This window comes from Rhincodon typus, chromosome 37, assembly GCF_021869965.1.
Source record: "Rhincodon typus isolate 14 chromosome 37, sRhiTyp1.1, whole genome shotgun sequence".
Taxonomy (NCBI): Eukaryota; Metazoa; Chordata; class Chondrichthyes; order Orectolobiformes; family Rhincodontidae; genus Rhincodon; species Rhincodon typus.
Window position 1 is genome coordinate 8432476 of NC_063368.1, and position 54503 is coordinate 8486978.

At 44.8% G+C, this 54503-nt stretch overlaps 2 protein-coding genes across 2 annotated transcripts in view; one reads left to right on the top strand and one right to left on the bottom strand.

Moving 5' to 3' along the window:
• The window catches only part of LOC109919557 (cytochrome P450 2F2-like), a 24338-nt gene extending 17961 nt beyond the window's left edge, over positions 1 to 6377 (top strand). The window contains exons 5-7 of the mRNA XM_048617348.1: positions 330 to 517; positions 4655 to 4796; positions 5782 to 6377. Of these exons, the coding sequence (XP_048473305.1) occupies positions 330 to 517; positions 4655 to 4796; positions 5782 to 5981 (530 nt within the window). The 3' untranslated portion in view covers positions 5982 to 6377. The remainder of the gene's footprint in view (positions 1 to 329; positions 518 to 4654; positions 4797 to 5781) is intronic.
• Positions 6378 to 16148: 9771 nt separating this feature from the next.
• On the bottom strand, positions 16149 to 53582 carry LOC109919556 (cytokine receptor common subunit beta-like). The gene is made up of 11 exons (XM_020519580.2): positions 53180 to 53582; positions 52880 to 53037; positions 47768 to 47963; positions 44895 to 45033; positions 39263 to 39420; positions 36275 to 36411; positions 34057 to 34240; positions 31432 to 31516; positions 27462 to 27531; positions 24851 to 24963; positions 16149 to 24308 (listed from the first exon to the last, which is right to left on the bottom strand). The coding sequence occupies exons 1-11, from the start codon at positions 53427 to 53429 to the stop codon at positions 23000 to 23002; spliced, it is 2799 nt and encodes a 932-aa protein (XP_020375169.2). The 5' UTR covers positions 53430 to 53582; the 3' UTR covers positions 16149 to 22999.
• Between the last annotated feature and the right edge of the window lie 921 nt (positions 53583 to 54503).

The window sequence follows — 54503 nt, forward strand, 5'->3', positions numbered from 1 at the left end:
TCCTTTAGTTGTAGATAGTAAATAATTGGGATCTGAGGGCTGATCCTAGCACTCTGCTGGTTGTTTCCAACCTGAGAAAGATCCATTGATCCTGACTCTCTGTCTTCTGTGTGTTCACCAATTCTCAATCCATGTTAATATATTGCCTCCAACATCAGGAGTATAATCTTCTCTTCCCAAAGAATACCAACATTCCCAAGGATCCATTCTGAACAAAACCATTAGCCTGCATCTGGAGAATTCCATTTTTGTTAGCAGAACTTGTTACTGTTAAAGCAGGTTGTGGATCGGGCTGTTGTTCGTTTTGACCCTTCTCTCTTGTTTAACAGCGAAGTGCCAAGAGGAGATCGACAAAGTGATTGGTGGCTCTCGTATGCCGAACATGGAGGACGCGGTCAACATGCCATATGTCAATGCCGTTGTTCATGAGACTCAAAGATACGGAAATGTGGTACCTATTGCAGCAGCCCATGCAACAACAGAGGACACAAGTGTCAAGGGTTACACAATTGAAAAGGTGACTTCTTTACTCTGTCAGTGTCTATTTCAGCCACTTGTAATTTGTCTTTTGGCCCTTTTCGGACGAGGGATAGAGTAAGGCTTGGAGTGAACTGCTATTAATGGGCTCCCTGCTTTCATCCAGGCAGGCTGCCCAAACTACAAACCTCTTGGACAGTTGCAAAAGCTGAATCTTCTCCATTTGTACCTTCTTGATCCTCCTAGCTTGACCATGGACCAAATCATACAGCTCTACCCTAAAGAGTGTGGTCACCTCCTGCAACAGAGTGTCTGGGTAACTTTCCCCTTCCCTGATGCATTGCACTATCTGCAGCTCAATGACCTGGAGGTGCAGGTCATCAAACCACAGACACTGTCTGCACCTGTGTTTGCCTTGGAGCACACTGGTGCCCTTGTGCTACAATATGCTTTAGCTGCAGCACGTCGCACAACCATTTATTACACTTTGATACAGTAACTTAATTTTTAAAAAAATCAATAATGTCCCTAGTCCTGCCTGAGAATAAATTCTTTTCATTCAATCAATCTTCTATTTGTCACAATTGAGATTCCCCGGTCAAGTAGGGTGGCATGGTGGCTCAGTGGGCAGCCATGATACCACCAGGGACCCGGGTTCGATCCCACCCACAGGCAACTGTCTGTCTGGAGTTTGCGCACTCTTCTCCCTGTCTGCATGGGTTTCCTCCCACAGTCCCAAGACTGGGTTAGCCATGGGAAATGCAGGGATGGGTCTGGTTGGGATGCTGTTCGGAGAGTCGGTGTGGACACAATGGGCTGAGTTGTCTATTTCCACACTGTAGAGATTCTATAAGATTATTTATCAGCCAATCACCTACCTGGTTTGATGTCATGTCTCACCTTGATATTTGTTCTCTGAAACATGGGTTTTGATTGGCTTCTGGTAGCAGTAGTGGGGACCACACTGCCTCTAGTCAATTCTTACTGACTGAAGGCTCTCTTTTTGCATCATTTATAGCCCCGCTGCAAGTTTTGCTCTTTCCTGCTGTGCCAAGCCTTCCTCTTTTGCCATGCTCTACAAAATTAAGCCTCGTAGTTTAATTTACATTTCCTGCAGAGGGTAGATCATTCCGTATGAATATATGCAGGTTCCATCAAACAACATGGCGAAACTGACGGATAATCTTAAATTGCTTGTTGTTGGAATTATTACCTAACTCTGAATTATTCAGCTAATGCTACCTAACTGTGTAACCATATCTAATGTTAGACATTACTTGATGAGTTTTGTAGGCATAGCCTATTAGCGTCCAGTCAACACTGTTCAATCCTGAGTGTGCTTGGAGCTATATCAGCAATCAGCTGGATTCGCAATGTGGCTAGTTCAAAATTGCTGGCAGCTACATAAATTCACACACAGGGCTCTGTTCTCTGTAGGCAAAAGGTCAGACATTGTCACTCTTGAATTAAACAAAAGCATTGAGCGAACCAATAGCTCCCTGCAGCATTGCCCATCACAATGACTTGACCAATCGGGATCAACTTGCAAACCAATCAGGAACAAAAACAAAGTTGCTGGAAAAGTCGAGCAGGTCTGCCAGCATCTGCGAAGGAAAAATGAGTTAACGTTTCGCGTCTAGTGACCCTTCTTCAGAACTTTTCGGGTCAGCTCTGAGGAAGGGTCACCGGACCCGAAACGTTAACTCTGTTTTTCCCTTCACAGATGCTGCCAGACCAGCTGAGCTTTTCCAGCAACTTTGTTTTTGTTCATGATTTACAGCATCCGCAGTTCTTTCGGTTTTTACTTTGCAAACCAATCAGCACTGTTTTCTCCTATGGAATAAATTGTTGCTCCCTTTGAAATTTGGCATTCTTGCATCTGTCCTGATGAGTTCCAGATGAGAAGCTTTGAAAACGTGTGGGTTTTTTTTCCCCAGCAATATTCAATTTGGAGTGCCAAGTGTCTTTGTTCAATGGCTAGATAAATGGAGTGTGGCACAGAATTAAGTCAACAGCCTGGGTTCAATTTCTGTATCAGCTGTGATAAACCACAGAGGCCCTGCTCCTCACCTTTCCCTTACGCTAAGCCTATAGAACAATTACATTCAAGCTATACACAACGTATTGTCTTTCTTGAACTTCACTTTTATAGACGGTAGCTCCATACCATACTACTGCCAATTGCTGAAGGTACATTGATGCCATTCCTATTGAACCGCTGACTGCCCTTCCTCTATTGGTACTTAGATATACTGACCTTTCTCAAATGACTGGGCGTCCACTGACATCAACATTGACCCTCTGGTGGTCAAAGAGAGGATCCTGGGAGATTTCATGAATAGGATGTGGGCATCGCTGGCTAAGCAGTATTTATTGCCCATCACTAATTTCTCAGAAAGCAGTTAAGAAACATCACCAGTGCCTGTGGGTTTGGAGTCACATGTAGACCATGTAAGGACGCCAGATTTCCCTCCCTAAATGACAGTAGCGAACCAGATGTGTTTCTTTTAATGACAAATAGTAATGGTTACATGGTCTCTGTTAGTCTAGAGGTAGCAAGAACTGCAAGTGCTGGAGTAAGACATAACACAGTATGGAGCTGGAAGAACACAGCAGGAGAGTCCTGACCTGAAACACCAACTTTCATGTTTCTCTGATGCTGCCTGGCCTGCTGTGTTCCTCCACACTGTGTTATCTCCGCTAGTCTAGCTTTTTATAGGACGGGAGATGGGGGTGTGGGGTGGGGTGGGGGGGAGGCAGCTGGGTGGGATGCTCTTCAGTGCATCAGTGCAGACCTGATTGGCTGAATGGCCTCTTTCTGCACTGTAGGTAATCCATTGAATACAGATTTCACCACCTGCCTTGGTGAGATTTGAATCTATGTCCTCAGAACATTAGCCTGAAGTTCGAGGTGACGAGACCAGTCCATACCACTGAAACCGTAAGCAACATTAAAGCAGAATTTTAAACAAACCAGTCAATATATTCAGGAGTTCTGTCAGAGCTACAGACCCATTAAAACGGTGATCTGATGGTGTATCTGATAGTGTGATCACATATACTGTAATTATGTACACTGGTACTGTTGGGCACATGTACTGTACTCATGAACACGGTTGCTGTTTTCTAACCGAGCCCTGAGGGAGGTACAGAGTGCCAGCACTGCAGACCCCCAACTGCATTTACCTCTCCCCTGTCCACAGCACTCATGCTAAACCAGAGGGAGAGCGCTCTACACCCTGATGCAAAGTCAGAGGAGTACTCTTGGGGTTGATAAAAGAAATACTTAAGAGCCTAGAGGATTTTCCTGCTTTGGAAACTCTCATATGAACCAAGTTTACAGAGTCATCGAGTCATACAGCACAGAAACAGACCCTTCAGCCCAACTTGTCTGTGCCCACCAGGTTTCCTAAACTGAACTAGTCCTATTTGCCCGCGTTTGGCCCATATCCCTATAAGCCTTTCCTATCCCTTCACCTATCCAAATATCTTATAAATGTCATAACTGTACCTGCATCTACCACTTCCTCTGGCAGCTCATTCTATACATGCACCATCCTCTGTGCGAAAAGGTTGCCCCTTAGGTCCCTTTTAAACCTTTCCCCTCTCAGGCCTCAAACCGGTGTCTTTACAGTTCTACGATGTCCCCCTCCTCTTGGCTATTCACCTTGTCTACACCCCTCATGATTTTGTAAACCTTTATAAGCTCACCTATGCTCCGGGGAAATATTCCCAGCCTATCCAGCCTTCTTATGAGTCAAACCCTCAAGTGCTGGTCACATCCTTCTGAATTGTTTTTGCACCCTTTCCCATTTAATAACATCCTTCCTAAAGCAGTGTGACCAGAATTGTATACAGTATTCCAAATGTCACCTTACCAATGTCTTTTACAGCTGCAACATGATGTCCCAACTCCTGCACTCAGTGCTCTGTCCAATGAAGGCAAGTGTGCCAAATGCCTTCTTACCGCCCTGTCTACCTGTGGCTCTAGCAATTTCTGTCTTTGTTTCTGACCTCCTGCGCCCGCAGTTCTTTGTGTTATTTTAGCAAGCCGACTGCAATGGTAAATGTTGCTTCCCTTTATGTACAGTACCCATCCTTGGCATGAGGAAGTGATGATGAATGTAACTCATTCAATTATATAACTCACTGCAGATGTTTTCTTCTGCTTTTCTAGGGAACCTTCATCTTACTGAACATGGAGTCTGTTTTGTCTGATGAAAAGCATTGGAAGGACCCGAAACATTTCAATTCGGAGAATTTCCTGAACGAAAATAGGGAATTCTTTAAGCCAGATGCATTTATCCCATTTTCACTGGGTGAGCAGGTTCTTGATGTTGCTGGCAATCCTGTTGTTTTAGAGTTCACCTCTATTGAGAAGCACAGACACAATCTCGCTTGCACCATACTCTTTCTTGGGTTAGAGGTAGATTTTGCAGAATTCAGCCTCCTGCAGAGTTTCTCTCTGTCCTTGCTTTGTGGAAATCTCAGGGTTATCCAAAGCTCCCCTACACAGTTCCTAGTTCACACCAAGTCTCATTCACCCTCACCTTCACTGCTACCAGTGCCTCCTTTCCAAATTTCTCACCCATGTTTCCAAATCTCTCCATTGGCTTGGCCCCATCTCTCCATCTCTATAAAATCTTCCGAAGACACATCTTCTGAGAGCCCTGTGTTCTTCCAATCCTGATCTCTAATTAATTCCCGTTTCCTCGTTCTTGCCATTGGTGGCTGGGCATTCAGAATCTAATACTCTGGAATTCCTTCCTTAAACACCTCCATCTCTCTCTTCTCCTTTAAGACGCACCTGAAAACCTACATCTCCACCAATCCTATGGGCAGTTGTTTGAGTATCATCTGATGTAGCTCAGTGCCAAGTTTAGTCCATTTGTGTGCTAGTGAAATGCTTTGACCTGTTAACAACGTCACATAAATGCAGGTTTCTGTTGGTGTTGGAAGCTGACCATAAGAGCATTGAGATAGTCAATGGGGTAACAAAGGCACGAATGGTCTTTCAGCGCAGGAGAGCTGAGACAAGGCTGGACATAGGTGACGCTACAAAGGAAGGAGTAATTGGCTTAGCGATGTAGAGGATATGTGTACAAAGTTCAGCTCGAGAATGTACACTGTACTGAGTTTGTGACTCGGAGCAGAATAATGACAAATGTTATACTGCCTCGTATTTCATTATCTGCTGACAGCATGAATCACAATGTAGCTTGGACACTAAAATCACTAGAAATTGGTTCAAGCTAGACTTACTTTTCATCTTGACCCATTAATGTGCTATGTTGAATTTTCTAGGTCTGCGAGCATGCCCAGGAGAAAAACTGGCCAGAATGGAGCTATTTTTGTTTTTCACTGTTCTCCTTCAGAATTTTGAGTTCTACTGGCCTGACAAGACATCTACACCAAAACTGCAGGGTGAATACAGATTGACACTACCAGCACAACCATATAAAATGGGAATAAGATACAGAAAAGCAAGAGATGGTGAACTGTGATCTCAGGGGATGTCCACTTGATGGTGTCAGATTAAGGATCAACATTTTTTCTGTTCAAAATTCCTCTTGTGATTCTTGGGCTATTTTTTGATTTTTGAGGGCTCCTTTTTTCTGCTTTTTGGACATTAGGCCTTCATTGTCACGAACTCATTTATAGGGTACTGCAATCAGGGACTAACACCAGCCCCTGTATTTGTATTGAGGTATTGGCCATTTGGAATCACAGAAACAGAATTGGAAGATTTCATCAACATCCTCAAAAAAATCACCTCTCCATTAAATTTAGAGTCTAAACATGTACATAGCGGAGGCAATGGCCTAGTGGTTTTATTGCTGGACTGTTAGTGATGATGATGGATGCCTGGAGCACATTTGGAGTCCAATTCTAGCATTGAATTTGAGGGGTTACAGACCAATGTCAGAATCTTTGACAGCTGAACTGTGAATTGCCGGTTTATTCCAGTTGCTCCCTTTGTAGTTGCCTCCTAACCCAAGAATGAAAGGGTTCTTCTGGGTTTTTAATGGGGCTCTTGTGGTGCAGTGGTAGTGTCCCTCTCTCTGAGCCAGGGGACTTGCATAAGGGTGGTAGAGGCAGAAACGCTCATAACATTTAAAAGAAGTATTTAGATGTACACTTGCTTTGCTAAGTGCTGGAAAATGGGATTAGAATAATGAAGTGATTGTTTTCAATCAATATGGATATACGGTCGTATCTGTGCAGTCAATCTTTATGCCACTATGACTGTGAGTCAAAGCATTATTTACTTCAATACTCTATTAATCACTTTGAATCATGTAACTTAAAGTGTCATTGAGTCATACAGCACGGAAACAGATCCTTCGGTCCAACTTATCTGCGCCAACTAGACATCTCAATCTGATCTAGTCCCATTTGGTCCATATCCTTCCTATTCCAGATGCCTTTTAAATGGTGTAATTGTACCAGCCTCCACCACTTCGTCTTGCGGCTCATTCCATACACTCACCAGCCTCTGCGTGCAATATACTCAGTGAATGCAACTTTACCAAAATCTACAATTGTAGGAGTGCTATCATGTTTCTTTTCAGCATTGAATTTCATTATATCATGATTGTTATTCGGTAAATATTTTCTTACTGTAAGATAATTAAACAGCAATTTCTCATCAGTTATTACTGCAGCATATTGCTCCAGAAAATGATCAAAATTCACGCCCAATCTCCATGGGATGTAAAGTCTCCTATTAAAGCATTTCTGTTGGTGCCACAAACCATTCCAATTATTGAGTCAATGCATTCTTCCACTTCATTACTGCTCTCAAAAGGTCTGTAAACAACTTTCATTATAGTTTTAGGTCCTCTCTTATTGCACAGTTCTAGGGCCATTGAGTCATAGATCTGTAAAGCATAGAAACAGACCCTTTGGTCCATGCCAACCAGATATCCTAAATTAATAGAGTTATAGGGGTGTGCAGCACAGAAACAGACCTTTTGGTTCAACTTGTCAGCCTCTCCCGAAAGCTCAAATCCTCCAAACCTGGCAACATCCTTGTAAATCTTTTCTGACCCCCTTTCAAGTTTCACAACACCCTTCCTATAGCAGGGAGACCAGGATTGAACGCAGTATTCTGAACGTTCTACCCAGAGTATCCACTGATTGTTTTCTGTGACCTACATCCATCTTAAGGTTTTTGAGTAGATTTGTAGCTCGGGTTTTGGATGTTGTGGTTGGTTGACTCACCGAGCTGGTTCGTTGCTTTTCTGCAGATGTTTCATTACCATGCTGGGTAACATCATCAGTGCAGCCTCAGATGAAGCGCCGTTGTGTTTTCCCACCTGTTATTTAAACTCTGGTGTCCGTTGAACTGGGTTACCTCACTTCCGGTTTTCCTTCGCAATGTGGTGTACATGGGGTCTAGCTCTGCGTGTTTATTGATGGCTTTCTTCGTGGAGTACCAGGCTTCTAGGAATTCCCGTGCTTGTCTCTGCTTTGCCTGTCGCAGGATCTTGGTGTTGACCCAATCGAATTGATGGTTCTCCTTATCCATGTGGATGGAGATGAGTGAGTATTGTTCGTTTCTTTTTGTAGCCAATTGATGTTCATGAACTCTTGTGGTTAGTTTTTAGTGTTTGTCACGGTCTCTACAGGGAATCTTGTATATGACATTGATCCTCTCCATAGTGGGTAGTGGATCTTTGGTTTGGGTGAGCAGTTGGCGTAGGGCTGATGTGGGTTTGTGTGCTACTCTGATGCCCAGTGGTCGTAGGAGTCCTGTGGTCAGTTCAGATGTGTTCCTGATGTAAGGTAGCGTGATGAGTGTGTCGGGGTGTGTAGTATCTTCCTGGTGTCGTTCATGTAATAGACATCTTCTGACCCAGTTTTTTGGGCATCCGTTGTCTTTGAATACCTGGAAGAGATAGTCTTCTTCTTTTTGGCATAGCTCTGTGCTTTTGTAGCGTGTTGTTGCCTGTTTATATACTGTTCTCATGCAACTTCATTTGTGTGTGTTAGGGTGGTTGCTGTCGAAATTCAGTACTTGGTCAGTGTGTGTAGCTTTCCTGTTACTTTAATTCCGCATTTGTCTTGCGCTCTACCATGACGTCCAGGAATGGGAGCTGTTTGTTCTTCTTCTCTTCTCTGGTGAACCCTACAACAACTGCTAACCCGAACCAAAGACCCACTATGGACAGGATCAATGTCATATACTAGATTCCCTGCAGAGACTGTAACAAACACTACATTGGACAAACAGGAAGGAAACTAACCACAAGGGTTCACGAACATCAATTGGCTACAAAAAGACACGACCAATTCTCACGTGTCTCCATCCACATGGATAAGAAGAACCACCAATTTGATTGGGACAACACCAAGATCCTGGGACAAACAAAGCAGAGACAAGCACGGGAATTCCTAGAAGCCTGGTACTCCACGAAGAAAACCATCAACAAACACATAGAGCTCGACCCCATATACACTCCACTGTGAAGGAAAACCGGAAGTGAGGTAATCCGGCTCAACGGACTCCAGAGTTTAAATAACAGGCGGGAAAACACAACGGCGCTTCATCAGAGGCTGCACTGATGATGTTACCCAGCATGGTAATGAAACATCTGCGGAACAACGAACCAGCTCGGCGAGCCAACCTACCACAACTATACCCATCCTTCCTAATGTTATAATAGTATCTTTAATCAAGAAGATGATCCCCTTCTCCTCTTCCAATTGTACTATCATTTTTATGGAACATGGACTTTTCTTTCTTTCTTTCATATTTATTAATGTGAACTGGCTGTGGTGGCGTCCTGTGTGCTGAGCTTATCCCACTGTGAATATTCAGGGATCTCCGATTTACACATATCTGACTTACAAACACTCATATTTATGACCGCAGTCCCATACAGGGTTGTATGGATATTTCCTGCAGCTGTATGGAACTTTACTTCGGCCACATTTGGCATGTTGTGTACAGTTCTGGTCACCACACTACCAGAAAGATATGGAGGCTTTGGAGAGGGGACAGAAAACGTTTGCCAGGATGTTGCCTGGTTTGGAGGGTATTCGCGATGAGGACAAACTTGGTTTGTTTTCACTTGAACGTTGAAGGATGCAGAGCGACCTGAAAGAAGTTTACAAAATTATGAGAACCGTGCATAGAATGGATAGTCAGAGTCTTTTTCCGAAGGTAGAAATGTCAATCACTAGGGGACTTAGGTTTAAGGTGAAAGGGGACTTGAGGGGCAAGTTTTTTTACACGGAGGGTGGTAAGTGCCTGGAACGCACTGCCAGAGGAGATGGTGGAGGCGAGTACAGTAACAATGTTTGAGAGGCATCTTGGCAGTTACATGATTAGGCAGGGAATAGAGGGATACCTTGTAACGGCAAAAGGATTTTAGTTTAGAAGGACGTCATGTGCTGGCACAGGTTTGGTGGGCCGAAGGGCCTGTTCCTGTGCCATACTGTTCTTTTCTTTGTATGAATGGCTGCTTTACATTGTCCTGCATTGTGTTCTGACTTGCGCACAAATCAACTTGTGGTCAGACTCCAGAATACACCCCATTCACAAGCTGGGGACTATGTGTAATATGGGATGAGAAAGGGCTCACTAAGTGACAAATTGCATTGTGGGTTTGCAAAGGCAAGTGTGGGAAATCTGTAAAGTTGTTCCAGACTCAGAACTGCTGAGAACAGCAAGAGTCTCCAAATAGATTTTAAACTGTGCTGGAACTGTGAGAGAAAAGTGACCCTTCTTCCGTCCAGCAATGGAGATAGATAAAAGGCTGTTAGTGATGACAGCACAGATAACTGCCTGGGTTTATTCCAGGGTTAGCCTTGAGATTGGGGCTCAGAAAGGAGAGTAACTTTGAACAAACAAAATAGCAATGTCATTAAAAACCAATTAATTTGGCCAAAAACATACCTATTATCTTAGATGGTACACAGCAAGGAACGGTGAAAAGAAAGCTTTTGAAAAGGATTCGTTGCAATAGTGGGTAAAATGGTTTAGTCAGTTATTCCATTTGCAGATCTCTCGATGGATTGACCCCCTGAGACAGACCATAGGTAGTGAGGCTACTATGCAGCTGGTGTCATTAAGGGTCTACACAACAGTTTAGATGTTTATCAAGAGTGTACAATGTCTAGTGGAACAGAATCCAAGTTATGTGCTTTTTTTTGGTTGTTTGATTTATTGTTGTCACATATACCCAAGTACAGTGCAAAGTTCTGTTTTGCGAGCAGTACAGGCAGATCACAGGGTGCTTAGACAGAGCGAGGCATACAGGCTGCAACTGCACAGGAGGTGTACAAAGCAAGATCAACATTAGATTTGAAATTGGAGAGGTACATTCTGTGGGGACCTTTAGACCAGGAGGAGGGTCTTATACATGGGAACTCCTGGTTTCACTTCTAAGTTTTAAAAACAACCAAACCTTCCAGTAAATAAAAACCGAAAGAACTGCGGATGCTGTAAATCAGGAACAAAAACAGAAGTTGCTGGAAAAGCTCAGCAGGTCTGGCAGCATCTGTGAAGGAAGAAAAGAGTTAATGTTTTGGGTCCGATGATCCTTCCTCGTGTTTTAAAACCTTCCAGTAAATCACCAACCAATACACCTGCACTAATGTGCAATTCTATCCATTCAAGAGGATATAGCAAGGCAGAAAGTTTGTGCCTAATTGGCACAGGGGCGATGGTTTCAACCTGAAAGGCTCTCCAGTTTTACCTTGAGCATTTTGCTGAGGACTGCAAGCTGAATGAGGTCTCTTCCCTTATCCAGGTATTTACCTCATTAGGGAGGTGTCATCCCCCAGCTTGGTTACATCGCAGCACTGCCTATCTGTTCTCACACTCTTTTATAGCTCGGGGTTTCTGGTAGTAAAGAATCATAGAATCCCCACAGTGTGGAAGCAGGCCATTCAGCCCATTGAGTCCACACTGACCCTCCAAAGAGCATCCCACCCGGACCCATCCCCCTCTACCCCTGTAAAGCTGCATTTCCCATGGCTAATCCACCTAGTCTGCACATCCCTGGAGACTGTGGGCAATTTAGCGTGGCTAAAGAAATACACTACATTGGTGTTTCCCACCCTCCTTCCTCCTCTGACCCAAAAGAAAGGGGCTCTGTGAGGAAGATGACTGGGAAGGTAAAGGTGCACAAGGGAGCAGCCATGAAGAGAGTGGGCCAGTGTTAGATTGGAAGTGCTGAGGCCTTTGCTCGAGAGGTTTTGGTGTGAGGAGGCTGAACAGGGGTACAGGTAAGAGTAGGTAAGGGCTCTTTAACTCTCTTTCTGTCTAGACTGAAGCAGAGGGATAGCAGTTAGGGCAGTGGCATGCTCCTCTTGCCCAAAAAAAAGGGCAGCATGGTGGCTCAGTGGTTAGCACTGCTGCCTCACAGCACAGGGACCTGTGTTTGATTCCAGCCTCGGGCGACTGTCTGTGTGGAGTTTGCACATTCTCCCCCTGTCTGCGTGTGTTTCCTCCGAGTGCTCCGGTTTCCTCCCACAGTCCAAAGATGTGCAGGTTAGGTGGATTGGCCATGGGAAATTGTCCCACAGTGTTGAGAGATGTGTAGATTAGGTGGGTTATAGGGGGATGGGTCTGGGTGGGATGCTCTGAGGGTCGGTATGGACTTTTTGGGCTGAAGGACCTGTTTCCACACTGTAGGGATTCTATGATTCTAAATTGAGAATACCCTGTGTACCTGTGGTGTTGGGGTTGAATGTGTTGAGAGATATCCAGATGTCTTTGGAAAAGCATGCACAGTGACTGTTAGAAGTAAGAGATAATCTGCCCAGTAAATGGGTGTTTGACCTTGCTCCATGTTTTCGGCCTGTATGGAACCCCAGAGGATGCTGGGAATGCATAGCCTGGGAGTGTAGCTCATAGAATCAAAGAATCCCAACAGCATGGAATGAGGCCATTCGACCCATTTGTGTCTGTACTGACCTCCCTGAAGAGCATTCCACCCTATCTCTGTAACTTGCACAAGGAGAGGCAATGGCCTAGTGATATTTTCATTGGACTGTTAATCCAGAGACCCAGATATGTTCTGGGGACCTGGGTTCAAATCCCACCACAGGCAGATGGTGGAAATTGAATTCATTAAACTATCTGGAATTAAGAATCTAATGATGACCATGAATCCATTGTTGATTGTCAGGAAAAACCCATCTGGTTCACTAATGTCCTTTAGGGAAGGAAACTGCCATCCTTACCTGGTCTGGCCTACATGTGACTCCAGACCCACAGCAATGTGGTTGACTCTGAACTGCCCTCTGGGCAATTAGGGATGGGCAATAAATGCTGCTTAGCCAGCAATGTCCTCATCCTGTGAATGAATAAAGGGGAAAAAAGAAAATCTACCATGACTAAGCATGCACTTCCATGGACACTACAGGGCAATTTAGCACGGCTAGTCCACCTAACCTGCACATCTTTGGACTAGTTGAGATGGGAAATCTTACAACCTTTAAAATATACGTGGATCAACTTGAAAGATCATAACGTTCAAGGCTATGGGCCAGGTGCTGGAAAATGGGATTAGTGGAGATCGGTGATGGTTCTTTTTCGATGGCATGGACTCAATGGGCCAAAGGGCCTTTGCTGTCCTGTATGACTGTATGGCTCTGTCAGTAGCAGGGAATTGGGCTGCCCTGTTACCTGGCAACACTACCACTGCCGTTGAAGACTCATGCCAGCTGTACACAACGGGTCCATACCAGGTCTTGCCAAAATGTGATGGAGCAGAGCTCCCAGATTTATGTAAATCTGGGAATTGACCATCTCACTGAGGGAGAGGAGGGGAAGGTATCCATGCAGGGCACAAATCACCAAGTGTTTTCAAAAGGTTAGAAGACATTGAGGTTCCCAGGGACTGAAGGGCTGCATGTGGATCTGTAAAACTGGCACGGATAGGTACGACGATTAAAAGGGAACTGTGTGTTCTGGGCTAGACATCGAGAGAAGATGGAGAACATGCTTCAGGTATTCAAGGGAATCAGTTACTTGGATCAAACCTGCGAGTTGCCCTGGAGACCGCCAGATATAATGACCATGGAGTGAGTACTGTGTAGATGTATCAGAATGATTAAATTGAGGAGAAATTAAGCAAACTAGGGCTGAATTTCCTGGAAGTTGAGAGGTTTAGGGATGAACTGACTAAAGTTTGCAAGATATCAAGAGCAAATAGATCGAGAGAATTTATTTTTTCCTGACGATTGGAGAGTCTAGAATACATAGAATCATGGAAACAGGCCATTCTGTCCATCGAGTCCGTACTGACCCTCCAAAGAGCAGCCCACACACATGCCCTATCCCATCCCTGTAACCCTGCATTTCCCATGGCTGACCCACCTAATCTCCACATCCCTGGACACTATGGGGCAATTCAGCGTGGCCAATCCACCCTAACCTACACATCTTTAGACATGGCGTAGCGTACATATATTAACTACATTTGGAAATGAAGTCAGGAAATGCTTATACACAAAGAGTGGAAAAGTGTGGGAACTCTGTTCCACAAATGGTAAGTTCACATGAGTTCAGCGATTCACTGAAAGTCTGTGAGTTGTATAGATGTTAACACTAGGTGGCACTAGGAGCACACAGAAAGAGACAGCTGGTCCCTGCTCAGTGATGGATGGGCACACAGTGATAGCCGGGCCCTATCTGCACAGTTAGTGCCCCCATAAATGGGCACTGGAGAAAGCCCAGTGCAATCTCCAATGTGGGTCACCCCTTTTCAACAGACATGGCTAGGGGGCAAATAGCTGGGGAGGTGGAGGAGGGGCAGATGTAGAAAGGGGGTACAGGGGTAGGGCATGGGGAAGGATATCAAGGTGCATCCTCTGCCAGTGGCCTCCAACCCCCAGCTCTGGCTGCATGCTGCTGGAGAGGGCTGCTCGGTAAGGTGGAGCTAAACCCTCCAAGCCCTTCACCCTCCTGACTTGGGAATATCTTGCCATTCCTTCACTGCCGCTGGGTCAAAATCCTGGAATTCCCTTCCTAAGGGCATTATGGGTCAACCCACAGCATGTGGCCTGCAGCAGTTCAATAAGGCAGCTCACCCCCACCTTCTCAGGGGACAATTAGGGATGAGCAATAAATGCTGGGCCCAGCCAATGATGCCCATGTCCCACAAGTGTATAAAGGACGTGAGTGTGGTGAAGGAATGGAGATTGAGGAGACTGACCCTAGAGACAACGCCATGGAGGGAATGATCCACCTCATAAGCCTCTTCCCTTCAGCCCCAGACTCCTCCTCATCTCCCAATACTCCATCCCCTCACCCCAACTTCCTTCTCCTCCACACCCCAAACCGCCTCCTCCCCCTCACCCTGACCCCCTCCTCCTCCTCACCCCAACCCACTCACCCAAAATCCCTCCTTCCCTCACCCTTAACTCCTCACCCAACCCCTTCCTCCCCTTTACCTCATGCCCCCAATGCAAACACCTCCTCTCCCTCACCCCAAACCCTTTCACCCCAAACCCTTCCTCCCCTCAACCCAACCCCCACCTGCACCTCCCCAGACCCCTGCCCAGCCCCCTCCTCAGTCTTGTCCTCACGCCCCCAATCCCTCCTCTCCCTCCCTAATCCCCTCCTCACCCCCATCCCAACTCCCTCCTTCTCACCTCAAACCCCAACCTTCCCTCCCCAAGCCCTCCTGCCCCTTCCCCACCCTAACACCCTTCCTCATCCCAAACCACTCCTTTCCCCAAAGCCCTCCTCAACCCTCTCCTCCCCCTCCCCAACTTGCCCCTCCCCTTTCCTAACCCATTCCTCACACTCACCCCAACTTCCTGCTTTCCCTCACCCCAACCTCCACGTCATCTTCACCACCGCCCTCAACCGCCCATCTTCCCCACACCTCTTGCGTCCTCCTCTCTTCATGAACATGTGTTATTCGAAAATACTAGTGTTCCTCTTTTCTAGTTTTTCCGATAAATGGACACACTAATTTTAACACTCCGTTTGATGCAGGGTCAGTATTATGTGTTTTATTGAACTTGGTCCCCGGAGAGAGAGTGATCTCTCTTTATGATTTCTCACTTGTGTTCCTCATATTCTGTTCTGATAGATGGAATCTCCACCTGCCTGGATGAGTGTGGCTCTAACAACACTTAAAAGTTTGCTATAGAGTCGTACAGCACAGAAACAGACTCTTTGGCCCAACTCGTCCATGCTGACCAGGTTTCCCAAACTGAACTAGTCCCATTTGTGCACATTTGGTCCACATCCCTCTAAACCTTTCCTGTCCATGTACCTGTTCAAGTATCACTCAGGTCAAAGCAGCCCACTTGATAGGCATCCCATCCACTGAATATCGCCAGCAGCTTCTGGGAGCCTGAGGCAGATGAGGAATGAACAAAATTCTAGTGTAAGCTAGGAACAAGTACGAGCTACAGAGCAGGGGAAAGCAAGGTTTCACTAGTGCATTTCTCCATCCGACCTCAGTCCTGTGGGATCTTATCATGACTGAGCTGTTTACGCTCTGTGCTCAGTGGGTGCTGTCAGATTATTGAGACACCTAACCCTGTACGCGGCACCTTAATCATCCCCCTTTCTCCCCCACTGTAGCTACATTGCGGACTATCTCCACAATGTTGGCCTTTCGACTCCATGCTCAACGCCAGAATCAGAAAATGTTCGTCGATGAATATCTTAACTGACACAAAAGGACCATCATTCATTTAGAATGCAAACCACCAGCATTTATTGGGCAGCAATGATTAATAATTAAAATTACACGAGTTCAGGCATGGTACAGGATGTTCAATGTGTGACAGTCTGCCCTTTGTCAACCCCTGGGTCACCAGAGTCTTGATTCCTTCAAGCTGGTCTCCAGTCTTGTGATGTTTTAGCTTAACTAAGAGAACCCCAAAACGCAACAAATTCTGCAGTTTTAAGATGTCACCTCTAACTTTGCAGCCTACATAAACTGCTGTGACAATATTGAGCTGAATGTTTGCTTTACTTCCTCACTCCGTCTACAACTGCCTTCAGCCTTCGTGTGGATTCTGACACTGATCTCATTCCTGCACCTGGTTATGACACTTATCTGCAATAATGACGGTTACCCATTGACTGTTAATGCCCCAAACATCCGCTACCAATTCCTAACTTCCCTGGCAACAGCCTCCTTTTAGCCAGCGTCCTTTTGGCAAGCTCCCAGAGCGGCACGGTGCCTCAGTGGTTAGCACTGCTGCCTCACAGCACCAGGGACCTGGGTTCGATTCCACTCTCAGGCAACTGTCTGTGTGGAGGCATGTTCTGCCCGTGTCTGTGCGGGTTTCCTCCGCGTGCTCCGGTTTCCTCCCACGGTCCAAAGATGTGCAGGTTAGGGTGGGTTGGCTGTGCTAAGTTGCCCCATAGTGTCCAGGGATGTGTATGCTACATGGGTTAGCCATGGGAAATGCAGGGTTACAGGGAATAAGGTTGGGACGTGTAGGAACTGAAGCCATGCTGTTGGCATCGCTCTGCAGGTAACTGAGCTAACTGACACCCTATACAAGGCCAAGCCAGAGCTCAGCTGGAATATTGTCAACAGCTTTGGTCTTCTTTTGCGGGAAAGGGAAAACAACAGGGAGTGTGATGGTAAATAAAAAGGTGAACAGCAGGTTAGCATGTGTGCAGGAGGGTTTAAGTTCAAGGCAGACTATGAAAGAAGCAAAAAGGAAGGATAACTCAGGAGATATTATCAGAGATGTTGGAAATCACGAGGGTAAGAAAGCTAGCATAAAGGCACTTTACCTGAATGCTCGTAGCATTCGTAACAAGGTTGATGAGTTAACGGCACAAATCATCGTGAATGAATATGATTTGGTAGCCATTACGGAGACATGGTTACAGGATGGTCACGACTGGGAGTTAAATATCCAAGGGTACCAGACTATTCGGAAGGACAGACAGGAAGGTAAGGGAGGTGGTGTAGCTCTGATATTCAAGGACGCCATCAGGACGGTGCTGAGAGATGATATAGGTTCTGTGGAGAATGAGGTTGAATCCATTTGGGTGGAAATTAGAAATTCTAAGAGGAAAAAGTCACTGATAGGCGTAGTCTATAGGCCACCAAATAATAACATCACATTGGGGCAGGCAATAAACAAAGAAATAACTAATGCCTGTAAAAACGGTACGACAATTATCATGGGGGATTTTAACCTACACATAGATTGGTCGAACCAGCTCGGTCAGGGTAGCCTTGAGGAGGAGTTCGTTGAGTGTATCCGTGATAGTTTTCTTGAACAGTATGTAATGGAACCAACGTGGGAGCAAGCTATCCTAGATCTGGTCCTGTGTAATGAGACAGGAATAATTAATGACCTCTTAGTTAGGGATCCTCTTGGAAGGAGTGATCACAGTATGGTTGAATTTAGAATACAGATGGAGAGTGTGAAGATAAAATCCAATACCAGGGTCCTGTGCTTGAACAAGGGGAACTACAATAGAATGAGGGAGGACTTGGCTAAAGTAAACTGGAAACAAAGATTTTATGGTGGGACAGCTGACGAGCAGTGGAGGACTTTCAAAGCAATCTTTCAAAGTGCTCAGCAAAAGTACATTCCAATGAAAAGGAATTACTTTAAGAAAAGGGGTAATCTGCCATGGGTGTCTAAAGAAATAAGGGAGGCTATCAAATTGAAAGAGAAGGCATACAAAGTGGCCAAAAACAGCATGAAACTAGAAGATTGGGAAAACTTTAAAGGTCAACAGAAAGCCACAAAAAGCTATAAGGAAAAGTAAGATAGAACATGAGAAAAAACTAGCACAGAATATAAAGACAGATAGGAAAAGTTTCTATAAATATATAAAACGAAAAAGAGTGGCTAAGGTAAACGTTGGCCCTTTAGAGCATGAGAAGGGGAATTTAGTTATGGGATATGATGAAATGACCGAGGCATTGAACAGGTATTTTGTATCGGTCTTCACAGTGGAGGACACTAATAACATGCCAGTAATTGACAAAGAGACGAAGGTAGGTGAGGATCTGGAAATAATCATAATTACGGAAGAGGTAGTGTTGGGCAAGCTAATGGAGCTAAGTATTGATAAGTCTCCTGGCCCTGATGGAATGCATCCCAGGGTACTAAAAGAGATGGCGGGAGAAATAGCAGGTGCACTGGCGGTAATTTTCCAAAATTCGCTGGACTCTGGGGCAGTCCCAGCAGATTGGAAAACAGCAAATGTGATGCCACTGTTTAAAAAGGGAAGTAGACAAAAGATGGGGAATTATAGACCGGTTAGCTTAACCTCTGTAGTGGGGAAGATGCTTGAGTCTATTATCAAGGAAGAAATAGCAAGGCATCTTGATAGAAATTGTCCCGTTGGGCAGATGCAGCATGGGTTCATGAAGGGCAGGTCATGCTTGACAAATCTTTTGGAATTCTATGAAGACGTTACGAGCGAGGTGGACAATGGGGACCCAGTGGATGTGGTGTACCTAGATTTCCAAAAGGCCTTCGACAAGGTGCCGCACAAGAGGCTACTGCATAAGATAAAGATGCATGGCATTAAGGGTAAAGTATTAGCATGGATAGAGGATTGGTTGACTAACAGGAAGCAAAGAGTGGGGATAAATGAGTGCTATTCTAGCTGGCAGTCAGTAACTAGTGGTGTGTCTCAGGGATCGGTGTTGGGACCTCAATTATTTACAATTTATATAGATGATTTGGAGTTGGGGACCACGTGTAGGGTGTCAAAGTTTGCAGATGACACTAAGATGAGTGGCAAAGCAAAGTGTGCAGAGGACTGTGAAACTTTGTAGAGGAACATAGATACATTGAGTGAGTGGGCAAAGGTCTGGCAGATGGAATACAATGTAAATAAATGTGAAGTCATACATTTTGGTAGGAGTAATAGTAAAAAGGGTTATTACTTGAATGGTAAAAAGTTGCAGCATGCTGCTATGCAGAGGGACCTGGGTGTCCTTGTGCATGAATCACAGAAGGTAGGTCTGCAGGTACAACAAGTAATTAGGAAGGCAAATGGAATTTTGTCCTTCATTGCTGAAGGGATTGAAATTAAAAGCAGAGAGGTTATGTTGCAGCTGTACAAGGTGCTGGTGAGGCCACACCTGGAGTACTGTGTGCAGTTTTGGTCTCCTTACTTGAGAAAGGATGCATTGGCACTGGAGGGGGTGCAAAGGAGGTTCACTAGGTTGATTCCGGAGTTGAGGGGGTTGGCTTATGAGGAGAGACTGAGTAGATTGGATTATATTCATTGGAATTCAGAAGATTGAGGGGGGATCTTATAGAAACATATAAAATTATGAAGGGAATAGATAAGATAGAAGTAGAGAGGATGTTTCCACTGGCAGGTGAAGCTAGGACAAGGGGGCATAGCCTCAAGATTAGAGGGAGCAGATTTAGGACTGAACTGAGAAGGAATTTCTTCACCCAGAGGGTTGTTAATCTATGGAATTCCTTGCCCAGTGAAGTAGTTGATGCTACTTCAGTAAATGTTTTTAAAAAAAAGGTAGATTTTTTTTGAACAATAAAGGAATTACGGGATATGGTGAGAACGTAGATAAGTGGATCTGAGTCCACGAAAGGATCAGTCATGATCTTACTGAATGGCGGAGCAGGCTCGAAGGGCCAGACGGCCTACTCCTGCTCCTAGTTCTTATGTTCTTATGTTCTTATCTAAGGAAGGATATACTGGCACTGAAAGGCAGTCCAAAGAAGGTTCACTCGGCTGGTACCAGGTATAGAGACATTTTCTCCTATGAGACGTTGAGTAAGTTGGGCCTGTTCTCATTAGAGTTTAGACCAATGTGAGGAGGCCTGAACGAAACATGTAAAATTCTTGGGGAGAGTTGGGGGTTTGACAAGGTGGATACAGAAAGGTTTATTTCCGAATGTGGGAGCGTCTAGGAATAGAGGGCATAATCTCACAGTGCGCTGTCACTCATTTAAGTGGGAGATGAGGAGAAATTTCTTCTCTCAGAGGATAATGAATCTATGGAATTCTTTACCACAGAGGGCTGTCGAGGTTGGGTTGATAAGTATATTCAAGGCTGAGAGAGAACATTTTTAATCACTAAATGATTCCAGGATTGTGGGTAAAAGGCAGGAAAGCGGATTTGAAGATTCTCACATCAGCCATGATCTCATACAACAAGATAACTTTAACTTACACCCTTTATTTACAATTCTTGACCAAATACCTAATGGCTTCTATGCAAGTCTACGCAAGATGGCTTACATATCCACCCTATATTTTCAGCTGATGCCCACAGGCCACTACTGTAGTATCACAGTATTTTTCTTCCTTTTGCGGCTAATGCCAGACTGACTGAAACCCAAATAAAAGAATTATTTAGACATCAACCTCAGTTCATGCCTATGTTTTTTATTACCCCTTAAAGCTGCATAAAACTATTCAACACTTCAGAAATCTTTAAATTAGCATCTCATTTAACCGTACCCAATAATACATACAAATCAAGGTTCCACCACTAAAGATATGTACAGTGCAAACTTTATTAATTACACAAATGAGTCAAAGAGGCAAAGTCTGACCAAAGTCATGAGATTCACATCCGATTAATAAATCTGCAACTAAGTGCTAGCCTTAGTAACAGCAACAATCAATAAATTGTCATAAAGACCCAACTGTTTCACTGATGTCCTTCAGGGACAGAAATCTGCCACCTTTAGCTGGTCTGGCCTACACATGACTCCAGACCCACAGCAGTGACATTGATTCTTTGATTCCATTGATGTTAAAGGCAGCGATGGCTATTGGGAGAACGTAGGAATATGTCATTGGGATAGAAAATCAGCCATGATCCTATGGAATAGTGCAGCACGCTTGAAGGGCCGAATGGCCTACTGCTGCTCTTAGATTTTATGTTTCTATGACTCCTGACTGCCCGTAGTTCAGGGGAAATCAGGAAATGGGCAACGAATCTTGCCAGTGGTGCCCCCTTCCCACGAAAGAATAAACACTTCCAACTCCCTTGCTTCCTCCCCTTTCAACCCTGCAAAATCTTTCCCCTTTATGTATTTATCCAGCTCCCTTTGGGAAAGTTACTGTTGGCAACATCTTGTCAGAAACTGTGTTCCCGAACATAGCAATTGGGACGCTGTCCTGTCCGATTAAGTCTCCTGCCACAAGAAACGCTTCCTCCTTAATTATCAATAGTGTAGTGTCCACCAAAAACTGGGACCTCATCACTTCAAACTGTTTCAAAATCCTTTGTGGAACCATTGTGTTGCCCTGTATCTTTGTTTTACTAAAAACTCTCACTTCAGAACAGAAGTCCTGAAATTGACAATCTCTCTCTGACACTGGAGCCGAAAAAAAACATACACTATTTAGACATCCCATCTTTTAGCCTCTCGGATAGATGGAAAAGGTCACTTGGCATTATTTTCAGGAAGAGTTTTCTGGAGGCTTGGCCAATATTCGGCCCTCAGCATTAAAAGCAGATTGGTCTAGGTGCTATCACACTGCTGCCTGAAGGAGTTTAATTGTGCAGAGATTCCTGCTGGGAATACTTACAATGACCATAGGCAGCTCTCTCATGAGAGAGAGAGAGAGAGAGAGAGAGATGGCTGGTAGCGAGTTTAACCTGAGGGTCGCCATTCTGCTGGCACACGGCAATCTGGAGATGGCATAGCCTTCGTGGTGACCTCAGCCTCTGCAGGAATTGATTGGCATCATTCCACCGTTGCCCAGCCAACCGACCTTACGTTACAATGACGGCCACATGTCAAAAAGGACTCTGCTGATTGTGAAATGCTCTGGGGCACTCCGATGTCATGAAAGTTGCTATATAAATAATTTCTTTTAGATTTTTTTGTAGGAGATTGCATCCTGTATAGATCCACCCACTTCTTTATTTCGGCTGATTTGTCACTTCCTTACTGCCTCCGTCAATTCAGCTTGGAAGGAAAAACTTTGCCAACCATTTCCTTTCCTCCATGGCCTCTCTTCTCACCACTGTCGAGGAACGGTGGGCATTGAAAATCAAAGATATGCCCTTGATTGGCAAACACTCCTCTCAGACACATGAAGGCTCGAGAGGCAATAACAATTTAACAACATAATCAGAATAAGTGCTCATCCACTGCTGAGCATGGGCATCAATTCTTTGTCTTCCAGTTGATAGTCAATGCAATTTTTGGTTCCAACTAAGTTGTTGAGAGGTGAAATTCAGGCAAGGTTCACATAAGCATGTAAAATGTAAACGTTTGGTTTTTAATCGCCAACAGAGTGTCAGAAATTATCACACGTGAGCTGGTCCAACAGTTGCCAATAGCCCGGCTAACAATGGGGGAGGTTAGTGTGGTGGTCAGGGCATTTCCTGATCAGAGCTGTCAGAAGAAGGAAGATGAAGAAATGTAGGATGCCTGACCATGTTTGATTAGATGGATGCTTTGCCGAGGTCAAATAGAGTCAGCATCAGAGAATGGTAGAATGAACCAGCACAGGAAGAGGCCATTCAGCTTGTGCTGGCTCGGTGAGACAACTAGCTCTGGTGGCTGGCTATCAACTACCAGAAATTGCTCCAGCTCCTCTTTTGCTGAGTAAATGCTACGCAATTGTTTCCTTAAGATGGTTTTTGAGGAAGCATGGAGGTATATTCTGAGGTTGACCCACCTTGTTACTTGTAATATAGGGAGAATGAAATGAAGGCATCACATTGGAACCCTCATACCAAACAGAAGCTTCTTTAGCTGGTTCAGTATCTGTCGCTGGGTGGCATTTGATGGATTCTTTTGGATTGGCAGGACGGGATCCTGGAATGAAGCAATAATCTCCAATTTGCTTCAGGATTAGTGGTTTGCCTCCTTGTTGGTAGAGGATTACATTGGGAGCATCACTTTGCATGTTATTAAGCAACAGTGTGTCCTCTTTGGATGGAGGTTTCTGGGAGTCTACTTGATGCTTTGGAGGGTAATTAAAGTCTACGCCATTATTAATGGCCGCTGTCCAAGTAAAGTCTACACCCTGCTGCTGGTCACTCGAAAGGCTTGTGTTTCCATCTGCGCTCAATGAGGCCTGCTCAGGAGGAATGTGCGTGGGTCCTGTGAGATCGCTGGGCGGAATACACACATAGTTAACATTGTCGGGCGGTTGCTGAGGTGTGACCGATGGAGTTTTCCGGGAGCCGTCAGTGTGGCTTTGCCGTCCCTGCGTGTTTTCGTCGCCCACCGTCGGAATAAAGCGCCATGTCTCTAACTCCCCATCGGGATCTGTTGGCGGTCGGGTGGTCGGTGGGTATGCCATCCCGTCCACCCATGGATCAGCCTGGCTTGAACCGGATTGGCCCGCGTCATTTTCACGGATGTAGCCGGAGTGTGCTTCTCTCGGAAACTTCGGGCTGGAGCTTGACACTGGGGGGCACAGGACATAACTGGAAATGGAGGGCTGTTGTCCCAACGCTAGTTGGCTCAAGGTAGCCTCTGTGGCATTGCCAGTGCCGACGTGATAACCAGCTGGATTCGGGACATCCGGGCTGGGTTGTGGAGTGTTGAGAACGTAAGCAGACGTTGGCAAAGGTGGTGTCGTTCCACCATTTGCCTGGTCCAAATGTGGGCTTTCCCCTGGAAGTTTCACATATCCAGGAGGCCCTGTTATGCATTCGAAACGTTTCTCACACCCATGATTTAGTTCTGAACAGAACTCAGACCCAGAAGATATAGCTTGGTAATTGAACAAATACGGGCCGTTGTAATCAGATAGGTCACTCGGAAACATCGGGAAGTTGGAGAAACCTTCCTGAGAAGATGGGTTCGCTCCAAAAGCAGGGTACAACTGCTCGTGAGCATCTTGGCTTCGAGTCAGCAGAGGGGATGAGCTGGCTTTCTCCTTTTCCATCTGGAGAGATGCGGCTTCCTCCCTGTTATCGGAACAAATTAAAAGGTCACAAGGCAAGGTCCTCTGCTGTTAATCCCCATTCATTTCTGAAACTTAAATACAGTCAGACTGCATACAAAGTGCTTCACCTCACACTTTTCTGCATTGAACCTCATATGACACCTACTCGCCCACTCCACCAACTTGTCAGTGTCCTTTCGGTGATCCCACAATGCCCTCCTCCATATTTACAAATCTTCCCAGTTTACTGTTATCTACAGACATTCAAACTGACCCCTGTACACCAAGCTGAGTGTGATAGATTGAGAAGAATAGCAGTGGAGATTGTGACAGTGAGGTGTCTTGGCACACCAAGATTCATTCCCGTCATCCTGCATGGAGGAGAGATCTACAGCAAATATCTGTCTACTTACGCTGATACCCTCACTGGCTCAATCAGAATGGTGTCTTAGTGGGGAGAAGACAGTGTGAGTGGTGTATCTCAATCTGCCTCTTGTACTAAGTCCCAGTGAATAAATGAACACAAAACGATAGCAGGACCCTGGATGAAAGAAGAGGACTTACTTAGAAATGACCTGAGGAGATATCTCCTCTGTCTCATCAGGCACCACTTGGCAGATGTTGCCTTCTTCCAGAGTAACAGTCCCCACGGGGACCAAATATCCAAGAATCCCTGTCTAGAAGGAGAAAGAAGCAGATCCAAATCAACACAGGGTGACTGTGGTGCATGGGCTTTCTCACTGTCCCAATAATCCAACAATGCAGGCTAACACTCTGGGGGAACACGGATGTAAATCTCACTCTGGTAGCTGGTCAAGTTTCAAGTCTGGAAGTTGAAAACTGTTCTCAATGGCCGTGAAGCTATCATCAATTGTCATTAAATATCCATCCAGTTTACTAATTCCCTTTGGGGAAAGAAATCAGCCATCCTTACCCGGTCTGGCCAACATCTGACTGCACACCCACAGCAATGTGGTTGGCTCTGATCTGCCCTCTGACATAGCCTTGTAAGCCAATGAGTTCAGAGCAATTTGAATAGATAACAAACACAACCCATCAGAGAATTCAAAGAAATGGATCCCCCACTGACTGAGCTTCCAATGTGCCCCAGGGTGTCTGCCAACATGACATGGTGCAGATGATAAATCACAGTGTTCCCATGCTTCCTGAGCAAGGTAGATCCTTCGAAACCCAGTGGTGTTTCTTGATTTGATGAGCAAGTCAGCTGATAGCATTTAGAACAATATAATTGGTCTTCATGGTGCTACTGTTGGGGAGATGGTGTAGTGTCAACGTCACTCAGTGAGCAAACTAGCAACCCTAGGATAATGTTCTGGGGGCATGGGTTCAAATTCACACTGTAGCAGGTACTAACATCTGAATTCAAGGAAAACCTCCATCTGGTTCCCTGATATCCCTTAGGGCGGGAAATCTGCCATCCATACCCGGTCCAGTCTACATAACAAGGTGGCTGACTCTTAACTGCCCCATGGACAATGAGGGATGTACAATAAACGTTGGTCTGGCCTGGCTAGAGACACTGACATCCCATGAACGCATAAAAAAAAAAGTGTGGGATAGGGAATATTATCAATTGATTTTGATTCATTTGTTCATGGATTGTGGATATCACTGACAAGGCCAACTCGTATTGCCTCCCTTGAGAAGGTGCGGGAGACCTGCTTTCTTGAAGCCATCACATGGAGGTCCTGACACCCATTCTGCTGAGTAGTTACCAACCAACTCCATTGCCACGGACCTCAAGATCAATGGAAGGCAAACTTCATAAGGATGGCAAATTTCCTTCTGTAAAGGATACTTGTGAAACAAATGAATCTCCATGACAATCTGGTAGCTTCACTGTCACTATTAGGGGGTCCAGACTGTTTTAGATTTCTTAACCAAAAGAAATTCCCCATCTGCCACAGGGAGATTGAACTGTTGCCACTGATTCTAACTCCAGGCCTTTAAATTGAGAAGCTTCCATATAATCATTAGGATACGGGATCTAAGCATCGACTGCACAAAACTGGATGATGTACCAGATGAATGATCAGGATGTGCCAGCTTTTAAATGACTGAAACAGGTCAGGATCGACTGGGAGGTACAGACTGTGACTGTCCGTGAGCACAATTTGTGTCTTCACATCATAAATGGCTGAATGGTATTAACACCAGACTACGTCCAGACTGGGAACCCAGGTTTGAATCCCACCTAGGCAGATGATGGAATTAGAATTCAATAAAAAAAAATCTGGAATTAAGAATCTACTGATGACCACAAAACTATTGACGATTGTTGGAAAAGCCATCTGGCTCGCTAATGCCCTTTAAGGAGAGAAATTTGTCACCCTCACCTGGTCTGGCCTACATGGGACTCCAGATCAACATCAATATAGTCGAGAGATAGTAAGAACTGCCGATGCTGGAGTCAGAGATAACACAGTGTGGAGCTGGAGAAACACCGCAGGCCAGGCAGCATCAGAGGAGCAGGAAAGCTGATGTTTCAGGTGGGACCTTTCTTCAGAAATCTGAAGAAGGGTCCTGACTCGAAATGTTGACCCTTCTGCTCCTCTGATGCTGCCTGGCCTGCTGTGTTCCTCCAGCTCCACACTCTGTTATCAATATAGTTGACTCTTAATTGTCCCCTTAAAGGGCTTAGCAAGCCACTCAGTTCGAGGGCAGCTAGGGATGGTCAATAAATGCTGGCCACCCAGCAACACCCATGTCCCATGAGTCAATATTAAAGATAAACAGTAGAGGACGCACCATAACAATGAAACATTATCTGTCTGTCAGCATTTGCAGAGAGGGAAACAAGTAACATTTCCACTCCAACACTATTCTCCTTCAGACATGTCCAGAACATCTCCAGTTTGGAAGGAGACCACTAGACTTAGAGTCATTGAGACATAGAGATGTATAGACGGAGACAGACCCTTCAGTCCAACTCGTCCATGCCGACCAGATATCGCTAAATTGGTGACTTGAAACATTAACTCTGTCTCCAGCTGTAGCTGCATCTGCTGAGTTTCTCCAACACTTCCTGTGTTCTGAATGGCCCACATAGGAGCTGAAGTGGGCCATTCAGCCCCTTCAGCCTGCTTTCTCATTCTAGCTCATGGATAGATCTCCAGCATCCGCAGTATTTTGTTTTCGGGTGAAGCGCTGTTACCTGGTTCTGTTTCAGGAAAAGCTTGCTCTTTGCTGGGTCAGGGATACTGTCCAACCAGGACTTCTTTTTTCTTTAACATGTTGAACAAACAAACATACAATCATCATTACTGAATTAAAAAGAGTGGAGGTATGAGAGTTTTAGTCATACAGATAACTGCATTGAATAACGTTCAGGCCACGCGACACAATGTCTCTACATCAGTAGTTACACCTCACACAAGTCTCTCAATAGCCCACATTACCTCAAGCAGCCCATATTACCTCACTCCTACCCATCTATTTCTTTTTCCTTTCTCAGTTTTCCCATCTACGTGTAGATGTTCTTCACATTTACTGTTCCATGAGGTAATGTGTTGCACGTTAAGATGTAGGAACACAGGAACTTATAAGGAGAGGCTGTATAGGCTGGGACTTTTTTCATTGGAATATAGGAGGTTGAGAGTTTATAAAATCTTCCAGGGGGTATAGTTAAGTTGAATGGCAGGTGTCTTTTTCCTAGGGTGGGGGATTTCAATAATAGGGAGCATATCTTTATGCTGAGAGGATAAAGAATTAGAAAAAAACATGGTGGCAATTTTTATTTACACAGAGGGTGGTTCATGTGTGGAATGAACTTCCAGAGGAAGTGGTGGGTGTGGGTACAGTTACAATGTTTAAAAGACATTTGGATAAGTACATGAATAAGAAATGTTTGGAGGGATATGGGCCAAGCGCAGGCAGGTGGGACTAGTTTAGTTTGGGATTACGTTCGGCGCGGACTGGTTTGGCCAAAGGGTCTGTTTCTGAGCTGTACGACTCTATGACTCTGTAAGTGGAGTTGGCCATTCAGCCTTTCAGCCTGCTTTGCCATTCAAGAACATGACTGTTCATCCACCTCCCCATCAGTTTCCCACACTATTCTGTATCCCTGGATACTGTAGGTGAGTAGATGTTTATCAACGTCTACATCCCTGCGCACTCCAAGTAACCTTTTGTCTCCTAGGTCATAAAGAATCTCTGCCTTAAAAATATTTAAACATTTTGCATTGACTACCTTTTGAGGCGGGGAACGCCAAAGGCTCTTAACCCTCTGACAGAATCAATGCTGTTCACCTCTACTGTTCCTCTACTAAGGTTCCACCTTAGTCACATAGGAACATAACAGCTGGAGTGGGCCACTCAGCCCCTTCAGCCTGCTTTCCCATCCTAGATCATGGCTGATCCTTTACCAAGTTGTCATTTCACAGATCTCCATAACCTTGGACATTATTTGTAACTGAGGGTCAATTGATGTTTGTTTGAATATTCTTTTTTATTCATTTGTGAGACATGGGCATTGCTGGCTGGGCCAGTATTTATTGCCTGTCCCTGGTTGCCCCCTTGACAAGGTGACAGTGAGCTGTCTTCTTGAACCGCTGAAGTCCATGTGCTGTGGGTTGACCCACAACGTCCCTTAGGGAAGGAATTCCAGGATTTTGACCCAGTGAAACTGAAGGAACAGTGATATATTTCCAAGTCAGAATGGTGAGTAGCTTGGAGGGGAACTTGCAAGGGGTGGTGTTCCCATGTATCCGTTGCCCTAGTCGTTCGAGATGGAAGTGGTTGTGGGTTTGGAAGGTGCTGTTTGAGGATCTTTGGTGAATTTCTGCAGTGCATCTTGTAGACGGTACACACTGCTGCTACTGAGCGTCGGTGGTGGAGGGAGTGAGTGCTTGTGGATGTGGTGCTAATCAAGCGGGCTGCTTTGTCCTGGATGGTGTCAAGCTTCTTGAGTGTTGTTGGGGCTGCACTCATCCAGGCCAATGGGGAGTATTCCATCACACTCCTGACTTGTGCCTTGTTGAAAGTGGACAGGCTTTGGGGAGTCAGGAGGTAAGTTACTCACCGCAGTGTTCCTAACCTCTTCCTTGCTCTGTATTTATATGGCGTGTCCAGTGAGTTTCTGGCAATCCCCTGGGTGTTGATTGTCTGGGAATTCAGCGATGGTCACACAATTGAAGGGGAGGCGGTTAGACTGTCTCTTATTGGAGATGGTCATTGCCTGGCATTTGTGTGGCCATAAATGTTACTTGCTACTTATCAGTCCTCATAGTCAATAACTCAGCAAGAATTCCAAGTAGTCACCACCGTCTAAGAAGTTCCCCTTCATCTCAGATCAAAATGGCTCACCTTTTATTTCAAGGCTGTGACCCCTGGTTCAAGACCCACACTGGGAGGGCAAACATCCTTTCCTGCCGACAAAATTCTTGAAGGGATAGACAGGATGTAAGTTCCTATGAGATTGCCTTGTATTCATCTAAACTCCAGGGAGTACAGGACTATTGCCTACCCTCTCCCTCCTCAAAGGACAGCCTCACCAGCATGGGCATCAGTCTGGTGAGCATCCTCTCTCACCCTCTGGTGAAAGGGCTTTTCCCTGAATTCCTTATTGGAGCTGTGAGTGATCATCTCATGCTCAGATTTGAGTGACCACAGAAAGTGAGCAGCAGGGACTCAGAAAACGCTTCTACCACCAGACATGCTTGTTTCATCAGCTCAGGAGTTCCCTGGTTAAGAAGTTGGTTTCCTGACAGTTTGTAAATTGATTCTAACCGAGTGCTCACAAGTATGGAGCAGAAGATACACAAGCTGGAGTCTAAGTGAAGACTTTGGATGGTTTATTTATAAAAATAAGGATATGTTTAAAAAAAAATGTGATTTCCTGTTGTTGTGAAGCCTGGAAGTGGGGAGAGGGGTATAGTTTTCGAAGAAAGGTGAGCCATTTAGGATGGAGCTGAGGGAACTTACTCATAGATTCCATACAGTGTGGAAACCAGGCCCTTCGGCCCAACAAGTCCACACCGACCCACAAAGCATCCCATCCAGACCCATCCCCCTATAACCCACATCATCTGCACGTCCCTGAACACAATGGATAATTTAGCATGGCCAATCCACCCAACCTGCACATCTTTGGACTGTGGGAGGAAACCGGAGCAAACTTGACACAGACAGTTGCCGGAAGTTGGAATCAAATCTGGGTCCCTAGTGCTGTGAGGCAGCAGTGCTAACCACTGAGCCACCGTGCCACTTCACTTAGAGGGTGGTGACCATGTTGGAGGTTGAGTCATTGATTGAATTCAGGACAGACCTCTAACGATTCCCAGTTACTGGTGATATCAAGGCGTATGGAGGTGGTGTGTGAATATGGTAGTGAGGTAGATGATCTCGGATGGAAGGGGCTGAATGGCCTACTTCTGCTCCAATGCTCCTATGTCTCTGAGGTGGAACCCGCTACCTCAAGGAACAGTGGAAGTGAATAGCATTGATGCATTGAAGGGAAAATAAGGCTGAGAAGAGAGAGGGAAGGAGGGAATAAAGAGATCAGAATGAGAAGGGGGCAGAGGAAAGTGGAGGGCTTGAAATCCTGATGACTCATCTTCCAATTGTCTCCATTTAAAAGCTTTCATTATCAATGCTACCACCTTGTAGAATCCCCTCAGTGTGGATGCAGGCCATTCAGTCCATCAAGTCCACACCGACCCTCCAAAGAGCATCCCATTCAACCCACCTCATCCCTGCAACCCTGCATTTTCCAATGGTTAACCCACCTAGCCTGCACATCCCTGGACACTAGGGGGCAATTTAGCATGGCCAATCCACCTAACCTGCACATCTTTGGACTGTGGGAGGAAACCAGAGCGCCCATAGGAAACCCACGCAGACACAGGGAGAATTTGCAAACTCCACACAGACAGTTGCCTGAGGGTGGAATGGAACCTGGGTCCCTGGTGCTGCGAGACAGCGGTGTTAACCACTGAGCCGCCGTGCTGCACCTCAATAGATACTTACAAAAATGTTCATGGAATATCAAGATTAGTCCATGATGATCACAGAACAAAAGCATGGGTTTCATTGGTAAAATCCCACAGATCTATTGGCTATCAGCCAGCAATCTAACTGAATAGATTCAGATAGTTAATAAAAAACAAAGGAACAAGATATTTTACCTTTGTATCAGGCAGAAGAAGGGGCGAATAAAAAGGATTAAAACCATCAGAATTATAACTGCCGCGATGATGACTATCTTGTTATCTAAATGAAAAATAAACAAAAGAAAAGGCATTGGAAGAAATGTTAATTAGATTGTCATTTTAATGATTCGTAAGAGTGTTACACTATGATGTGATCGTCACTGTGCTGACTGTGGCCCATTGATTGTATGATCAGTGTTACTGCACTGTGTTTTAAGCCCCATAGTCGACATGATAATGATCAATTTGAATTGAATTAGCTTTATTGTCACATGTACTCATGTGAGTACAGTGAAAAGTTGACAAGTCACCACTTACAGCACCATCTTAGGTACGTAGGTACCGAGGTACAGATTCTTGAGGACAAATGCTTAGGGAAAATAAATAGAAAAAATTAAGTATTAAAAATTCCAGCATTACACAATTTCAAAAGTACAAATCACAGTAATAAATTAGAAACATAAAGAAATAAAAAGTACAGATTAACTGTGCTTCCACCATACTATAACAAAGTTTATAGCTCTAAGTGGGAAGCTCCTGTTCATTGGAAATGGTATTGTGGTGTTTTTGCATGAGAGATGGTTTAACTTCTGGCAATTTAGTTTTGCCATCTGTTTAGAGTCTACTACTTGGTATCTAAATGATACCAGAGTACTGTTCACTGCTTGTTCATACCTTGTTCACTGACATCTGTTGGTTCCAAGTCCACCAACTTTTCCAACTGAAAACTTGCATCCCTCCCAAGTCTCACCCCTCTTTATCTCTGTAACTTCTTCAAACTCTGCAAGCTTCTGAGATCTCTGTGTTACTCAAATCTGTGATGTGGAGGTGCCGGTGTTGGACAAAGTCAGAAATCACACAACACCAGGTTATAGTCCAACAGGTTTATTTGAAATCACAAGCTTTTGGAGCGCTGCTTCTTGGTCTAGTTAATGTAGACTTCACCTGACGAAGGAGAAGCGCTCCGAAAGCTTGTGATTTCAAATAAACCTGTTGGACTATAACCTGGTATCGTGTGGCTTCTGACTTACTCCAATCTGGCTTTGAAATTTATTAAGTTTTACTTTGATGTGAAGAACATTTATCTATATGCCTTTGTTACCTCAAGACTTGACTCTTGCAATGCACCATTGTCTGCTCAGCCATATTAAGCTTGAGGTTGTCCAAAATGTTGCTGCCTGTGTCTTAACTTGCACCAAACTCCACTCCCTAACATAGTTGTGCTCACTGGTCATATAATGCCTTGATTTTAAATTTTCATTCTCATTTTCAAATCCCTCCATGAACTCGTACCTCCCTATATCTGTGATCTTCCCTAGCCCTGCAAGATCTTTGTGTTCCTCTAATTCTGCCTGTTGTCCCTCACTAAGTTTGATTGTTCCACCATCTATGGTTGTGCCTGGGTCCAAAGCTCTGGAATTCCCTCCTGCCACCTCTTGGCCTCACTTTCCTCCTTAAAATTTGCCCTCCTTCAAAACCACCTCTTTGTACAATCTTTTGATCACCTGACTATTGTCCCTTTCTGTAGCTCAGTGCCATATTTTACTTTATATTGATTCTGTGATGTGCTTTTTTCAAAAATTCACACACCAGTTGTGGGCGTCTCTGGCTGGGCCCAGCATTTATTGCCTGTCCCTAGTTGCCCTCGAGGAGGTGGTAGTGAGCTGCCTTCTTGAACCGCTGCAGCCCACAAGGGGTAGGGGCACCCAGTGTTGTTAGGGACAGAGTGTGAGTTTGACCAAGCGACAGCGAGGGAATGGTATTGCGTCTCTGGGCTAGTAATCCAGAACCACAGACGAATGCTCTGGAGGCGTGGTTTCAAATCCTACCCAGGCCAAAGGTGACATTTGAATTCAACAAAACTCTGGAAAAAGAAGCTGTCTGATGGTTGCTATGTCAATTGGGTTGCCAATTAGGGAAGACATGTGACTCCGAACCCACAGCAATGTGATTAGATCTTAACTACCCTCTGGGCAATTAGGGATGGACAATAAATGCTGGTCTATCCAGTGATGCCCTCATCCCATAAGCAAAATTTTTTCAAAGTCAGGATAGTGAATAACTTGAAGGGGAAACGTACCAGTGTGTGGCTTTGCTATACATCCTTTGCTGATGGTGAAGGAAGAATCATAGGATCCCTACAGTGTGAAAGCAGGCCATTCAGCCCATCGAATCCACACTGACCCTCCGAAGAGCATCCCAACTTGACCCACACCCTTACCTTATCCCTGTAACCCATTGCTAACCCACCTAACCTGCACATCCCCGAACACTACACGCAATTTGACGTGGCTAATCCACCCTAACCTGCACATCTTTGGACTGTGGGAGGAAACTGGAACACCCGGAGGAAACCTATACAGACGCGGGGAGAATGTGCAAGCTCCACATAGACAGTTGCCCGAGGGTGGAATCTAACTCGGTCCCTGGTGCTAGGAGGCAGCAGTGCTAAAATCACTGAGCCATTATGCTGACCTTGCCTTTCAAGTGGGTAAAGGGCGTGGGTTTGGAAGCTACTACCGATGGCTGTTGTTGTTGTTGTTGGCACAATCAGTGCAAGGAGAAACTCTACGAGAATACAGTTGCATTTTGACCACATACCAGGCTCCGTGTGAAATGAAACTTCTTCGCTCCAGTCGCTCCATGGTCCACAGTAAGAATGGGGACCTTGTCGACATTTCACCTTTGCTCTCACTCTGACAACATAGTGACTGGATGCCTCCAGTGAATTCTTTTGGATTTGGAAGGATTTGGTGTCTTGAGGAATTTTCAGCACTTTGAAATTCTGGCAGAAGAGAATGATGTGTTATTCCATGTTGCAATTTTCTCCAGTTTGGAAGCACTGTTTGAATTTATCACCAACGTATTAAATGGAGGAATAACGGCACTGTTTATGTTTAAGATAACACAGTCTGGAGTTCCTGTGTTATCTCTGATTCCGGCATCGGCAGTTCTTACTATCACTGTTTACGTTTAGTTCAGTTACGGGTCATTCGTCATTACGTTTGAAATTTAATCGGCCTAATTATGTAGTTAATTATTTAATTGGGGTGGCACGGTGGCTCAGTGGTTAGCTCTGCTGCCTCACAGAGCCAGGGACCTCGGTTCGATTCCACCTTCGGGTGACTGTGTGTGTGGAGTTTGCACATTCTCCCCGTGTCTGAGTGGGTTTCCTCCCACAGTCCAAAGATGTGCGGGTTAGATGGATTGGCCATGCTAAATTGCCCCATAGTGTCCAGGGATGTGTAGGCTAGGAGGATTAGCCATGGTTAATATGGGCTTATGGAGGTAAGTTGGAAGTGCATCTAGGTGGGATGCTCTTCAAAGGGTCAGTGCAGGCTCAGTGGGCCAAATGGTCTCTTGCTGCACTGTAGGGATTCTATGATTTAAACTGCCACCCAATTATTCCCTCCAAAACCAGCAAAGATGCTGTTCTGGCATTTAACATCTTTGTACCCTTTCTAATACTCCCTTACACACTCATGGACATGCATGCACAAGTGCTAAAGTATGCACACAAACCTCACGCAAATAAATATGCTTGTGCACATGTACTTTGCATAAAAATCGCCCATTGGCAATTTTACAAATGCACAGGTTTTACAATTACCCACAAGATCTCACGCACACACATTTCCTTACTAACTTAAACTCATGATTCAGACGGCTCTCACATGTACCCACAGATGTACATACTTGTAGTGAAATGTGTGCTGGCAAAAGCCTTTCTTTACCCTCGTACAATGTCCCTTTAAGACCAAAATTGACTGGACAGTATTCTGAAATTTCCTGATCATGACATCATTGCATTCCAAGAAATGCATATGTAATTTGAAGTTACTCTGCCAACAGCAAAGTAGCATTCGGTAAGCAGAAGGCTACTTGGTTCAGCCAATGTTTTTGACTTTGACATTTTGGAATACACTGAGTATTTGTGCAAAGAGGGAACAAATAAGGTTCTCTCCAAATGAAACACTTTGACAGTCTTTGAAAAAATCCTGGTGTTGAAGCAGGTCGCTAGGAATGGAGACGAGACTGTTACTGTGTGTGATAACCAGTTGGAAAGAGCAGAGAGAGAGACATGGAGAGGAGCAAGGGTCTGTGGATTGGACAAGTTCTCATTGCTGTGATTTCAGTGTTGGCAAAGTCCACCAGAGTTGGAGAAAGGAATATCTAATGATTTTGTGCCTTCAGGGTTGTGGTGGCACAAGTGAAAGAAGGATCGTAGATGTGTGCTTCGCCAATGTTGACTCTGTCTGGGGACATTGGATGGAATAGGGCAGCTGGTGAATACAACTCAAGGGCTGAAATGCTTGAGTGGGAAGTGAGAAACTGTGAACAAAGCGAAGGCTTATTGTGAAAGACTGAGATTACGTGTGGCCCTATATTTGTATGGGAACTAAAAGGAATGCTTGTGAGGCATCTTGTGTAGTTCAAGTGCAATATGCCTTTGTATTTGCAATATCCTTCAACTATTAATTAATGTTTGAGTTATGTTGATTTCAGTCAGTTCATTACACTGTAGGAGCAGGAGTGGCCATTCGGCCCTTCGAGCCTGCACAAACATTCAATACGATCATGGCTGATCATGCAATATCCCATTCCCGCTTTCCCTCCAAGGTTTTAAGAAATGAAATCCCTGTCCATGGGTTTTCTTTCCATCGCCTTTGTGGGGATTTCCTCGCTTGCAGAGTTATCGGTCTCTCTAGCGATCAACAAGCATGCACAAGGCCAGCTCACACAGAAGCAGAGACACAGACACACAAGGTAAACAGTACTGCAAACCTGTCACCTTCACCAATATACGATCTCAACTGACCTCCCAAGAATCTTCAGCCTTCTTGTAATGTATTTCATATTCGGAATTAAATTGAGCCTTCTTAGTGAGCCAGTCCAATTGATACCTCTCATCCGGCAGCTGTTTTATGGTCAAGTTGAAAGGGGCCTTTGGTTTTACTAATAATAAGAGACATAAAATAGACAAGATTTCACAAAATGTTGAGACTTTGATTTATAACAGAACAGCTGTGATGGATATTAACATTCCAGAAACAGAACATCCCAATACTCTCCAACACTCCTCTTTCTATTATAGGATAATTTGGACTCCAGCACTGTTCTTCAATACGGAAATTAAGTGTAGAGTTAATATTTGCAGTGAGCTGTCCCTTTCTGCCCTATCGAAGATGCTGATGCGTTTCTTGTATGCTCTGAGAGAGTGTTGGTTAGCACAGTTGGCTGGAGAGCTGGTTTGCAATGCAGAGTGATGCCAACAGCATGGGGTTATTCCCTGCAACAATTGAGGTCACCATGAAGGGCCTTCCTTCTCAACCTCTCCCCTCACCCAAGGCGTGGTGACCCTCAGGTTAAACCATCACCATCTACCTCTAAGGAGAGAGGTCTGGTCAGACAGTGGTACTTTACCTGTACCCTACCCTGAGACTTCAGGTGGAATCTACTTTGGGTGATGGGGGTCTTAGCTCCATTGGTTTGGAGAGGCAGCTAGGGTTCCACTTTGTCCCGTTTGGGGAAGGACCACTGTATTAAGCTCTGTAGCTCCGGTCAGGCACTTTGAGAGGCCAACAATGAGCTTTCCCGGGTCTGAGGGCCCTGGGAGCTGTTGGCCAACCAAACAGTGCAAACCTTTCAGTGGCACGTTTGGGAGAGAAAGGGCCTCTGATTGGAGGACCAGCACAGTCATACCAACTTTTGACCATATCCCCTTAACCCACATTTACCATGACTAACTTGGACACTACAGGACAATTTAGCATGGCCAATTCACCTAACCGGCACATCTTTGGACTGTGGGAGGAAACCGGAGCACCCAGCAGAAATGTGGAGAATGTGCAAACTCTACGCAGACAGTCGTCTGAGGGTGGAATTGAACCTGGGTCCCTGGCACTGAGCCACCGCACCTCTCTTCATGGTAGCTGAGTTTGTTGACCTTGCAAAGAGAGGGCCATGAGAGTCAGTATAACGCTGTAAATCTTTCAGGAAAAGAGCAGGGGGAAAGAAAGGGAAGGAAATGGGGCCAGAAATTCGGAGACACCCATTCGGCCACTAACACTGAGGGTCTTCCTTTTTGTTGTGGAGGTGAAAATTTCTCAAATTAAGGAATTTGGAACACCACTCTATTGGGGCAGGTGGACATGGAGAACCCCTTAAAAGGTGATGGAGTTCTGCCTTGGGAAGAAATCCCCTCTGAAACTGGCCACTTGTCCTGTTCTGGATCCTCAATGCCCAGTTTGGGGATTGCAGCTGCTCTCAATAGCCTGTCTTCCGATGGGCTGAATGGCGCTGGCTATGTGTGATAAATGAGAAAGGGCAGACAGGAGAAGACCACTTTTCTATCAGGGTCTGCAGTGCAGTCAGGACCAAATACTGCAGCACTCCCCTCTCCATTCCAACTCTCTTTTCCATCCCACAGCCGTCAAATCCTCACAGAGAGGCAAGCTGCAGAAACTGGGATGAAAAAGGTCGTGTGTCACAAGGGAAAAGGAATGTTCTGGGAAATTTCTCTTTGAGTCTGATCCCAAGTGAGAAGAGCCATTCGAGAAGTTTACATATTATCAATGAAGAGAATCCAGTCGCAGTGAAGAAGTCACCCAAACTCATAGAGCTATGGAGTCATACAGCACGGAAACAGACCCTTTGGTCCAACCAGCCCGTGCCGACCATAATCCCAAACTAAACTAGTCCCACCTGCTCGCGCTTGGCCCATATCCCTCCAAACCTTTCCAATCATTAACTTATCCAAATGTCTTTTAAGCATTGTAACTGTACCCGCATCCATCACTTTCTCTGGCAGTTCATTCCACACATGAACCATTCTCTGTGCAAAAAAGTTGCTCCTCATGTCCTTTTTTAAATCTTTCTCTTCTAACCTTAAAATAAGTCCCCTAGTTTTGAACTCACCCACCCTAGGGAAATTACCCTTGATATTCACCATATCTACGCCCTTCATAATTTTATAAAACTCAATATGGTCACCCCTCAAATCTCCTATTCTCCAGTGAAAAAAGTCCCAGCCTTTCCAGTCTATTTTTATATCTCAAATCCTCCATTTCAGGCAAATCTCTTCTGAACCCTCTGCAGTTCAATAATATCCTTCCTATAACAGGGAGACAAGAACTGCACACAGTACTCCAGAAGAGGCCTCACCAACTTTGTGTACAATCTGAACATGATGTCCCAACTCCTATACTCAAAGGTCTGAGCAATGAAGCCAAGTACACTAAACACCTTCTTAACCACCCTGTCTACATGTGATGCAAATTTCAAAGGATTATGTACCTGAACCCTAAGGTCTGTCTGATCTGCAACTCTACCCAGGGCCCTACCATTAACTGTAGAAATCCTGTCCTTGTTTGTTTTACCAAAATGCAATACCTCACATTTATCCAAATTAAACTGCATCTGGTATTCCTCAGTCCATTGACACAATCGAACAAGATCCCTTTGAAATCTTAGAAGGATGAGGACGTAACTGCGTGTAGCAAAGAACAAAAAAAACACAGGAATTTAGTTTGGGTCATCACTTGGGAAGACGTCCAGGTGGATTCAGGATATTGACTTGACACTGAAGTTCTGAGGAAGGATCACTGAACCTGAAACATTAACTTTGATTTCTCTCCACAGATGCTACCAGACCTGCTGAGCCTTTCCAGTAATTTCTGTTTTTGTAACTGACTTGACATCTTCTATTACCCCAGGAAACTGACAGGCTCTGCTTTCAGTGGAATTTCAGATCAAATGTTCACAAATGAACTGCACAGTAAATGTGAAACTAAAACAGTGAACTCACTGTTGTTATAGGGTTTAAATACTACTGATGGCTCAACAATCTTCAGGAACACCTCATAGTCATCCATGACCTCCTGATTGTTCACAGGAATGCTACAGCGATGAACAGTGAGATGTTTAAACATCTGTAATATCCCTGGATTCTCACACTCCTTGGTCCTGCAGATTAAGAAAGGTCGGTCAGCATGATTGGACAGACTCGCGCCGTGGCAAAAACAAAAACTTGCATTTGTATAGCTCCTTTCAGGACAGCCCAAAGCACTTTGCAGCCAGTGGAGGACTCTTGAGGTAAAACTGTGGATGCCAGGAGAGATCTGATACAAACAGAAACAGAAGGTGCTGCAGAAACACAGCAGGTCTGTGGGGAGAAAGCACAGTTAATGTTTCGAGTCCTAGTGACCCTTCTTCAGAACTGGGCTCAGAATATTAACTCTGTTTCTCTCTCTCTCTCCACAGATGCTGCCAAACCCAGTGAGTTTCTTCAGTACCTCCTGTTTTGTGAGTTTAAGTACTTTTGAAGGGTAGACTTTAGTGTACTGCACAAAACATTACAGCTGATTTGCAAAACCACAAGCTGCAATGTGTTCGTGACCAGATAGTCTGTTTCAGAGATGACTGAGGGATAAATATTGCCAAGGACATGGTGAAAAGTCAGCCCTTTCTTCAACTAGTGATTTGGTTTGATTTATTGATGTCACATGTACCTAAGTCAGTGAAAGTTTTGTTTTGCATGCAGTACAAGCAGATGTCATTGATCGAACAGAGCGAGGAATACAAAGTTACAGCTGCAGAGAAGGTGCACGAAAAGTGAGTTCAATATGAGATTTGAAATTTGAGAGGTCCATTCAGAAGTCTAATAACAGCGGGCAGAGTGTGTCTCGGAGTGATAATCAAAAAAACAGGACACTCGATACTTCAACACTCCCTCAGTAGTGCAACAGATCTTCAGATTCGACTTTGTATTCAAACCCTGAGGAAATACATGAATTTACGACATTCTGACACAGAGATGAGAATGGCCATATCTGTCACTCTGTAAGGTGGGAGAGCTGGAGGAAGGGTAGTGTAGTGATTGTAACAGGTCAGCCAGTGGACCCACAGAATCTTAGTTCCCTGATTGGGGCTGTTAATCTGGTCCTGTTCACTCTGAGGGCTGGCTCTGAGCTAACTGGGTCAGTGTCAAGGACTCTGTATGTGTAATTAAAAGGTGATGTGGTGACAGGATACCAGCCTCTGTGGAGATATTTCAGGAAGGATTTAAAGATAAGGTTTAACCCATTCAACTTACACTGTGGCCCGTGTTCGAGTCCAAATATATTGAACAGAGCAAGAAGTGTACAGTTTCAGTTCCTGGACTGTGCTAAATTTACTGTTTTCTGACTGTCTACTTCCTTCAAATATTCACAAGGGAAAGTAGAATCAGTGGGGGTGGCTGTGGCGTCATGATGACATGACTGGACCACCAATCCCAAGTACTAAGGTAATGTTCTGAAGGTCATGGGTTCAAACCCTACCATGGTAGATGATGAAATTTGAATTCAATAAAGTCTGGAGCTGAAAAAAAAAAGTTAACCTAATGGTAACAATTGTCATTAAAAACCCATCTAGATTTACAAGGATGTTGCAGAGGTTTGAGCTATAGGGAGAGGCTGGGAATTATTTTTCTCGGAGGCTGAGGGATGACCTTATAGAGATTTATGAAATCGTGAGGGGCATGGATAGTGTGAATAGTCAAGGTCTTTTCCCCAGGGTAGGGGAATCTAAAACTAGAGGGCGTAGGTTTAAGGTAAGAGCAAAGATTTAAAAGGAACATAAGGGGCAAACTTTTCACGCAGAGGATGGTGCGTATATAGAATGAACTGCCAGAGGAAATGGTGGAGGCTGGTACAATAACAACATTTAAAAAGCATCTGGATGGGTACATGAATAGGAAGGGTTTAGAGGGTTATGGGCCAAATGCTGGCAAATGGGACTAAATTAATTGGCATGGACGAGTTGGACTGAAGGGTCTGTTTCAATGCTGTACATTTCTACAACTCAATGACTACAATTTTTAGGAAGGATATCACCATCCTTACCTGGTCTGGCCTACATGTGACTCCAGACCCACAGCAATGTAGTTGACTCTTAACTACTCTCTGGGCAATTAGGGATGGGCAATAAATGCCAGGCCTGGTCAGGGTCACCCATATCAAATAAACAGACACAGTTGTTTTAATCTGTATCATAATGTGGAGGCTGTGTGACTGGGCTAGTACTCTTGAGATCCTTAGCTAGGTCCTATGCAGGGATATGATTTCAAATCCATCTTGGAAGCATGATTAAAACTAGAACAAAAGCCAGACTCAGTATTAGTGGCCATCACAAGTGTTACAAAGATCTATCTGACCTCTTAATATGAGCAGGGGAGGGGAGGAAATTTGCTGTCTGCTCTGGCCTGGCTCACATGTGACTCTGGATCCACAGTAATTTGGCTGCCCTCTGAAAAGGCAAACTGCACAGTTTTGTGAAACTGCCACCAAAAAGCTAATAACAGTATAGGTGACAACAAGGTGCAGAGCTGGATGAACACAGCAGGCCAAGCAGCATCATAGGAGCAGAAAGGCTGACGTTTCGGGCCTAGCTGCCTAGATGATGATACAAGGATTTCAGTGCTTTCAGGTAATTGCCTTACACACATCTTTCTGGAGAGCAATTGAGGAAAATTAAATGTTGGTTTGTCCCATGAAAGAATACACAAAAACTGTTGAGTTGGAAGAGGTTGATGGAGCTGCAATGTTGCCCTGTAACTAACCTGTGACTAAAGAGACGTCCCTAGGTACCTTTGTACCTAAGATGGTGCTGTGAGTGGCGACTTTTTCATTTGAGGACATGTGACAATTAGGCCAATTCAATTCAATTCAAGTCAAAAACAATGAATCTCCAATGATTGGTATTATTTGTTCCACACTGCTGAAAGGAATTTTGAGATGAGATTTGTTAACAATTGCAGAAAAATGCTAAAGATAAATGTCTGTGCACTTACCAATCCATTAATTAATGGACACATTGCTGGGACATCTTTCTGTTCTGTCAGTTTAGGCTATGTACCTGCAAACATTTGCAGTGACAGCTGTGACCATTATGAATGTTCAGCTGGGTTTCAGATGCTTGTAATGGCTTCAGATCATCAGGGATGCACAAGAATAACTGACACTTTTAAGAAGTTATCATGGCAGAATATAAGTTTGATGTAATTTAAGTAACGATGGTGGTGTGTTGGAACTTAAGGTTTAATTAATTTCTTAGATGTTAAACTGATCCCCATTGCTACTGCATGGCTGTGAGGATGGTATCTAGATCAATAATTATGGAGGAAGCTTGTGTTGTGGGGGCATGGATGAGGCACGAGTGAGTGAATGTAGATGAGGTGTAACGGGTCTTCAAGTAATGGGAGCTGGGTTGCTGTGATGGAGACCTGACATGTTTTCTAATCAGTCCACCTCCACGTACACACTCCTCATGCACCTGATCACAAATCTCAACTCAAGCCCTGTTTGAAAAGACAAAGATCCCAGGTAAAGTCATGCGTGGGTTGGGCAAGCATTTCAGAAGGTACAAATGCATGTGGAACTGCCGATGCTGGAGTCTGAGATAACACAGTGTGGAGCTGGAGGAACACAGCAGGCCAGGCAGCATCAGAGGAACAGGAAAGCTGACGTTTTGGGTCAGGACCCTTCTTCAGAAATCTAGAAATACATGTGGTTCATCTTTACTGAGAGCGCAGGAAATTCTGGTCTGGGTTAATGACATGTGACATCCTCAAGCCTTGGAGGACAGAGTCACAAATATGGCAGCCCTCTATCAGAGGTCTTAATGGTGAGAAGATGCCGAAGTGTATTGGACCCTTTGCCTTTGCAAAGAGTTATATGAGATTTGATCTTACACACGATAAATATAATCATGGGCAGAGTGGAAATGGTTAATGTTGAAGGTTGAATGTTTTGAGAGTAGGACATGTGGGTCATAGGTTCAAAGGTAAATTTAGGGTTAATACAGGGATCTTTTTCTTCACACAGAAAGGGAATCATAATGAGTGCTGATAGTTAAAAATGGACAATGTTGGATGAGCTTTCCACAAAATGCCTATTTCCAGATGTTAAAACTATCCTCACATAGTGATCAACATCTAGAAAAAGGGATTGGATAGTTCAGGCAATACTTCATTTACTTCTTTTAAGAACAATTGGGAAGCTTCAATGCTTTATACTGTAGAACATGCCCAGTAAAGCAATTGAAGCTACCTTATTGAATGTTTCCAAGGCAAAGATACATAGAGTTTTGGACAGCAAAGGAATTGAGGGTTATGGTGAATAAACGTGGAGCTGGAAAAGCACAGCTGGTCAGACAGCGTCAGAGGAACAGGAAAGTCAACGTTTCAGAGGGACATAGATAAGCTGCAGAGCTGGGCTGAGAGGTGGCAAATGGAGTTTAATGCAGAAAAGTGTGAGGTGATTCACTTTAGAAGGAGTAACAGGAATACAGAGTACTGGGCTAATGGTAAGATTCTTGGTAGTGTGGATGAGCAGAGAGATCTCGGTGTCCATGTGCATAGATCACTGAAAGTTGCCAACCAGGTTGATAGCGTTGTTAAGAAGGCGTACGGTGTGTTAGGTTTTATTGGTAGAGGGATTGAGTTTTGGAGCCATGAGGTCATGTTGCAGCTGTACAAAACTCTGGTGTGGCTGCACTTGGAGTATTGCGTACAGTTCTGGTCACCACATTATAGGAAGGATGTGGAAGCATTGGAAAGGGTGCAGGGGAGATTTACCAGGATGTTGCCTGGTATGGAGGGAAGATCTTATGAGGAAAGGCTGAGGGACTTGAGACTGCATTCGTTAGAGAGAAGAAGGTTAAGAGGTGACTTAATAGAGACATACAAGATGATCAGAGGATTAGATAGGGTGGACAGTGGGAGCCTGTTTCCTCGGATGGTGATGGTTAGCATGAGGGGACATAGCTTTAAATTGAGGGGTGATAGATATAGGACAGATGTCAGAGGTAGGTTCTTTACTCAGAGAGTAGTAAGGGCGTGGAATGCCCTGCCTGCAAAAGTAGTAGACTCGCCAACTTTAAGGGCATTTAAATGGTCATTGGATAAACATGTGGATGATAATGGAATAGTTTAGGTTAGATGGGCTTCAGATTGGTTTCACAGGTCGGCGCAACATCAAGGGCCAAAGGGCCTGTACTGCGCTGTAATGTTCTATGTTCTATGTTCTATGTTTTGGGCCGAAATCCTTAGTCAGTCCTGAAACGTTGACTTCCCTGCTCCTCGGATGCTGTCTGACCTGCTGTGCTTTTCCAGCTCCACATTTATTGACTCTGGCTTCCACCATCTGCAGTCCTTACTGTATCTGGTGAGCGGGTGGATAAGTGGAGTTGAGCCTATGATGAAGATCAGCCATGATCTTATTGAATGGTGGAGCAGGCTTAATGGGCCAAATGGCCTACTCCTGCTCCTATTGCTTATGTTCTTAAGGGAGTTAAGGATGGATGATCTAAGATGGGCTGAATAGCCTCTCCCATGCTTAATGCTCTTCAAATCGACAATCAAGATGGGGTTAAGGGAACATTTCAGCTGGTTTACTTACTCAGAGCTCTTGGCTTTTCCATAGTGCAGACTGAATTGGAAATATTTACTGGACTCCCTTGTTATTTCCCAAGTACATTCAATCTCCTGGATACCATCATAGAAACACATCAGATTTCGAGGCATCACCTCAGCTTTAGCTGTGAACAATCAAGGCAGATGGTTAGCTCTGAAATACAGAGTCTTAGCTCATAGCACTATGAATGCTACTCATTGGGATCCTCAACAACACAAGTTTGCAAGTCCGTGTTTGCAGATATAGGGATGAACGGAGTGGAAACCAAGTAATTGATTCTGGGGAAAGGTTGCAGCATCTGCAGCAGAATTTACAGTATTGAAACAGGCCATTCGGCCCTGCTGGACCATGCCTAATGGCATATTCCCCACACAAATCTCTTCATCCCTCTTTCATAACTCCATACATGTATCCTGCCAATCCATTTGCTTCATCTACTTGATTAGCATTGAAGGTAATGCCAATCTTTCCAACTACTCCTTGTCCTACTCATTCCCATCTCGGGAATTCCTCGCTGGATTTCTGGTTGGGATATGGTCTGGAAATGATGGCAAAGTCGTTTAAGATAAATCCCAGGAAGCACTAAGAGTGCCAGCTATCAACCTCTCTCCCTGGTAAATGGCTGTTGGTACCTTTTAGGGTTAGGCTTTCAAGACTGAGTTGGGTCATTCCTCTTGAGGCTAACAAGAGATACGGAACAAAGCAAACATTTTATACTAACCTATTTGAGAATGTTGTACACATGTCTCTGGAGAAGCTGGGCCGTCTGCCTCAGTCATATGGACACTCGCACTATACCACAGGAGCCCTACTGGGCCAAAGCTGACCTTTTTTTCTTCAAATCAGCCTGTTCATAGATATTATTACACCTCAGTGGAGCAGGTTGGATTTGAACCACAGACTCCCATTCCTGTGGTAGGGACACTACCACCACACCGCAAGTCTAATGCTCTACCAACTGAACTATCTGGGCTTGCCAGAATATGGGACACTTCACAGATTTGCCTGTTGTCAGGCCCATACTCAGCATGGGACCCCTACAAGATGGAAGCAGGCCATTCAGCCCATCAAGCACACACTGAATCTTTAGAAGAGCATCCCACCCAGACCCACTCCACTACACTAACCCTGTATTTTCCACGGCCAATCCACCTAACATGCACATCTTTGGACTGGGAGGAAACCAGAGCATCCAGAAGAAACCCATACAGACATGAGGAGAATGTCTGTGTGGAGTTTGCACGGTCACCTGAAGGTGGAATCAAACCCAGGTCCCTGGCACTGTGAGGCAGCAGTGCTAACCACTGAGCCACCTTGCCATTCTTCTCTGTGTCATTCCAATTTAAATATATGTGCTGCTAAAGGGAGCGCAAAGGAAAAATGAAACAGTAAGGTACGTGTTTATTCTGAACCCAGGATTGGACCAGTGACCTTTAGACTATCGGTCTACCATGTTCTCAACTGAGCGCTTCTATCCTGAGATCAGGAACAGCCTTGATCAAGTTGGAGAGTGAAGCAGGTTTGGGGGAAATGACCAACCCATTCCTGTTCCACTGTCACTGCCAAATAAATGCCTGCTTCTATGTAGCAACTTATCAAGATCTCTCAGTAATGTCTCAAAGTGTTTCAAACAAAGTCAGCTGCTTCCGATTGTGGTCAGTATTGCATTGCTGGTAAACAGTTGATACAAAATAAAAACACAGAAACTTTCAACACACTCCGCATGAGATAAATGAACAATAAGGCAGCTTTTGGCTACAGCAGGATGTTGGCTATAACACCAGGAAGCTGCATCAATTTTATCTTTGGCCTGTGTAGCATGAACATTTTTAGTAAGTGTAGCATTTATCAGCCTTTTTTTTATTGTTGCGCCTTTAGTTGCTGGAGCCGAAGATCTAGAATTTCATTTCTAAACCTGGCCACGTCTTTTTCTGTCCCTTTCTCTCAGAAGATACAGAAGGTTGTGTGCACAGCCCAGACCATCATGGAAGCCAACCTCCCATCCATGGACTCCATTTATGCGTCTCGTTGCTGAAGAAAGGCTCCAACATCAAAGACCCCTCCCACCTCGATAATGCGCTCCTACAACCTCTTCTGTCAGGCAGAAGATACAGAAGCTTGAACACACCTACCAACAGTTTCGTGAACAGCCTCTTCCCAGCTGTTATTAGTCTGCCGAATGAACTCTCTAACTTCAATGATCTTGTTAATGTTGATCTTGTTTTGTGTCTACCCTGTGCAGTTGTAATCTGTATGCCTTGTCCTGTTTAAGCACGTTATCATCTGTATGTTATTGTTAGCTACAATCTGCCTGTGCTGCTCGCTAAACAAAACTTTTCACTGTACTTAGGTACATGTGACTGCAATAAATCAAACCAAATCAAATCCCTCACCTTTGAAGAGAATCCTTAAAATCTACCTCTCCCCACCAAGATTTTGGTGTCCCCTCCTGACGTTTCTTTGTTTTGTTCCAATTTTCTTTGACAAACTGTGAGACAAGTTTTGCTTTTTTTTTACTGATTTCAAACATGCCTTTTAAATAAAACCCGAAAGAACTGCAGATGCTGTAAATCAGGAACAAAAACAGAAGTTGCTGGAAAAGCTCAGCAGGTTTGGCAGCATCTGTGAAGGAAAAAACAGAGTTAACGTTTCGGGTCCATTGACCCTTCCTCAGAATGTCACCGGATCCAAAACGTTAACTCTGTTTTTTGTCTTCACAGATGCTGCCAGACCTGCTGAGCTTTTCCAGCAACTTCTGTTTCTGTTTTTATGCCTTTTAAATGCAAGTTATATTTGGAGATCTGCGTCGCTGATTTGTTGTGTCTATCCACTCAGTGAAGGTTGCAAAAGCCACTTACCTGTTTGGAGGTTATAGGTGTTTGCAGTTGTCTCCCACTGGATCTCTGAGCTCCATTCACTCCAGTGGCCTCTAGAATCCTCCTGCTGCTGTGGCTTCGCCTTCACACGGGCAACGTAGGTTTCTGAATCTACCAGCAACGATCTGTTGATTTGTATCTGCTGGCTGCCTTCTTGCACAGTTTCCACTGCTGAATTCTGCAGGGAAAGACGATTGTTCAGCTCACACAGTCAGTTATATGCTCGAAGTCCAGCTGTTGGGACATCTCTGCCAAAACCCACTATTTTGTTTAAATTTTAAAAGAGATTAAAAACGAAAGGAATGTACAAAAAAAAGGCACAAGAGTAGCCCCTGCAACTTTCTCCAGTGTTCAATACAAGCATAGCTGATTGTCGGTCTCAGCTCTGCTCTCCTGTCCATTCCCTTTATTTCCTTAGTTCCCTGAGAGGACTGTGGTCAGGTGACCAGCAGCAGAAATGGCTGAGAGTCTGGCTACAATCAAGCATGCTGGGAATTTTGGTCAAGCTAGTTTAAACTCTGACCTCAGTTAAACTGGTGCCAGAACCTGCTGCGAGCTGTAGTATTCAGTATTGACCAAATAAAGCAAGTGTCACTGTGGTGTGCAGACACACCAGCACCTTATATGGAGTATGGCACATCTTTGTTTACAGCTTGCTGGTAACAATTGGGAGTTGTAAGACTCCATTGGCTGGGATCGCACCATGTGACGAGGCTTTGATCAATTCGTTGGGTGAGTGCCAGAGATCTTCCTGGAAAGGAGCACATTTTACAGAGCAAAGGAATTTTTCTCTCTCAGAGAGAGGAGAGCAAGTCTCCAGCCCACATTGGAAAAACAGTGATAACTCAGTATGGAGCTGGAGGAAGACAGCAGGCCAGGCAGCATCAGAGGAGCAGGAAAGTTGACATTCAGGTAGGGTCCATTTTCCAAAGAAGAGTCCCGACCCGAAACGTCAACTTTCCTACTCTTCTGAGGCCTGCTGAGTTCCTCCAGCTCCACACTGTGTTATCTCTGACTCCAGCATCTGCCGTTCTTGCTCTCTCCATATCGGAAAAGCACTTGCCCTGAAATTACTTTCAGAAAGAACAACGAACCATGAGGTGGGACCTGCACGGAGAACAAAGTTGGCCACTTCACTCGAATTGGTCTGGTATTTGATTGAAGCCAAACTTAGTGAGTTAAAGTTAGAGTTAGGGTTAAAGTAAGGTAAGGTGAAGTTAAGTGAAGTGAGTTGAACTTAAGGTGTTTGAAATAAAAAGTAAATGTTGCAATGAATGTACGTTTTACATTGACTATTGGCACCTAAAGGGTTAAATAAAGAAGGGTTTGTTTAATTAACTTCTGAGTCAGTTCCCTATTTTTTGCCTATCACACGAGGGAAGAGTAGCTGGGTGAAAGGTTTGATTACTCCTTTCCAGGCAACAGGATAAACATATGTCTATCAAACTTTCAGTGATGGAACTTCCACCACCCCTCCCGAGGGTCAATAATTCAATGATTTCCTATATTTTTGAGTGAAGTCATTTCTCTTCATCTCAGTTCCAATGATGCTCAAACACTACCTTTAATAAAACCACAGAACTGTGAGATGCTGGAAATCAGAAACAAAAACAGAAGTTGCTGGAAAAGCACAGCAGGTCTGGCTGCGTCTGTGGGAGAGAGATTACCGAGTCAAAGTTGGTGAGGAAGGGTCTTCTTCTGAAGAAGAGTCACTGGACCCAAAACGTTATCTTGTGTTTCTCTCTCTGCAGATGCTGCCAGACCTGCTGAGATTTTCCGGCAATTTCTGATTTTATCACTGTACATTCACGTTCTAGATTCTCAAGCCCAAGGGAAACATCCTCTCAGCGGTTTTTTAAAAGTACAATTGTTCATGGGATGTGGGCATCACTGACCAGGCAGCATTTATTGCCCATCCCTAATTGCCCAGAGGGCAGTTAAGAGTCAACCACAGGTCTGGAGTCACGTGTAGGTCAGACAAGGTAAGGATGGCAGTTTCCTTCCCTAAAGGACATTAGTGAACCAGATGGGTTTTTAATGATAACCTTCATGGATGCCACTAAACCAAATGTTTATGGAATTCAAATTTCACCATCCTCCATTGAGGGATTCAAACCCATGTCCCTAAAACATTGGCCCGGGGTTCTGGATTACGACACAGGGACATTACCACTGCACCACCTCTTGCCCAATTTGAGTTTATCAGGTCCCTTCGGAATCATGTACGTTTCAATGAGATCACCTCTCATTCCCGTAAATGGCAGTTAGTACAGGTCCAATTCATTCTACCCGGTGAATGAAAGCCCTTGTCCTTCCCATGCTATCTCAATGAGCTCAACAGATGTTTAAGGAACATGACCTCATTTCTTAGTTGGACACTTCACAACGTCTCAGAATAAACATGGTCCAACAATTTCCAATGATAACTGGGTGGCATGGTGATGCAGTGGTTAGCACTTCTGCCTCACAACGCCAGGGATCTGGGTTCAGTTCCACCCTTGGGTGACTGTTTGTGTGCAGTTTGCAGATATTCCCTGTCTCTATGTGGGTATCCTCTGATTTCCTCCCAGAAAGATGTACATGGTAGTTGGTTGGCTGTACTAAATTGCCCCATAGTGTCCAGGAATGTGCACTTTAGGTGGATTGGCCACAGGAAATGCAGACATGGGGTTGGAGTCTGGGTGGCCTGCTCTTCAGAGGATTGGTGTGGACTTGATGGGCCAAATGGCCAGCTTCCACACTGTAGGGATTCTGTGATACCCACAGTGACTGCTCTATTGCTGACACTTCTGCTATTGTCATTTTTGCTCCTCTTGGTGCCTCATTTGTTTATTTCACATTCATTTACATCACTCCTGCCCTTTGCCCTTTTTCAGAGTATATCTTTCGCTCTTTACTTCCTTCTTCCCTTTTCCTACCTTCTGCATGTGCGGTTAAATGGAGCTAAATTGGAAATATTGAATGTATCTGGAGTCATGGCTCAATCTCTGTGAGGGTTGCAACAGGCTGGAGAGCCTGGGGCCTCCTCGCGTTCCTACGTTTCAGTTACTTCCCGTTCCGATGAGGGGTCAATGATCTTAAATGTGTAACTGTTTCTCTGCTACCTGCTGAGTAGTTCCATTAAAACCCTGTTTTGGTGTCAGCTTTTCAGCGTCTGCACTATCTTGCTTGTGTTAATGCCCTGAGGTTGCCAACGGGAAATAAAACGGCTTGGCATAGTCGTTCGTGGAAATGCCTGATGTAGTGGCTCCAATTGCTTCCCTGGACATCACACTCATTCATCCAAGTGTTCTCCTGCCTTGGTTTGCACCCCATGTTAATGCAAGTGTCCAAGATGGCGGCAGAGTAGCAGCGCTGCATCCATCCTCCTGGCCCAGGACTCATCCACTTCCTTTGTTTCTTTTATTTCCTCTTACTTCTGCTTTTGCTCTCTCACTTTTTTTTAACTTTTTTTTTCCTCTCTACGAAGGTCTTTTCGGGGTCTTTGGCAGACCGAGAGCGGGCCTGGCCTCCTGAGTCACGTGGGGCAAAGGTGGCAACGGTCGCCTCCTCAGGGAGAGCGAGCCCGGCGTGGAGGTAACGAGCAGCGAGTGCAAGGTCCAGTGGTGAGGGATGGCATCGGTAGAGTGGCGTCTTCGGCGTTGGTGTGCCCACTGCAGGACTTGAGGCGGTGGTGGCGGCGGTCAGCTTTCAAGATGGCAGAGACGGCCTCTGTGGTCAGCGGAGAGGATGGCACCTGTGGTCGGCATTGGTCAGCTGCGGTAGGCCCGAACCGGTATTCCAGGCGAATCAATGGGAGCGGCGGTTACATCGGTGTGGTGGGCCCGGTGTGGTTCTCCTGCTGGTGGAGCGGTGGCAGCCCTGGAACGGACTATGATATGGTGGGGGTGGGGCGCTTTGTTAAGCACAGAGCCCGTTGTGAGGAAACCCTAACGATGTCAAGAGGAGCACAAAAAGGGAGAAAGAACTCTGTGATTAGTTATGCCTTAATGTCTTCCGCAACTCAAAATGGCGCTGGAGTGTGGCAACATATCACACTTTTCACTGTGTTAATTTGTTAAATGCAAGGGACAATAGATCAATTCAATATGGCGGCCTAGTGAATAGGACTCTCAGAATTACACACAGAGCTGACAGACATTCTCCTGTCCTTGAGAGAGTTTCCTGACAACTGTGACCTTTCTTACGAAAGTAAGAAATAGAAGCAGGAGAACAGGCCATTCGGCCTCTCAAACCTGCCCTGCCAACAAAGCCATGTGTGATCTACCCCAGGCCTCCACTTACAGGTTTTCGTGCCCTCAACTCGACATTTCCAAAATCTATCTCCCTCCTCTGTAAATGCTTTCATTGATCTAGCCCCTACAACTTCCTGGGGTTAGAGAATTCCAGACCTCTGTGAGATGAAATTCCTGCGTATCTCAGTTTTAAATGAGTCCCCTAATTCAAGACCTCCCCCCCAACCCCAGATCTTCACAACACCTACCTGGTGAAAACCCCTCAGAATCTTGTGTGTTTAAATACAATAGGAACATAATCACCCCTCATTTTTCTAAGCTCGAATGAATTGAGATCTAACGTATTTAGCTGCTGTTGGTATGTCAACCCCATCACCCCAGGAATCAGTCTCTTGAGTCTCCTTTGCAGTTTCTTCACCATTTACTTGAAATCATAATTATATCATTGGCCTCCCAGTTTAGATGCCGCGCTAATCCACTGTGTAATCTAACCTCACCCTCCTCCAACCCCAACAATATGAAATTCAGCTCTAATATTTAAGAACAACCCAGTTACATACTTTGCCTCTCTCTTCCATCAGGCAGAAGGTACAAAAGTTTGAAAACACGTACCAACAGATTCAAGAACAGCTTCTTCCTCACTGTTATCAGACTTATAAACAGACCTCTCATGTGTTCAAGTTCATCTTTCTCTGCACCTTCTGTGTAGCTGTAACACTGTGTTCTGCATTCTGTTCTATTACTCGGATGTACTTATGTAAGGTATGATTTGCTGGATAGCACGCAAAACAACACTTTTCACTGTATCTTGGTGCATGTGACAAGAATAAATTGAATCAAAATCAAAGCCAGCCTGTACCTCCCATGAATCCCAGCTTCGCTTGTAGTTAATTTCATACTGTAACCTTCCAAAGAGCCGATTGGATGAATTTCTTGTGTAGATTGTCTGCCAGGACAGTAAGTAATCCCCTTCTGTTGTGTTGACAACACTCAGATTAAACGGGGGTTGAGGTTTGACTGAGAATCGAAGAGACAAACAAGAGAGAAGTTTAACTGTGAGCAACACAATGGGTTGTCCTCATTGAATAATGTCACAGACGGGGAGTGTCATCCAGTTGAAACAGACTCAGAGCTTTATTGATTTCCAAACTCGACTTACTGTTTGCCAAGGGTCTGAAGGATTTGCTCAGATTAATGGGCTCTTCCGGTTTAAAGACATAGTTATATCGAAATGAGACGGCATAATTGTCATCCTCTATGGTGCACCTCCAGTTGAGATCAGAGCTGGACCCGCTGCCTGGTGATTTTCTCGAGTTGCACTTTTGCTGTCTGAAAGCACAGAAGTAACTTGTCAGTGTTATGTTTTTGCCCCTATAGGCCCGAACAAAGTGGCTCTCAAGTCTTTTCATTAGCTCAGTTAGCTGGCGAGTGATGCCAACAGTGTAGGTTCAATTGCTACACCAGCTGAGGTTACTGTGAAAGACTCTCCTTTGCAACCTCTCCCCTCTCCTGAGGCACGGTGACCCTCTGGTTAAGCCACCACCAGTTGTCTCTCTATCTCTCTAATGACAGAGCAGCTGTATGGTTTGGTAAGACAATGGTGACATTGCTTCAATCTAGAGACCCAGGCAATGTTCTGGGCACTCAGGTTTGAAACTTGTATACTGTGACTATCCAGTTTGAATTCGATAAAATTCTGTAATTTGGAGTCTAAAGGTCACTAAGAAACTGTTGTTGATTGTCAGAAAAACCCATCTGGGTCACTAATGTCCTTTAGGGAAGGAAACTGCCAACCTTACCTGGTCTGGCCTACATGTGACTCTAGACCCATAGCAATGTTGTCAACTCTTAACTGCCCTCTGGGCAGTTAGGGATGGGTAATAAATGCTGGCCTGGCCTGGGATGCTCCAATTCTATGAAATAATAAAAAATAATTGCATCACTTCTGCTTTTGTTCTGTTTTACATAAATGGCTTGCGTGACTCAGTGGTTAGCACTGTTGCCTCACAGTACCAGAGAACTGGGCTCAATTCCAGCCTCAGACAACTGTCTGTGTGGAGTTTGTATGTTCTCCCTGTGTGTGTGTGGGATTCTGTCGGGTGCTCGACTTCCTCTCACAGTCCAATAATGTGCAGGTCTGGCCTCTTCCCACACTGTTGGGATTTTATGATTCTATGACTCCACTTTGAGAACCATTGGGCTAGATTACTATTCCTGATGTAACCAAACCATCCACCTTGTGCGTTAGTTTCATTTCCAGCCTCTACCCTTCTTAAAATTCTCCTCTGAGTCTCCAGACACTTCCTACTCAATGTCAATATCCGGATGACACTCACGAGGTGTTCCCTTTGACTAGGAAGCAGGATGTTCTGTGGGAATATCTACACAAAAGGACAGAGGTAGTAGGAACTGCAGATGCTTGAGAATCTGAGATAACAGGATGTAGAGCTGGATGAACACAGCAGGCCAAGCAGCATCAGAGG

What these genes read in the sequence shown, in the direction of transcription:
- LOC109919556 (XM_020519580.2), bottom strand. Translation starts at nt 53,429, where the DNA reads ATGAAAAGACTTGAGAGCCACTTTGTTCGGGCCTATAGGGGCAAAAAC. An exon ending in CTTCAGACCCTTGGCAAACA is followed by an intron (nt 53,038 to 53,179) that starts GTAAGTCGAGTT and finishes TTCGATTCTCAG; the next exon opens with TCAAACCTCAACCCCCGTTT. An exon ending in ATTTAAACCCTATAACAACA is followed by an intron (nt 36,412 to 39,262) that starts GTGAGTTCACTG and finishes TCTTATTATTAG; the next exon opens with TAAAACCAAAGGCCCCTTTC.